Below are 70047 nucleotides of genomic sequence, written 5' to 3'. Positions count from 1 at the left end.
CTCCCCGCCCGCAGCTGCCCCTGCGTTCCCATCCTGCTCTGGGCGCGGGTTGGTTACAAGCTGGATACATTGTTACTAAGTAAACCTGCGGTTTGCACTGCGGTTGGACATTCTGTGCGTCTGGACAAATGGATGATGACATGTGTCCACCATCCCCCGTCACTCCACGCGGCTCCTCTGCCCTAAATCTCTGTGCTCCCCGTCTTCACCCCTCCCTCTCTCCTGACCTCTGGTAGCCTCCGATCTTCTCCCTGTCTCCCCCAATTTTGGGTTTCTGGAAAATCACTTATTTTTATTTTTCGTAATTGAGGTGCGATTCGCATCCCGTCAAAGCAAACACTTTACGGGGACCATTCAGTGGCACGGAGCGTCGTCGCAGTGTGAGGCAACCACTCGCTCTGCCTGGCTCTGGCACGTCCCCCGTGTACCCAAAAGGAAACCCGGTTCGGTGTGGTCTGCGGTGGGTCAGGCCCCGTTTCCATCCCCAGCGCCCCCCCGCCGGCCCCCCCAGTCTGCTTCCTGCCTCCATGCCTTTGCCTGTTCTGGGTTCCCAGGGAGATTTCATCGTGACCTTGTTCACTGATGACACCTAAGCCTGACCGAGCGAGGGGCCTTCCTGTACCATCTTCCTGTGCAAAAGCCTGTGGGGCGTCTGCTCTCACAGTGATCGGAGGAGAGGATGGCGGTGGGGCCCCCAAAGTGAGGGCTTTCCATACTGTGCCCTTTGCACACGGCTCTGACGAGAGAGGCTGACCACGGGCCGCAGCAACAGCCAGTCCGGGCCAAGCAGCCACGGCGGGCGTGACCCTGGCCGGGCCCTGGGACCAGTGGGCCACGTGCTGGCTGCTCAGGTCACACGCCCAGGACCCGGGGACTGTCTGCGGACAACACAGCCCGGGGGCTGCCTGGGTGTTCAGGCTGAGGCTCTCCTGTGGTGTGCGTATGCTCAGTGGCCCTTTCCCCACCGAGTCCTGCAGAAGCCTTGTCAGCTGTTTCATGCTCCACCTGCCTGGGGAGGCGAAACAGCATCATGTGCAAATATGCTGGAAATCACAGCAGCTCCGTGGGCCGGCGTGGGGCTGAGTTTCACAGGAGCCCATTGGTTTTGTGCAAATCACCCAAAGAAGTTCAGCAGAAACGTAAACCCTGTATTTGCTGCTGCTTTCTTTTCTTCCTTCCTTCCTTCCTTCCGTCCTTCCTTTCTTCCTTCCTTCTTTCTTTCTTTCTTTCTTCTTTCCTCCCTCCCCTCCTTCCCTCCCTTCCTTTCCTCTCCTCTCCTCGCCTTTCCTCTCTTTTTCTTTCACTGTAGAGGCACTTGTTTCCAGACGTGGGTTTCGTGGTGAATCGGTCATCGGGGAGGTGAGAAGAGAAGAAAAAGAAAAAAGCACGTGTCCTCTGGATACTCTCAGCTCCTGGTATTTCCGCCTCGACAGACTCTTGCTTTTCAGTTGTGGTTTTCCAACACGATGACAACAAAACCCGATGCTTAAACTCCCCCCACCCTCCCCCACCTCCACCAAAAGAAACAAAAACTCTTCCGCAAAAGTCAGAGTGACAAGTGTCTGCCAGCCCCCGGCCTCTCCTCAAGCATCACGACAAAGTGTCATCGGGTGACCCAGGCCGCGTCCAGTGGGGGCCGATGCCCTTCCCCCTGACGGCATGTCCGCAGCCTGAGGACAGAAAGAACCCACCTCCAGACGCTGGCCTTTGCTTAGCTTATAGGGGACTTTGTGGCTGCCGGCCGCTGATCCCAATGTGAAATTTCAGAAACAAGGACTTTGAGGGTAAAGCCTAAAATCGTTTAGTAAAAGCAGACTTATGAAGGCGTCTGTCACGTCAACTGATGGGTTAGCCGTGCCTTTGACTTTTCTGTCACCTGACTCCGGATTCCACTTAGAAAAACCACCGACAGCAGAGAAGCGTCCACGGGACGGTAGGTTGTCAGCGGGAAACTCCCGACGGCTTGACGAGCGTGGAAATCCACACAGGTCACAGAACGGGCGGCCACGTTGTGCTTCCCACGAGCTCCTCTGATGAGGAAGCCCCGTGATGTCCTGTGGGGGTGGCTGCTCTGGCCCACTTGTGTCCCCTCCACAAGGGGCAAGATGTGTCCTCGTCCCGGCCCCAGGCACTGGTGATGCAGCCGGTTTGCAAAGGGGGTCTGTGCAGATGGGACCGAGTGAGGGATCTGAGATGAGGTCATCCTGGATCAGGGGGGCCCTGAACCCAATGACAGTGTCCTCATCAGAGACAGAAGAGGAGGGACACAGACACAGAGGAGACACCACGTGGAGACGGAGGCAGAGATGGGAGGGACGCGGCCACCGGCCCAGGGACGCCTGGAGCCCCCAGGAGCTGGAAGGGGCAGGAGGGACCGTCCCCTGGGGCCCCCAGAGGGAGCCTGGCCCTGGGACACACTGAGGGCAGACTCCTGGTGTCCAGGCCGGGGGAGGATGGGTGTCTGTGGTTTTAAGTTCCCTGGATTGTGGTTGTTTATCACAGCCACCCGAGAAAATTCTTGCAAAATGAGAGGCATGTCAGTGCCCGTCCCCAACCCAGACAGAAGCAGGACAGTGGAGCGGGACAGCTGCCTGTGTCGGAACTGGTTTTGCTGCGACGGCCCCTGTGCTTGCGGGATTGTTCCTCGTCTGTCTTGTCGTGTCTCGTCGGTCACGGTGGCCTGTTGCTGAGCCATGGGGCTTCATGGGGCCTTCAGTGCCCCCGAAAAACCACAGGTGACCAGGGTGGGAAGACAGCTCCATGCACAGAAGCACAGGGGTGTCCCTCGGGGCTGTGGAGGGGTGAGCCCACACCCCACTCGAGTGGGGGCCGACCGAGGGTTCCCCTGAGAAGAGGAGGAGGCGGTGGGGCTGTTCTGTGCCGACAAGCCTGCGCATGTGTCGCCTGCTCTTACCCTGGAAGGGGTTCGTACTCAACGCACAGTCAAGCCAATTAGTTTTCTTAGGGATCAGCTCTCCTTGGACATCTTCCCACCCCATTGCTCACGGGTCTTCTGCGTCCTTTTTGAGGGCAGTGTCGTATTCCGTGTTGTAAACCAACCACAACGAGTAGCCCTCTCCTTAGACGGACACAGCGACTGGCGGGGACGGGCTTCTGTAGAAGGGAGAGCAAGGAGATCGCGGGATCAAGCGGCACAGACTCTCGACAGAGCTGCCTCCAGGGACCCTGGGCCAATTCACAGTCTTATCAACCACCGGCAGCGGTCACGGCCCAGACCCCGCCCGCCACTCAGCCCAAACCGTCCTTTACCGTCGGAGAAGCAAAACGCAGTCTTTCCTCGTCGCCGTTATTTTCCAAATTGCCTTTCCCAGACTTTGACGGTGATGGAGCATCTTTACCATGATTTTAACAAACACTTGTTTCATTTTCTTAAAACAATCGCTTTTCATCGTTTGTCATTTTATTTTCTTTGAGCTGATTTTTTTTCCCCTTCCCTTAAAATGCAGGAACTCTTTGTACATTAGGAAAATTATCACTTTGTTTGCATGTCTTGTAAATGGTTTTCCCACATGACCGATCACCGTTTCGTTCTGTTATGGAGGGTTTTTTATACAGAAGTATTAGGTTTTTACGTAGCTAAATGAAACAATAATTCCCTTTATGGCTTCTGGCTTTTGTGTCGTCTTTAGAAAGCCTTTCCAGATCGAAGGTTATAAAAATGTTCCTTTGTTTTTTGTGGTCCTTCCATGGTTTCCTCTTTTAATTCTTTCATGTTTAATTCTTTTTTTCATCTGGAATTATTTTAGGGCAAGAACTAAGAGAGGGGTCCAGCCTTTTTTCTCTTACATTTCTAGTCACAACGAGTTATTAAGTAATCCATCTTCCCATGGAGGCTAGAAATATTCACTTCATCATGTAAAAATTACAGAATTCTTGTATACGATTGGGTCAATGCATCTGTTTTTGCACCCCTATTGTAGTGATTTCATTAACACTGTACTGGACCGTTAAATTATCATATAGTATATATAGTATGTTACATTATATCATGTATTATATTGTGTCATATTATATCTCTATTTATATTATAGCTTACTACATATATCTTACTATATTTATATTATAGTTTACTGTTTATATTGTATCTTACTATGTTTATATTGCTTCTTACCATATTTATATTATAGCTTACCATCTTTATATTGTATCTTATTATATATGATATGTTGCTATATTGATATTGTATCTTACTATATTGATATTGTATCTTATCATAAGTTGTATCTTATATTTATATTGCATCTTATATATTTATATGGTAGCTTACTATATTTATATGATCTCTTACTGTATTTACATGTTATTTTACTATATTTATATGGTATCTTAGTATATTATATTCTATCTTACTATATTTATGTTGTATCTTACCTTATATATATTGTATCTTACCATATCTATAATCATATCTTACCATGTTTATATTGGACCTTACCATATTTATATTGTATCATGCTGCATTTATATTTATCTTCCTATATTTATTTTATCTCACTATTCAGTGGGCTGACCATTTTATTACTCTTCTTTTGTCCGGAGTACCATGGCTATGCGTGCTTGCTTCATGGTCCCAGTGAGGTCAAAAATGAATGTCACCGGAGCCCTCACTGTGTTTATAACTTATTAGAGTGAAACAAGGTAGTGTGAGTTTATCTGGGAGGAGGCATGTCTTTCCCTTTCATTGCACCTTCTTTATGCGGGGACCGTCTGCACACTGCGGAAGCTTGGGCCAGCCTGGAGCCTGCCGGGGAAGGTGGTTGGGGCGTGGGCACAGGTGTGTCTGTTTGGAAAAGCCCCCAGGGGGCCAGTGCGACAGGCCGGTTCCTGCCTCCCCTCGTCTGCCCAGGCTGAGAGCGGCAGGTCAGCCCACGGAAATCCCAACGCGAAACAGCTGCCTTGGCCGGTGCGCTCCAGACTTGAGTTCTCAGTATGGGTCACAATGTGCTTTGAACACATCTGTCACTTGAAATCCCATTCTCGTTAGGTTCACAGACGACATGTACGTGCCTCAGTCACCACAGGGGCAGGTCCTCAAAGTGTAAAAAACCATGTAAAACCACGTACGACGCACATGCGACGGGATGAAAATAAAGGGAAAAGTGGGCTGGCCTCCCTTCAGGGATCTTGCTGGAATAAAATCATAAAGTCCCCCCAATCCACCCTGGTTGTTCAGGCCTCACGGCCGCCTCCCACAAAGGCCCGAGTTACACAGGTGTTGAAACACGGGAGGAACTGGCTTCTCTCGCGATTATTCGCATGGGCGTGTCCTTCTGGTGACGGCCACTGTGTGTGTGTGTGAAGCTTCATCACACACCCGGGACGTCTGTTTGAAATGCTCCTCGGACATTGCAGTCAGTGCTTTGCTGTGTGGTGCAAGCCCGGTCCAGCCGGGAAGTCTTTGTTCTACGAAGAACATTTTCATTACACCTGTGGCTTCTTTGTTCTAACGATACCACAGACAAGCTCCGTGGGAACGAGGGAAAGCCAGCACCGAGGGAAGAGCTTCATCTGAAGCTCGAATCCATGTGCTAATGCCCGTTGTTTTGTCACATTATTTCCGGGAGGGAAGAGCCTAAAAGGAATTCCTTTTGGTTTTGTTTCCTGACTGTGTAGCCGCAGCCCTTGACAGAATAACCCACCGTCTCCTGCAGATGGGACACGCTAATTATATCTCATAAGCTTCCTGGATTCTCCCACAGGCTGGGCCCCGGCTTGCAGGCAGGGAGAGAGTTAAACAGATTACAAGAAATGTTGCCATATTTTCCGACGCTGTAACAAAATGTGCAACAATGTAGGTAACCGATACAATGTAACGGAGGGGGGCTGCTAAATAGGGGTGACTCCGTTCTAACGTCGCATGTACGGGGGTCAAAGCCGAGATGCTCGGACACCCCAGGTGGCCCCGGGACTGTCAGCATCGCTGTCTCCCCCTCCGGGGGGCGCTGACCTCTCATCACGCGCCCCCCGCCCGCCCCTCCCACACTTTGGCAGTCACTAAGGGCCTGATTATCTATAAATTTATGGGGATCCACAGCGGCTGGCGTTCCCCTCCTGATAATGTTTCCTGACACATTTCAGGAGACGGGCTGATAGGCGAGGCGTTATGTACGCGGGGCTGGCTGTACACACGCAGTGACGGTCCATCGGAGACCTCTGGCTGGAGAGAAGCACGCCAGGAAACGCGGTTTCCATGGCAACGTGCCCCACAGCTGTAGTTAGACTAGGAAAAATAGTTTTATGATTATCTCAATGAAGTTTTTTTTTTTTTTCCTTTTTGGGGTGGGGGGAACCTTTTTATTTTTGAGCTCCCTCGTGTTGGGCTTTCCGTGGGCTCGCCCCTCAATGAAATCTGCTGAGTGTGAAACCAGGACTGGGGTTGTGTCTCTTTAATCGACGAATCCAAAGAAGGTGAGGGATGGGGACGGATGGAAGGGGAGGATGGGTTTGCACCCTCCATCTTCCTGGGCATGTCCCGCTTCCTTCTCCTTCCCGGTGGGATGTGCCGGTGTGTGCAGGTGCCTGCTGCTAAGGGGTCCTCAGCCCTCCGTCCCCCTCCCTGCCCTTCCTCGATGCTACAAAATAGGACAAAAGCTTGTCTGGGTCTGGGTTAGGGAACCAGCAATAGCCCGTTCGATCAGTCGTTGCCTCTCTCTTTCCTGAAGAGTTTGCTTGCTGGGGGGAAAAAAAATCCTAGCTGACACGAGTGTGGAATTCATTAGCAATCCTGCTCACCTGTAACAGAGACAGTGGTGACAGGTAACTCTGAGCCTCTATTTTTTTTTTTCCCCTCCCAACCCCTCCTACTCGGGTCCTGGCTGCATCTCAACATTTGTGCCAGACTGCAGATTTTTGGAAAAGGATCACTGCTCCGTAAACAGCCACGTGTCGTTGGAAGGGGGTCCAAAGGGACACGGCTCCCCAAACCCAATGGACTCCCACGATTTGGGGGCTGGGAGGGCCGGTACAAGCAGGTCCCCAGACACGGCATCCACAGTCCGGGTTCTCGCTTTGGGGTGCATGGATCCAGGACACAGGGACTGATTTTCTTCAGCCTGAAGGACTAACATGACCGACCCACCCCACCCCCACCCATTGCCATGGCTGTGCTTACAGAACCGGCTAGTGCACATTTGCAGAAAATCTAAATAGCTCTGCTGAGAGGTGATAGAAAGGAGACACTGGCTGTTCCACCTTTGAAGGAGTCATAGCGAATTTGTACGAAGTTGGGGGAAGTGTTTCAGCAGTGTCCATGGGCAATCTAAAAACCCGTCGATGTGGTACCCTGATTTCCTGTGTACGACTGGCCTCAGCAAAAGTCTCGTGCATGGAACAGATCATTTGGGGAAAGGCCCGTTTGGAAATCTAGTCTCTGCTTTGCAAGCGTGGCTTTGCTGAGATGGGGATGGACAGGCCAAGAAATGGTGCTGGCTCCATGGTTCCGTTATTTCTGGGGGGTGGGAGGGTGGGGGGGCATAGGCTCAAGTGACGTGAGATCACTGGTTCAAATCCCACACAAAAACCCCAAATGGAATACAAACCCAAATGACGACAGACTCCCGTAACTGCTGGAATAGCATGCCGGAGGCTGTCCTTCTGAGTTTAGAGTGGAAAATTCCTTTTCTTATCGGCCAAGAAGTATGGCCGTTTTGACCATGTAAATGGTTAAAGATATCGCAACAAACTGTAGGATACAGAAAGTGAAAAGGGAAGCACCCCACCGAGAACAAGCAGGACCTTTGTGTAAAAGCCCATGGCTGAAGAACCACCCTGCAGAAAGAGCTTCTGTGAAGCACAAAAGAAAAGGCCAAACAACTCAGTGAAAACCGGGAAAGCGTAGCCTTCGTTTCCTTCTCAGATATCTCTTTGGCCATCTAGTCTGCTGGGCAGCCAGGGTGAGGAAACGCAGATGTCCGTCCTTCAGGAGACCCTGAACTCTCTCAAGACTTTTCCTGGGTGCCCATCTCAGCTGCAGGCAGCTCCCCTGGGTCACAATAACCTCTTGTTTCCTTCTTTTTCTATGTGCTTTTGTGGCAAGAACACGTACGGCAGCTCCTGTCATATCTGTCTCACGAGAGGCCGGCGTTACAGCTGTGGCCCTGAAGATGAAATGCACTTTGCATTTCACCAAAACCAACAGTTTTTGGTTTTCGGCAGAGAAGCCTCCATGCACGTGTTCCGGGGGAGGAAAGCCTGTCACCATCACGCATGTGGTCGTGTGCACAAGTCTGCACCTGGGGTCCCTGTAATGTGGTCTCCGTCCCTGGACAGGACAACTTTGCACTGTACTACCAGCCCCCCGCCCGACGTTAGCACCCGGGACCCGGGGATGTGTCCACACGGAGAGATCCAAGGCACCCTCACCACCCGTGAGAATGCACTTGCAAGCAAGGCTCAAAGCCTCCGAGACGTCTGGGATGCCCTCTGCACAGCGTAGTGCCAAGGACGCTGTGTGTTTCTCTGTGGTTCCATTCGGCTCTCAAACTGCTCCTGCATCTCACGGTGGAAAGAGGCCTTTTGCAAAAACCAGACTGGGAAACGCAGACCACGGTGGGACGAATCCTACAAAACAGAAGTACTACAAAATGTGTTTTTGCCAGTTTGCGTGGGTATCAGGCGTGTGTCCTGAAGACGGATATTTTAGTTAGAGATGTGAATAATGGCTAAACCTGCATGCAAGGCCATTTTGTTTCTTAAATAAATAATACAATAACATAATGTAATGTAAAAAATAATATAATATAAAGCAATAATATAATATAAGCAAAACAATAATATAATATAATATAATATAATATAATATAATATAATATAATATAATACAATATAATATAATACAATAATATAAAACAATAATATAACATAACAATATAATATAACATAAAACAATAATATAATATAATATAAAACAATAATATACAAAACTATAATATAACATAATACAAAACTATAATATAATATAATAATATAAAATATAATATAATAAAATATATAAAAATAAAACAAAATAAAATAGAACAAAAATACTGGGATTACATAGAAAGGTAAGAGTTCTTGGGACGTAAACAGATTCTTGGAGCTGATTTTGGGACTCGCCGTGTTTCCTCCGGATGTACCTTGATTGAAGGCTTTTCTGGGAAGACTTTGGCCCTTTCATTATTGGCTCTGGGTCCCTTCATTCTTTAAATTTCTGTTTGTATTTTGGATCTTCCTAGTTCCAGTTCGTTTTCAGGGCAGATAAACCGCGAACGTGGGAGGACGTCTCTCCTGTTTCCCTCAGAAAAGCCGCCCCACCATCGTGATTTTCTGTGGACGCAGAAGCCAGTGCGGTGTTTCTGGGAGATGCGTTTTGCAGCGGTTGGGGTGAGAAGGATGGTTTTCCTGCGAGATGCCGTCAGTGTCCGGTGTCCTCTCTGGTCCCATGAGGCAAAGATTAAGACGCTTCATGTTCTCCCAGAAAACGAACGCTCCTAAGTGAGGCTGAAATGCACAAACTTTGGGGGGTCGGTGGGGGCAGGGGAGGAGACGGCTCCCAATCAAGTACTTTCCTCTGCCTGACTGCCCCCACCCTCGAAACCCATTTTAAGGTTCTCCAGGGACCCACACTCATTCGTCACCCTCGGTGGCCTCGAAAGTCCCCGGGAATTATGGCTGGTTGAGATTTTGTCGGAATTGTAAACTTATGTAGCCAGCCGGATGGGCGAGTCCCAAGAGAACGCAGGTCAAGGGAAACATGAATTAGAGAAAAACTCTGTTGTCATTCTCCCTCGGACAAGCATTGCACAGTTGGTTTCCGGGGTTTCCAGGCGTTAAGTGGGCCCTGGGAGGGAGCAGGGTGTGTGATTCTGTAAAGCGCGCCCTGCAAAACACTCAGAAAGAGTTAAGTAATGAAATAAAAAGGAGACCAGGCATACAGAGGACAGCCATTAAAAACTGAAACGCTGGAGGCAGTGGGTGCCCCCATCCTGGACTTTTGGAAATCTTCTCCGGATCTGACAGAGAACCGGTTCAGTTCCCTCCAGGGCACACAGTTCGTCACATTTCTGCAATTCTCCATTTTTAATTGATAGGTAGAGCTTTGTTGGATATGATAGAATAAGGGCAAGCGTTATTCACCAAGGAGCTTAATGGCTGGGATTTCTCTGTGTTCTCAATTAAAAGGGGGAGTGAGGCCGTGTCCTAGGATGCCATTCGAATGGAGCATCCGGAATGTGCAAATCTGTGCAGACAGCCAGTGGATTCGTGGCTGATTAGAACTGGGGGTGGGCGGGCGGGAAGTGGGGGGGTGTGACGTGACGGCTGAGGGCACACAGTTTCTTTGTGGGGTGCTCATACAGAAATGCTCGGAGGCCGGCTGCGATGACGGCTCGCACAACTCTGGGAATGCAGTAAGACCCCCAGACCTGCACCCTCGAAATGGCTAAGTGGTACGCCCCGGGGACGGTACCCCTGTGGAGCTGTTACGAGGAGACAGGCGGAGGCCGTGGAACGTACATAGTCAACGTGCGTAGCTTACAGACTCTTTCAAGGGGGGTTAACATGGCGAGGACGGAGATGGGAACCAATGAGCCGGACGTCTCAACCTGCTGTCACTTGTAACGTGTCGTCAGCGTGGCCTGTTTCCTGAGGGACGTCCCACGGGCCCCATGGCAACGTCGTGGGGTCCCGCTCCTTTCCGAAACCCTTTGATTGTTGTGGTGGAGGCGTGCTGCCAAGGTTACCAATGTCCCCGACTTGTGGCTGTCCCACCCCCACACCGTCCAATGGCATCTCCTTATGAACACGGCGTGAGTGTTACTGTGCGGATGGACAGTAATGTCCGCATTTTGTCATTGTCGGCTTCTTTTTAATCCTCAGTATAAACGTTTAGCCACCGTCCAACCCCCATGGACACCAAGCGTGATCCGGTGGAGTTGTACGTGTGTGGTCGACACGTTCTCCGAGGTCTGGTTTTAATGCTCCAGTCCAGTGCACACCTGTCGTCATGGACTGAACTGTGTCCCCTTCCCCAAAATTCACGTGTTGGAGCCCTGACCCCCAGGACCTCAGAATGGGGCTGTATTAGGAGACGGGTCTGTAAAGAGGGGACTAAGGTGACCTGAGGTCACTAGGGTGGGCCCTGATCCAATAGGACTGGGGTCGTATAAGGAGAGGAGATGAGGACACACAGACACACACAGAGGGACGGCCGTGTGAGGACACGGGGAGCAGACGGCCGTCCACACGCCCAGGAGAGAGGCCTCGGGGGGAAGGTGGTGACGTGATCCATGCAGAAGGCTGAACAAGTCTGGGAGAGGCTACAACACTGTCCCGTGAGCTGCCATTTCACCATGGTGACCACCCTGGGTAGCTTTGGCTCTTTGAGAAGCTTCTTGATTCGATCGGAGAGCATCTGGGTTTCTTCAGTGCCGTGGAGGTGACAGCAGCCTCCTGGAGACGAAACTCTTCTTTGCGTCTCCAGCAGCAGGTTTACATGTCCTGCTCCCAAGGACGTCCAAGCGACAAGCACAAGGCCGGGCAGGTGGACAAAGCAGAGAGCCACAATAGCGTTTCCCGACACGTCCATCCACGTGGTCTTATGACGTTCAGCCAGTGGCTGCTGCCATGAGCTCCAGGTGGAGGTGCCGTCAGACCTGGCTCGCGGTGGGTACCGTCTGAGCTGGTGGGGGTCTGCGCTGGGTCCTCATGGCAGCAGCCATTTGGGAATGGTGTCTCCTGGTAGTGCCACCCTTGTGTTATCCCCTTTCCTTGAGGATGGGCTGGGCCCAGCATCTTACTTCTAACCAATCGCATGTGGCAAAGTGATGGGTTGTCACTTCTGAGATGAGGTTATAAGGAGAGTCCTCTGCTTCTCATTCATTCCTTCATTCATTCTCTGTATGTCTCTGTCTCCATCTCTATGTCTGTCTGTGTCTCTATTTCTGTCTCTGTCTCCGTCTCCATCTCCATCATCTCCGTCTCCACCATCTCTGTCTCCGTCATCTCCGTCTCCATCATCTCTATCTCCATCTCTGCTGTTGACACGAGGAAAGCAAGTTGCCATGTTGTAACTTGTCCCATGGAGAAGCCCACATGGCCAGGAGCTGGAATCTCTGGCTGACGCCACGTGAGGGACCTTGGGAGGGCACCGTCCCCACTCGAGCCTACGCGTGAGACCGTGGCCCCTGCTGATACCGTGATGGCAGCCTGTGAGAGAGCCAGCCACGCCGTGCCCCAGTCCCTGCCCCACAGACACGGTAAGGTCTTAAGTGTGTGTTGTTTCCTTGTGGTCCGTTGTGGGGCTTCTGCTCCCACAGGCGTGGGTGGACTCTGGTGTCCATGTCCATCAGCCCCGTTACTGCAGAAATCATCCTTGGAGTGCTGCGGACAGGTGCAGGGTGTGAGGGAACCGAGGCTCATGTCCATTCGTAGACGCCGCACGGCCAGCAGCCCTGAGTGTTGGGGACGGCTCCCCTGGGGCCCCCCTTCTTTCCTGAACACGCCTGTCTGATACACTTGTCCATAAGCTGCCCTTTTGAGTCCAGTCCTTTGTCCTGGCTCAGTCGTTTGGAAGGAAGCCCAGCCTTTTGCCTCGCTGGCAAACACTTTCCAGTGTCCTAATAGGAACCCCAAGAACGCCCGAGAAGGAGAGGGGAACCCACGTGGGGGCCTGTCCCTCACACAGCAAGCCGCTGCCCCCAGGTTCCATGTCTCCAGAAGACATCACAGGTGAGTTTCCAGACTCTGAGCCCCTTCTGTCACCTGCAGACTCTGATTTCTTATTTCCTTTAATTTGGGTAAATGGGTATTGGCTGAGGGTCAGCATAGATTTTTCCGGTTATTTAAATAATGCTTCACATTATTTCCCCGGGATCATTAGTTAAATTCTTCAACTGTCAGGGAGAATGGTTCAAAAAACCCGAGACAACACGGGAAGTCGGCACTCGGCTTGATGCTCTGTCTCTTTCCTTTCCATCCATCACCCCTGAAATGTTTGGGGTGTCACCCGAGGGAGCCTAGGAACTCGGCTTCGCACAAATGGGTTTTCAATGTTACAGATCTTTCCGGCGCCGAAAGGAGCCAGGACGTGTAACCGAGAAAGAAAAAAAAAAAAAAAAAAAAAGACAAATTAAGGATCCACTCTATTTTTGTCTCATTTACAATATTTTCCCCAAGAGGTTGTAGGCTGGTGAAATTTAAATAGTGGAAAGGCAGCGTGTCTGCAGGCAGCGAGCTCTCGTGCGTGCCTGCTTCCAAGGGTTTCCAGAACCGCCAGCTGGGTGGACGCGGTGTCTTTTGTGGGTGCTTTGTATCTTTTTGGGGGACCTTTGCCCGACACGCTGGGGCCTGATCTGCAAACAGCTGGTTGTCTGGTCCTGCCCCAAAGGGCAGCTGCAGCGCCGTCAGGCCGGCCTGGACATGGTCCCGGGTCCACGGCCTTGGTCCTGCTTAATGGGTAAAATCGCCTTGTCTATAATGCCCCCAAATTTCCTCCAGGGCCCACCCACCAAGGGAGCTGGTAATCACCCAATTAACAGCATGCGTTTACGCGAGCCCGTCAGGCAACACCGTATCCCAGGGGCTCCGTGTCCAAGGTCCAAGAAAGGATTCACACCGGGCAGGGGACGTGTGCACAGCTGTGCCAGCAGACGCCACCGGCACCCACGTGTAGACAAACCCATGCATTGCACGTTGTGGGTGCTTATGGGTGGGCACATTTTTCAAATTCATAACGGAAGGCAGGTCTGTATATCCGCACCCATTTGCACCCACCCATGTTGAGAAGTCAGGTGTGCGAGCGTTTTGAAAACTGGGCGCACGTCCATGAAAATGTGTTTTGCTTGAGTCCAAAGGGACTTTTCCTAAGAGCCCCCGCCCGATACCAGCTCGCCGTCCTTTTTCTGATGCCATCCTTGGTGTTCCCCGGCAGGCATGGCAAATGCTCTGGGGCTGTCCCCGCTCCCCGGGGACACCAGACTGTCCCTGGACAAAGGATTGTCAAATTCGCCCTTGAAGCGTCAGGATCCTTCTTCAGTCCCCGGAGTAGGAGTTTCCATATTTTCTTTCAAAAGGCCATGTGTACAGGGTCGTGGGGGAGTGTTGCTGTCTACACTCGCAGACTCGCAGACATGGGACGTGAAGGGCAGGTGTATGATGACAGGCGTGCGTCTTCCTGCACGGACGCACGCTAGCATGTCGTGTGTTTCATGGACGAAGGTGGGACGTTCTCCTTTGACATGTGGGGGACGTGCTTGGAGTCAGACGGGCTCCTAAAATATCCCTCAGACTAAGCGCTGGAAAAGGCAAACGATTTGGGAGGCTGTGAGCAGCTTGGAGCTCGGCCGGGGTCCTGCCATGCCGGGTGAAATATCTCCAGAGAGCCCTCTGCCGTCGGACGCCCCAAGACAGTTCTCGTGTGGGCTGGCCTAGGAGGACGCTGTGTGCCACCTGCCTGGGTCCTGGGGAGGCCGCTACGTGGGACAGCAAAGCCGTGAGCCCACCTGCACTTAGTGGGTGCGACCTTCCTTCTGGCGGCTTCCTTCTCAAGGGCCGACCCCATTTCAGGCATCTGCAGAAGAGGACACGCGGGATCTGTGGACAATACACTGATGGCCAGGGGCAGCCTGGGCACCCTGCCCATGGGGGAGCCCCTTCCTGCCAGCGTGCAGCAGTGCCGACAAAGCGGGGGACACGTGTGTCACGAAGGAACTGTCACGTCGGGTGTCACCGAGGGGCAGGGGAGTGACGTCGGAGCCCCAGCCCGGCTGCCAAAGCGTCCCTCCCGGAATGAAGCAAAGAAAGTTGGAGCAATTATCCGTCCTAACGAGAGAGGCTGCCTGGTGTTGTCACGCAGGGCGGAGTGTGCAGCCTGACTGTCTGCCTGTGGCACTTTTCCCGCAGCATCTCATGTGCAAACAAAAATAGATTCCTCTTCAAGGGGTTGTTTTGGAAGCTTTCAGGGCGGCAGGCAGGAGAAGGCAGGTTTTCGGGCGGGGAGGAGGCAGGCAGGTGCCGACTCTGGTCCGGAGTCTCCTCCCCTCCCAGGGCCACGGTGTCTGCAGGAGGCTGTGTGTCTGTCCGCACACGGCCCAGTGTGGTTCCCGGGCGGGTCCCGGGCGGGTCCGAGAGTGTTTGGGGACGTTGGGGCTGTTTACCAGGGGTACAAGGTGGTCCTCAGATGGGCAGACGGGTGTCTGGCCGCTCTTCCCCCAAACCCGTCGCATGTGGGCGTCCTAATGCGTTTCTCTTCCTTGCACACCCCTGTCCCAGCCCCGCTGTCCCATGTAAGGTGGCAGGACAGCCTCCTGGAAGCAGGGCAGAGACCAGGGGGACATGCTTTCTAGGTCCTGCCACCTCTCCCGGGGGCGTCTCTCTCGCTCAAGCTCCATCGTTGGCTTCGGCAAAGCGGGAAAGAATCTCTGGGTCCCCTGGGGTGGTTCTCAGGTGCTGAGGGGACACCTGGACAGCTCCCAGGAGCACTCGCCCGAGACACGGGTGCCTGGCACCGCAGACGGACGCCGTCACTTCTGAGGACAGTAGTGGGCCCAGGTAGTGGGCAGGCACGAGTCTCCATCTGCGTGGCATGTGTCAGCCCTCCCCAGGGACGTGGGCTGACGTCTGCAGACCTTGTTTGTGGTCACCTGGGGCCCGGGCTGCTCCTGGCATCGGGGGGGAAGGTGGTGGGGGTGGAGACCGGGGACACTGCTCAGTGCCCTGCAGGGCCCGGGACGCCCCACAGCACAGGGTCACCCGGCCCCAGACGGCAGCGGTGCTTTTTCATACGACAGTATCCATCGACTCTACCAGCTATCGTATGTATCTGTCATCTATTAGATCTACTGCTCAGTGGTATCTGTCACCTATGATATGTCATCTACCTGTTACCTATTTATGTCTATGGATCAATTATATTATATTTATCAGCTGTAGTATCTACCATCTATAATCTCTTATGATCTATATCCATCCATCCATCCATCCATCATCTATCCATCAGTCTGTCTATCATGTATCTGTCCATCATCCGTCTGTCTGTCCTTCACCTGTCTGTCTGTCCGTCATCTGTCCGTCTGTCACCTGTCATCTCTGGCAGGGGTTCAAACCCAGGCGTGACACTGAGGCCCCCCCGGGGACAGTTGGCGATGGGGAGAGTCTGGGGATGTTTGTGGTCGTCAGAACTGGAGGGGAGGGGACGGGAGCTCCAGGCATTGAGTGGCTGGGGACCGGGGATGCCGCACAGGACATCCCCCCACGGAGGATGCTGTGGCCCTGAGTGTCACTGGTGCCTCGCCTGGTGGCGACTTCCCCGAAGCCTGACGCCGGGGCGGTAGCACGAGTGGGTCTTCGTTGTCTTCGGGGAAAGGTGCGTAGACGGGAGGCAGGCCCGCAGGCGCCACGGCCGGTCCTGCAGGAGGGACTCGAGGTGGCCTTCCGCTCGGTGCACACAGCGTGTTCGCTGGCGTTGCCCGGGGGGGCCTCGCGTCCCTGTGACCAGCCTAACCCTGACCTGGTTCAACTGGAAACACAACCAGTTTCTGCAAACGGTTACGGAAAAACACACAAGGCTCCGTCTTCACACGGGGCAGGGTGTGCTTTGTGGGGAGGCTTCGGTGAACACCCTCGATGCAAAGGTTCAAAAGTCCGACGTCCTCACAGCTGCGGGCTCCGCGCCCAACCTGAAACGGCTCCCGGTCGTCCCTCAGCCGCTCCAGCCGCTCTGTGGACCACACGCTGCGGGGACGCCCCGGCGCTTTGAAATCCTCCGGGACTGGCACACAGGAAAACGCCCAGGGCCACAGCCATGTGCCAGGACACCTGCGCCTGAGGCCGAGTCTCTTGGGGCTCGATGACGTCATCCGTCAAGGGGCAAACACGTGAGAAGGCTGGGTGGGGGCAACGTGCAGAAGCCACGCGGGTCATGACTGTGGACGTGCGGGGGAGAGATCGCTTTTCCGGTGGGGAGTGGATGGCTGCCTCCCGCGCCTTCTCTTTCTCCCCAAACCCCAAGGCTGCCTCCATTTCCGCGTACTGTAACCCAAAATGCCGAGTCCCAGAGTGGGTCCCACCGGCGTCCCTGACACGGCCCTCCCGGGTCTGCACATGGGGGGTGTCTGCTCACCTCCAGCTTCCGTCAGGACACGGCCCCGTCAAGGTCACCGTGGGTGACACTATCAAGTCTTCCCTTCTCCTCCAAATGAGAAAGAAACCGCGCCCAGCTGTCCGCTCTGAAATGAGGCCATCGGCAGCTTTTGCTCCTGCGATCTCTGGGGTCTGACTTGCATGCAGTGAGACTGCGTGGAAGCCAGGGGACTCCCACACGCCTCGCGGGGCAAGCGTCTGCAGCAGCTGTGAGGACAGGGTTTGCAAAATAGTCTGCGGGTGTTGGGGACACAGGAAGAAGATGGTCTGCGATGGGCGCAAGGCCTTCGAAACGTTGGCTATGGGAGGGGACGAGAGGTATGGGAAAGCATGGAGCTGAGACCGGTGTCACCCATCGTCTGACACACTCTTCTCTGCAGGCCACAGAAGGAGCCCCGGGCGGGCGTGTCGCGAGCCTTCGATTCCGGGGACACCCCCGGCCCCCCATTTTCCTGTACCTGTTCAGGTGCTCATGCAGTTTCCCTCTTTCGTTCCGGGAATGCATGGGTGGCCTGACGGACTTTCCCACTCCAGCCAACCTTGCACTTCTGGAAGAAGCCCATCTTGGTCACGGCGGGGTGCTTTCCTGCTGTTTGTACGATGGAATCCAGTTTGTTACTGTTTCGTTTGTTAAGGATTTCCAGGTCTGTGCTCACAGCGGATCCTGGCCTGTGATTTTCTTGTCGTGCCTTTGGCGGGTGTTGGAGTCAGAGTAAAAGGGGGTTTCGTAGAACCCGTTATTGCTGAAAGGGTTTGTGAAAGCCGGGTCTCTCGTCCTCAGACGTAGAATTTCCCGAGAGGGCCGAATTCACAAGGCCGGCTGGGCCGGGAGATTTCTCTGTGGTCAGGCTATTCCTCACCACCCCCTGTTTCTTCATCACGTCTAGGGGGATGTTGGTGTTTTCTAGTTCTTTTCTCGGGCTAACTTTGGTCACTTATGTGTCATCATTTGTGTTGGGTTCATTGGCGTAAAGTTACTGATTTTCCTCTCCCCGCTTTTCCTTTCAATGTTGGTGTGGAACGTTCCTTCCTCCTTCCTAAGCTCTGTCTTCCGGAACCTTCTGCGCTTGGTTTCTTTTCCGTTGCTTCTTATACCCTGACCCTCCCGTGGCTTGAGTGGCTCGCGAGGGTCACCTGATGCACCTGTCCTCGTCTCTAGCCACCTCTGTGCCTCTGTGAACGTTACGCGGTCAGTCCGATGCCTCACTCCCGCCAATTCCGGAAGGAATCGAATCTCCCCGGCCGTACCCTCGTCCTGAGTGCCGACTCAGCCACCCAGCAGCACGGTCAGCACTCAGAGGTCCCCTGGGCACCCTCCCCTAAACAAACCCCCAACGGGCAGCAGCCGGCTCACCCCCAAAACCATCCCCTGCACGTTCTTTGTCATTTGGGTGAATGGCGCACCGAGCATTGGGGTGTCCGTGCCACTCTGACGCCTGGCCGTGCAGTGTGTGCGTCTTTCCTCGTGAAATTCTGGCCGATGTTTTATTTTATGTGTCTGGCTGTCGTCTGTATCTCCTCATGAACTGTGAGCAAGATGGGATACAAATGGTCCCAATGTCACGGTTTCAACTACCAGCCATGTCTTGTCTCCCAGTGGTCTTCGGTCAGAGGTCTGGGCGCCCTGGGGTGGCTCAGCTGTGCCCTCTGCTCAGGGTCCCCACGGCCAAGATCCAGGAGTCCGCCACGGTGACCCCTTCTCAGGGGCTGAGGAATATTTTCTTGCAAGCTCGCTCAGGTCGGTGGTCCCGTCCGGTTCCTTGGGGTGCAGGACTGAAGTGTCTTCCTTGGTGGTCATTGGCGAGGGCCGGTCTTGCTCCTGGGGGGCCACCTACATTCCGTGCCAGGCTTTTCCTGAGGCCCCTCCAGCAAGGGTGGGTCGAGTCTGTGCCATATGTGCGATCTCTGCCTTTTCTTCTTCTGCCTCACCTCTCTGACATCAGCCAAAGACAGTTCTGTGCCTCGCGAGGGCCTGTGTGACGAGATTGGACCCACGTGGCAACTCCAGGATGGGCTCCCCATCTCAGGGTCCCCCAGGTAATCACACCTGCAAAGTTCCTTTTGCCACGGAAAGAAACATAGCCACGGAGGCCAAGGATGAGGCTGTGGACATCTCCGGCGGGTAGGGGCACAGCTCTGCCTGCCGCAGCCGTCAAGAAGTGCTTGGGGACGACTCTGTGAATCCTTCTCACTGCAGGCTGGGTCCCTCCCGTGGGCAGCCCAGAAGTCACACCGGCTCTGACCCCATGAACCCCGGTGGAGAAGGTCTTAGTGGTGCCATAGGAAGTGTGGAGTGAAGGCCCAAGCATTGTCCACATATCGGTTTCTCCCTCCAGACCCCACGTTGCCTGCCGCAAAGGGAGCTAAGGTGCCAGTGGCCCAATATGGGCAACCTTGGACTTCTCCACGGGAGGGAGGGGGGACGCCGCCCTGGCCTCTGAACCCTCCTCTGTCTCTCACTGGCTGTTCCTGTGGCCTTGGGGTGCCCTAATCACCCGTCACCTGTACTCTCGGACAACCTCTCCCATGCCAGGAAGACAGACTCTAGAACCACACCAGCGGGAGGGACCTTAGGTGACCCAATCCAGCCAGACTGTTCCCTGCAACCGCTGAGACCCTCACAAACACGCCCACCCACCTCAGAGGCCCAGCTCACTTCCAAAAGCTGCCCTTTTAATCCGTGCACAGACCCCAGACCTCCAGGGAAGTCCAGAGCATTTCAGAATTGAAGTGTGTCTGTTGGGGGGGAAGGGGGTTTCCTGCCCAGATTCCTCCAGCCCCTCGGAAATTTCCTCCCTCCCCCTGTCAGAGCAGAGGCTAAAGTGGAAACAGGCCCTCAGGAGATATGGACGGGTGTTGGCTGGGCAGGGGTCTGCCTTTGGGGGATCAGGTGGGTGGGTGAATGAATGAATGAATGAATGGAGTCCAGGGTATGCCCCTGGCTGCCAGGAAGGAACGGCCAGCTGCCCACATACCTTCCTGGCTGGGAGGAGCCAGGGGCACGTTATGGGTGCAAGTGCCCCTTCCCTGGCCTCCAGGACCCCACCCCCACCCCCGTGGGATGCAGCAGGACTGGGCCGAGGCCTGCACGCCGGGAAGTGGCCTGGTGGCTTCTTCTGTCCAAGAGGCCTCCAACAGGACAGGACAGCCAGCAAACATTGCTCCTGGTGGAGAGGGCAGGAGGAGGGGTCTCTCCCTTCCCCCACCCTGGTGCTCGCTCACCCCTGCGCAGTCAGCGTTGGGGGGGCTGCGGAGCGCCGAGGTGGGCTCCTGGCGGGTGTCCAGCGGCTCGAGCTCAGCCTCTCGCCCCAAGCTTCGCCTCAGGCCAGGAGGCTGAGCTGCGGGTGGAAAGGCCAGCGCCGGGAGCGTCCCTCCCCCTTTGCCCCGGGGCCCCTCCCCCGCAGTCTGTCCTGGGACTGCGCCTTCGTTCCCCAATTAGCCAAGCCGCGCCCCGACGCTCAAGCCCCCCAAATCTGTGCCCTTCCCGCTCCTGACTTTGCCCCCTCTGGCCTCCAGACACCCCGTTTTATGCCATCCCCCGGCTTCCAGACCACAGCCATGCAAGCGACCCAGTGTGAGCAGGGCGGGGGGCACACCCAGGCCCCCCACAAGCAACCGTGGGCGATCATCGCTCCTCCTCTTTAGTGGGGTGGGGTGGATGGGCCCCTGGAGGAGTCCGCCGGAGCCCCTTCCCACCAAGGCCCCAGTGAGTGATAAGCCCACCGGCAGGTCCAGGGGTGTTCCAGTGAACTGGGGGGGTCAAGCTGTGACCCCCCCATAGGTTCCAATCCCGCTGTGTCCAGGGAAGCTTCTCAGGGACCCCTGGGGCCCTGGGGCTTCCGGGATGGGTGTGTTGGGCCCCAAGCATTCTTGTAGGGGGGGGCGTCCCAGCACCCCGAGAAGCTCTTTCTTCAATGCGCCCTTGGCGCATAAACTTGGGGCCGCTTCCCACGGGGAAGTTGGGTTCCAGGGCAGCTCCCAGAGTAGGAGGATTGGGGGTGGGGTGACCGTTTCTTGTGCAGAAATTGGCCAGTTAATTAATGCCTGCCTCCTGGAGGGTGGACAGACGTTCCTTCTGTAGACAGCACGCATCTGGAAGTCCATGGCTTAAGGGGAAACATCAGCGGATTGCAGCGTTTGCCCGGTGCCCCGCTTTCTCCCGCGGAACCATGGACTGGGGTGGGGGGTGGGGCGATCGCAGTTTGTAGAGCCCCCTGCACACTTCGGGCAGGTGGACGAGGTGCGGGGCTGACCACTCGGATGCGTGCGTTCCGTTCCCAGGAGCCCGGGAGGAAGGCAGCGCACCGCGCGGGTCCAGCACGGCCCGCGGGGACAGCGCCCCGGAAGCCCGGGACGCACGCACGGTCCGCTGCGAGCCACCGGGGTGTGAGCTGCTCTCTGGGCCGAAGCTCCGGGCCCCGGGGCCGCCGTCTTCCCGGGGAAACTGGCTGACTCGCTGGCTGTGGGCTGGGTGTATTCGTCCCTTTCATTTGCATTTTGAAATTGGAGAGATTTTGAGCCGGTTTGGGGATGGAGCTATTTCCACAGCTCTCGGCGGTGACCTGTGCGTTAAAAGGGGGGGGGGGGGGCCAATCGGGGTGGGGGGCACGGGCAGGAAGAAGGTAGGACTCGCTGTTTCCGCTCTTTCTGCGTCCTCTCTGAGGCCCGGTGCCAGAAATGAGAGTAAAATCAAAGTACACCCCTTAGATTTATTCCCTGGAACGTTAATTACCCAGAAACTGCGCGCTGCCAGTGCCGGGAGAGCCGCCCCACTGTTTGTTTAGCGGTGGTCTCCAGAAGACGACCCTCCTTGGCAAACTGCTTTGCTCCCTGAAAAAATAATGTTTTTCTTTAATAAAACATAAAGTAAGGGGCCTGTGATTCAACCTGAAAGGAGAGAGTTTTAATGTCCACCATATGTTGCAAAGTACTGGGTGAAGGGAAAAAAGAGAGAGAGAGAGAGCGAGAGAGGGAGAGAATTCCACATAAAGCAAACAACGTTCCTTCCTACAAAATATAGTTTAAAATGCATTTTATTTATTTATTTTTTTGCACCGATGGCTGTTTTAGAAACACCCCCGCCCCCAACACACACACGTCAATCCTGGGATTTGTCGCAAAAGTGAGAAGAAATGAAACAAACATCAGCGTACATTTTCTGGGCGTGCTCTTGGCAGCCCACCCTGGGACCACCTGCCCCACCAGGCCCTGAATTCATGTCTTTCGGGTCACAATTGTCTGCAGAATCAATCTCATCCATTCACGAGTGGATTAACAGAGCCCACTGTAATGAAAATCCATTAGCCTCCCATTTGAAACCCGTATGTTTGCGTAAATCAATAAACAGCCCGGGTGGGGGTGGTGGGGAGAGACTGCAGGTTTCTAAATTTACAAGGAGGAGGAGGAGGACGGGAAGGGAGCCCGTCTAGGAAATGTGTTAAGACGTCTGTAAAATCCTGACCCTCTGATCGATACTGATAAATATTTCATGGGCAGGGCAGGGTTGTCGTTAAAAAGGCTGGCTCGTCAGCGAAAACCGTTAACAACACGCCCTCTTTTCTTCTTATTAATAGAAATTGTCTTTAGGATTACAGGCTGAGGGAGTGGGCCAGACGGAAAGGACATTCCTTGAAATTTCCTTCCTCCGTTTGTTTCCGGAGAACCAAAGGTGACCCAAGCGGGGTGGGGCGTGGGGGGGGGTCTGAGTGGATGGCTTGTGGGGACAGGGCCTGGGGGGGTGACCCCTGCCCTCCCCGAGGGGTGGAGGCCCAGCGCTCAGGCCATGAAATTTGATTCAAAGTGAATAGTTCAGCTCAGGAACAGCGTGATTTTACAGGGCTCAGGGTGAAATATCCCAACCCCAGCCATACCTTTTAGGAATTAAAGAAACCAAACATTAAATATGTGAGTATTCACTGCGTCCTTTCCCTTGGCAGAGAGAGAGAGAGAGAGAGAGACAGAGACAGAGAGACATTAGCAGTAGGTCCTATTCACTAAAATGCAGCTAATTCACATACAGAAAGTCAGGTTATGTTATAAAATCGAAAACGCCAGTGTCCACTTCCTTGCTGCGAGCTAATCCCTGGGGTCGGTCTCCCGCGTGGCTGGGACATGGGACCATGGTTGCCAGGGTCAGCAGTGTCTGCAGCTTCTCCTACTAGGTTTCCGGGGAGTCTGGGCTGCACTGGACGAGAGCCTGGATGGCCGGGTTAGCCAGCCGGCCTTTCCGGCACAGGTCCTGGGCAGATACAGAGGCCGACATGCCCTGGCCCCTTCCTTCTGTGCAGACGGGAAAGGACAGGGGAGCAGAGCAAAGCTGGCACCAGCAGCATGACTGGCCCTGTCTGCTGGAACCGCCGGCCGGCAGGACCGGGCGGTGCAGACCGGTTTAGCCATTGCCAGCCGCTGCAAACCGGCGAGCGTGCCCGAGCTGCCTGGCTCTGCCTGGGTCCTGAGGGGCCGGCTGGGAGCCTGCTGGCCTAGCCCTCAGGACTGTAGCTGTGTGAACTGGGGCTGAGGGTTGGGGGGGGCACATTTCCAGCTGGGGACCCTGCCAGCCTGACCTCCACGCTTCATGGCCTTGCCCCTGGGGGTCCCAGGGACACAGGGAAGGTGTGCCTGAGCCAAGAGGGGACGTCCCTGGTTTGTGTGAGTCTGGGACCCTTTCTTAGTCCCCAGGACGAGGTCGCCTGTATTTGTATTTCTTTTTATTACATTTGGTCTCTGTAATTTCCCCGTTGGACTATAAACGAGACTGCAAGGGTGGGAACGGCCAGGGTTCCGGGACTTGGGAAACCGGTGGCCTCAGGACACCCAGATGGATGTGAGCCCAGGACCCGCGGGAGCTCGAGGGAATGTGACACCAACATGGTAACGTCCCCTTTCTTCCAGAAACCAGACCCCCTGCTTTGGCTCCCGCCCCAGCCCCCTCCGCACCCACGGCTGCTTTCTTTTTTGGTGCCGGTGTCCTGAGCAAGCAGATTTGCTTTCGTTTCTGTCCACAAACTAACTTCCCCGAAACCCGTGCCCTCTTGCAGGCTTGGCAAAATGCAGTGGAGACATCGTAACACCTTCCTGTTCCCCAGATCTGATGAGACTTTAATACACTGTCCTGCTCTGTCCTCCTCTCTCAGGGGGAGACATCCCTATGTGACCGCTGGGTCAGCCTAGAGGGGGGTGTCTGCGCCCTACCTCCCCAACTGGGGTCCCCCAGCAGCAATGTAAATGTAGCGTTTCCTACTGTACCCACCCTGCGGCCTCAGGCAGCGTGACTTAGCAAAAATATGTGATCCATAGTCTTTGCTTAGGCAAAAATATAAACACAAATACTAGGCATTCAAAGCGAGTGAGGGAGCCCTGTGCACTCCTGGCCAGGGAAGGGCGGGGTTCAGGGGGCTGCACGCTCCTGGGTCCCCAAAAGTTGGAGAGGGAGGTCGCGGCTTTCCTCAGTGTCCAGAGAAAGTTTAATTTGGGGAAAGGGTGATCTCACAAGGCCTGCGGGACTGAGGACGGGTGCTAGCCCTGGACCCCATGTTTTTCAGGATGGGTTCTTTCAATGCCGTTGGTCAACTCTGGGGATTAACATGGGGGCTGCTGTGGAAGTGGGCTTAAGGGCTTTGAATGTCCAGGGTCCCAGCTGGTGCCCGTTGGGGAGATTCCGGGAGGCAGGCGGCCAGCCCCGCTTCTGAGCCAGGTTCCCTCTCGAGGGGGGTGGGGTCTGAGGTCTGAGGTTGGGGGGGCAGCCCAGCCTGGGGGTCTGGGCTGGATGCCTGGGGTTCCCCAGCGGGGTGTCCTGTGAAAGCACCTCAGTCCTCACTGCCTAGTCCCTGGGGGGGACTTGTCCCTGGGCCTTGTCCCTGGGGTTATATGGGAGGGCCAGGGGGCTCTGCAGGAGGGGGTGGTTGGACAGCAGTTGGGGGTTCAACAGCGGGTCCCTAGAGACGTGGCCTCCCCACCGAGGCTGGAGGAGTAGGGAGATGGGGGTGGTGAGCTCAGAAAGTCACTGTGGCCCAGAGCCTGCTCTCTGTCTCCCTCCCCCTCTCCCCTGCCCCGTTCTCCCCTTTCCCTCCCTCACTCTGATGCTGTCTCTTGCAAGGAGAGAGTTCACGTGCCAGCCCGGGTCCCCAGACCCCGTTGGGGAGGAATTTGCTCCGTGTGGTGGCAAGGGCAGGGGGGGTACTCAGCGAGGCTGGGACTGTCAGCTCCGGGGCTGCCGGGCGCCTGCACCCCGCGCCCCTGTGCACCCCCACTCGGGGCGTGAGCCCTGGGCTCCCCGCCTCCCCCGGTAGCGGCGCATACATAATACATGAGGGGCTATTTGTAATTCTGTGTGATATCCACGCGTCTCCCGCTTTGATTAGAGGGCCGCGGTGACAAAGCCCTGTTTGTTAAGTAGTCGGGGCTTCTTCGCCTTTCGCTTTTCAAGTCCAAGCGAGTCGCCGGCTCCCAAATCCCCCAGCTCCGTCCGGAGCACGCGGGGCAGACAGCCCCGAACCGCGCGGGGAGGCGCCGGCGCTGCGCTCCGGGAGGAAGGATAGAGGATGGAGAGGAGAGAAGAAACCCGGAGAGAGCCGGAGGGAGAAAAGGAGAGAGAAACGGAGAGAGAGATGAGGGAGAGCGGGAGGGAGAGAGGGAGGGAGAGGGAAAGCGCTGGTCTGTTTCTGGAACTCGGATCTCCGCCTCTTCCCCCGCCTCTCGGGCATGACACCCCCTCCCCCAGATCGAAGAACCCCCTCGTGATGCCGACCCCCAGGACCCCGGATTCCGGAGGAAGCGTTCGCTTTCCTTTGCGCTGAAGGACACGACTGACCGGCCCCCGCGTTGGACAGAACGCTGGGTACCGGCCAGGGCGGCCGGGTCCTGGGGTCTGAGCAACAAACGCTTCAACGAGAGAAAAGGAACACCGAGCTCTCCAAACACCACACCACCAGCCACCCACCTTCCCAAAAGCCTCGTCCCAACTCCAGCGTGGGGTGGGGGTGGGGGTGGGGTGGGGGCGCGGGGAGAGGAGGGATAGTGCAGAAGACAGAGGGAAAAGGAGAAAAGTCAACTTTATTTGCAGAGGGAGTTTTGCGGAGAGGACGGCCAGTTTGCTTCCGAGATTGTCACATGAATTTCGTATTGCAATTCAGAAAAGTAGCTTCTCCGAAGCACACCGGAGAGGGGAGAGTGGGAAACGGCCAGTCAGGAAAACCGTGACACAGCCGAAAAGTACCTAGATAGCTGTATTTCCCCCAATAAATATCCTCGACACCACGCTGACAGCGGGCTCTAAAGAAGGTGGCATCGGTCGGCATCTGACGCGTGCCCAACACACCGCCGTTTACAAACCAGTTCTTCCAGGTACCCGCGGGCATCTCCGCGACCGGACCTCCGCGCTCCGGCCACCCGTGGCCCAGCCGCGCCCCTGTCCCCGGCCTCCGCGGCCTCGGCCCCTGCGAGGTCTGCGAGCCGCTTCTCACCGCCGCCGCTGCCAAGGCTCCCGCGTCCGAGTTCGGGTAGACCCGCGCCCCTTCGTCTCACTTTCGGGGTCCTGGAGCTGTTCCCCAATCGCACCGCGCGCACAGCCGCTTCAGCCGTTAGCTCCGCCGCAATCCACCCGCACCTCCAACTTGGAGTCAATCCTTGTCGGTGATGGCGCGTCCCCGCCTCGCGGGCGCCCTCGGTCTGTCCGCACTGCCGCGCACGGACTCATCCCGCCCGCCCGGAAACATTCTGGGCGCGGGGCTGTGGTCCTACCCGCGCGGGCCGGCGAGGACCTCCTCGCCATCCCTGAAACTCCTCCTCGACTTTCGTTTCCGCCAGCCATTGATGGAATGCGGATACCTGTTTGGGTCGCTGGCGTCTGCGCCCGCCCGCGCGCGCCCCCGCGCGCGCGCACTCTCTCTCCCTCTCCCTTCAAAAATTCGATCGTTACCTCTCCACACCAAGGTGCACAGACGCCAAAAGTGATGAAATGAAAAGAAAGCCAATTGCCGGACTGGAGGTGGGGGAGAGAGAGCGTCTCTGCGTGCGCCCGCCGCCGCCGCCGCCGCCGCCGCCGCCGAGCAGGGAGCCGTAATTGCTGCAGACAGCGAGCGCGGGGGGTTGGGCGGAGGTAGCCGTGTATAAATAGTGAGATCTCAAATTGAAAGGCATAAATAACGGCGGCAGGGACCTACCCTCACACGGACCGTCCTCTCCGCGCGGGGAGGCGTGCGGACCACAGCCCGGCTCCCAGCCAGCCCCGCCAAGCCCCGCGGACCCCCGCGGACCCCCGCAGCCCCGGGCAGCCATGGAGGAGCTCACTGCTTTTGTATCCAAATCTTTTGACCAGAAAAGCAAGGAGAGCAGCGGCAGCGGCGGCGGCGGCGGCGGCGGCGGCAAGAAGGATTCGATCACGTACAGGGAAGTTTTGGAGAGCGGACTGGCGCGCTCCCGAGAGCTGGGGAGCTCGGAATCCAGCCTCCAGGACATTACGGAGGGCAGCGGTCACTGTCCCGTGCATTTATTTAAGGAACACCTGGAAAACGAGAAGGACAAACTGAAGGAATTCGGCACCGGGAGGGCTGCGGAAGGTAAGCCCGCGCGGCCCCGGCTCGGTCCCCTCCCGGACCCGGTGACTGCTCGCCACCGAGCCTTGCCGGCCTGACCCTCGCTCTGTGCGCGCCGAGGCCCGCGGCGCCGCGGTTCGCTCTCGGTTCGACCCGAAACTCTGAATGTACAGCCGTGGCTCGGAAGGGAAGGCCGCGGCACTCCATAGCCAGCCTTTTCGTCAGAAAGAAAGGAAATGGGGAGAGAATCCCGAGGCCAGGCGGGAAGGAGGCAGGCGGGGGAGCCGGGACGGGCAGGGGCCGCAGCCGCGCGCTGCCCCGCGGACTCGCTTCTCCGCGCGTCGGCACTGGACGCCGCAGCACGAACTTTCCCGGGGTGGCGTGGATCGGGGGACGTGCCTGCGGTGGGCTGCAGGGCTTCTGGCTGCGCGGCTGCCTGCCTACCTGCCTTTCTTATCTGCCTCCCACGCGCACAGAGCAGAGATGCACACACATCTCTCCCAGCGCCCACTGCCTCCTGCCTCCTCCCGGGTTAGAAGCGGGCAGCGCGGAGGACGCGCTGGCCCTCGGTCCGGGATGGACCGCGCCGTCGCCTCTTCCCCCTTCCGCACCTCTCCGCAGTTTTTTCTTAGGGGAAAACTTTCCCCTTGAACCTTGAGATTTTATCTCTGCTGACGCCGGCCTGTAAATTAAAATCACTCCTGTGCCCGCACTTGGGCAGGACCCGGACGTGGCTTGAAGGGCCCGGGGACACTCGTGGCCACGCGCATGCCGTGGCCCTCCTCCGGGCTGCCACACTGCAGCCCACCGTGGCAGGCAGGCAGGCAGGCAGGCGCGTCCGGGGCCTCCTTCCCATGGCTCCTCCACAAATCGCCCCAGCAGTTCGTCTTGTCGTTGAGTGTGTGTGTGTGTGTGTGTGTGTGTGTGTGTGCGTGGGGGAGGTTTAGGAGGGCTCTCTCAGCTGGGCAGGGGTGGTCCCAACGTTAGGGGGACTTCTATCCAAACGGGGCAACAGGCAGAGATAAATCAGACAAATAAAACTGGCTAGGTTGTTTTCCAGGGCGCACCGTTTGAAACTGCCAAGAGTGTCTAGTTTTCGTTACAAAGGAAATACCAAGGCTTGCCCGTTGGTCTGGGGTCCTGTTTCTCTCCTTGCAGTGTTGAAAGAGGTCGGGATGATTTCCCCAAGAGGTGCCCACCCCCCAGGAAGCCCATGCTTCCTGCTGTTCTGGACCCTCCACTTTGGTGGCTGAGGTCTGACGCTCGGGCCTTGAAGCTGTGTGTGGAGACGACCCAGGCATCCCGGGGCCTTGACCTTCTGAGAGTAGAAAGCTGGCAGAGGCGGCCATCAGCCGCTGACCGCTGGATGGCCTGTCGGCCCGCCGGCCGGCCTTGCCTCGGGGTGGGTCTCACACCCCTGGCTCTGTAATTCATACAGAGTGTTTGCTTTGATGCTACGGGCCCAGGACTCTCCGCTGACATTTCATTTCGGAGGTTTACAGAGCCTGGTGGGTGACACCCCGGGCTTCTGACGGTCCGCGGTCCTTCCTACAGACCCAGCCCTCTCTTCCTGCTTGCGTCCTCTTCAGCAGGGGCAGCCAAGCCAGTGGAACCCTGGACAAGGGCCTTTGGGAAGAGAGAGGAAAATGAGACAGCATTAGAGGAGGCAGAAGGAAGGGACAGACACATACCCCCACTGCGCCTTCCCCCTTGGCTGGGCGACCGGACCCCTGGGAGGGTTGAGCCCCCGCGGGCATTTGCAGAGTGGGAGCAACACAGAAGACGGGACACCCGTGGGCCAGGGCTCCCAGCAGCGCGGCCACTGAGCCCGGCTAGGGGCTGTGGGTTTTGCAAAAAGCCTGCCACGGGTTCCCAAGGACTTTGAAAGCCAGCTTCTCAGCTGGGATCAATCTGAGTTGAGACTTGAGGGCCAGGACTCCGGGAGCTTCCAGCCGCCTGTACAACAGGACTTAGAGTTGGGAAGAATTATGGTGCTTTCGGAAAGGCATTCCTTGGGGGCGGGGGCGGGGAGGTGATTTAAAACACAAGTTGGGGTTAAGTGTCCAGCACCCCAGAGTCTTGAGGGGAGACTGTCAGGCAGAGTCAGGATTTGGCTTCTGCTGCCCCCCTCAAGGACCCCAGCCGGCCCTGGGGTTCTCCCTCTCCCCACTGAGGCTTTGGGTGTTCCCCTTTCAAAGTTTCTGGGCTAACTACTAAGGCCTTCTGTGCTGCTTCCAGACTGTTTTCAGCTGGTGGAACCCCAGGCCTGCGTCCTTCACATCTAGGGGACAGCTAATTAGGGAGCAGAGGTGCACTCTCCTGGTGCCCAGCTGCCCTGTGGTGGGGAGGAGAAAGAGCAGCGGGAAACGGGGCACATGGAGGGGCACTTCCCACCAGCCTCGGGGTTACGGGACGCCTTTTATTTTAAATCCCTGAGCTTGGCAAGGGACTCTATTTCCAAGAATTGAGGAGAGGTTTCTGGGTCGGAATCCCCTACGTGCTGGCCTGATTGCCTGATACGGGGCCCCCTCTCACGTCCCCAGCAAATACAGCCGCTCTCCTAATGTTTGGATGTAAGAAAGTGCCACTCTTGCCGCCCTGCTGGGGCGTGTGCCCGACCGCGTGTGGACTTGTGTGGAAGAGAGCACAGCAAACCAGGAAGCCGAGGGGCTGGTGCGCGTTGAGACCGAGGCCAGGGTGGGGGCCGCGCGCCCAGCTCCCGGCGTCGGGGCCGCGGATCTTCGGGGCCTGGACCCCAGCGCAGTCTGGGCCCACCCCGCACCTCTCGCGGGCGCCCCGCCGGGACTGACGCTTGGGGGATTCTGCCTAAGGTTCGGTGAGGCTGTGTCATACGAAGGGAACTCTTCGGAGAGTAGGCCAAGAAACAAGGCGCCTCCAATGCCCGAGTGTCACAGAAAGCGTGCCTTCTCCTGGAGTTTGTTGTATCGACTTGCCGCCTCCCTCGCGTCAGGGCGCCCTGGGTGCCGAGACCCCTGACACCGCATGCCCACGCTTAGGTTTTCAGCAGGTCGCGCAAAGGCGTCCACCGCGGGCCAGCTCTCCCGGGCGCAGGGCGCGGGCCGGGGCGGGCGGGAGCGGGAGCGGGAGCGGGCGGCGGGCGTCTGGGCCTCAGCGCTGCGCCCTCGGCCGCCCCGCAGGTATCTACGAGTGCAAGGAGAAGCGCGAGGACGTGAAATCGGAGGACGAGGACGGGCAGACGAAGCTGAAACAGCGGCGCAGCCGCACCAACTTCACGCTGGAGCAGCTGAACGAGCTGGAGCGGCTGTTCGACGAGACACACTACCCTGACGCCTTCATGCGAGAAGAGCTAAGCCAGCGCCTGGGGCTCTCGGAGGCGCGCGTGCAGGTAGGACCGCAGGCCGGGGCCGCCGTGCCCTTCCGGGAGCGCGGGGACGCTGGGAGCGGGCCAGAACCAGGCCTTTCCGAGCCGCCCCAGGGCCTGGTGCGTAGGGCCGCACGGTTCGCACGAAGGGCGTGTGTGTGGTGCGCCCTGCCTCACCGGCTCGCCCTTCACCCCCAGGCTGTCAGGATTTGGCCCCTCTGTCCCCCTCGTGTCCACGGCTCCGGTACCTCTGCTCCTCTCTCCCTTCCTCTCCAGCCTCCTCCCTCCACTGCAGGGAGCGGGGAGGTGGGGCGGGCAGGCGAGGGGCGAGGGTGGGGGGAATCTCGCGCACCTCGCATCTCGCTGAGGGCGGCTGCAGCCTACACGGGGCCGGCCGGATTAGCCGGGGCGCGCGGGGCTCGGGGCGGGGGGGGGGGCACGGGCGCATGAATTCCTGATGCCCCATCTGGCAAGCCACTGTCTGCGGGCGCCCTGGGTGTGCGCAGCACGTGCGCGGAGGGGCGCTCAGGCAGGCCTTTCTCGGGCGCGGTCAACGCGAAGTGCACTGTATTAACGGATTGCTGGGGGAGGGTACCACAGATCCGCTTGCAAGTCGCTTCCTCCAGGTACCGCAGCCCCGCCTGGGAGGTCGGGCCTGGAACCTGGGCCTTCCCGTGCGTTCTCACGGTTCTGAGCAAGACAGCAGGGCCATGGAAAGCAGGACGAAAGGTCAGGATGCCGCGCTGTGGGGACTGGTTTTAAAATAAGTGAAATGAAAGATGGCCAGCCGGGGAGGGGGCCGTGAAAAGCGTAAGGGTTCCGAAGCCACGACTGTCTTCTCGGTTGTCGGGTGCACCACACCTCCTCCCAACGGGCCTTTCCCGGGATTTCATTTTCGAAATGAAAACACACATGTGTTTGATAGATCGTGTGTTTATGAACCCGTCCATTGGAAGAAAATGTCTGTGTATTTTTTGCTTCCTAAGCCTCTTGCATTTTCCCGCGTCGCTGACTTTAAGATGCAATGCAGAGCCTCCCGGGTGGGTTCAGACCTTCTCGTAGAGGCGGCGGTTCCCAGGACCTTCCCGCGTGGTGGTGGTGGTGGTGGTGGCGGCGGGTGAAAGGCACAGTAGCTCTGCGGACCCTTATTGCCCCACGAGCCCGTTTGGGCAGCTGTGGCTGCAGCCAGGGGAGCCGGCTGGCGGAAGGAGGCTTTCTCACTGGTCACCCTTCTCCGGAAGATGGATTAGGCTGCACCATATAAATTAATGAAAAGATTAAACTTTTGCTGGAGGGGACATCAAGTTTGATGTCATCTCCCAGTGTCTTTCTGCCCGGGATCGGTAATATCTCCCAGGTCTTGATGTACTGTTTCTATAAAAATAAATTACTTGTAATTGAATTGTGCACTCTTTCGTTCAGTAGTCTATTACTGAATCACACCTTAGCAGGACCCACCGAGGGCCTGGAAAATTGGTTCTTGGGTGGCCGCAGATCGTCAGAAAGCCCTAAAACGAAGGGGGGCCCTGGGGGGGGTGGGAAACCTGAGTGGCTATCGATCCAGAGCCGAATTAAAAATGTAACGGCTGCAAATAATAATAAAAATAAACATGCCATCAAAGACATGATTTTGGCCACAGGGAAAAAACAAAGCGGAGTGAAAATGGGGACAGGGCAGAAAGTGCTCGTAAAAATCAATTAGTGAAAACATGGAGGTCGTGTGTGTGCAGAAGTGGGGGGGGCGGGTGGGGGGACAGGGAGAAATAAAAAAAAAAACAGGGGGGTGGGCATGAACTTTTCTTTTCATCCTGTCTCTGAACCATCGGGTGATCCTTTTCGGTACAGCCTGTCCCGTGTTGTTAAAGGATAGGGTTTCAATTTCGTGTGGAAATTTGCTGTAAATAAATTGAGGCGCCTAGGAAACTGGGCCTTATTAACCTTTTATTTTTAGTGTGGTGCTGCCGTCTCCCGTCACCCAGCTGTCAGGGTTATAATCGAAAGTTATGAGACCAGCGTGAGGAGCAGGCGGTAATTTAATTACAACAAATATCTTTGGGTTTATAGCGCAGAGCTAAATTAAATGTCATTATTCACTGTCTGTAATGGAAATCAAAAGGAAATGAGATTACGGGGGCATTTGTGAAAGAAATCAGTGACTGGTCCTTAATGAAGAAATAACTGTCTAAAGCAGTGTACGCGCTTTACTTAGCATATTCAGGACTAATTGGAATTGATCCCGCATCACAGCAAGACTGATTTATTATCACTTAACGCAGAGGCTAATCCATCACTTTTATGGTTCATAATCTCCCCCCCCCCTTTCCACCGCGGAAGGGGAAGTGAGCTGGGCTTTCCAGATTTAAATAGGATTCTGTGTTTGAAAAATGCGTTTCCAGGGTGGGTGGCAGGGGCTCTGGCGCGTCTGGCTGGGCTCTCCCGAGAACGGGGTACTGGACCCCAAGGAGAGGGAGGCGCCCAGGACGCTCCACTCCGAAAGGGTCCAAGCCACCCGGCTGGGCGCACGATTTGGAAAAGGCGTCAAGATGTGTGGATTTCAGCTTGTCGGTTGCCGGTGTGTGTGTGTGTGATTTTTTTTTTTTTGGAGTTACTTTTCACGGAAACACAGAAAAAGTTTTCGTGCCTCCCCGCCGCCTGGCGGGATGAGCTTTCGAATGTTCTGGAAAGCTCATTCTGACCGGCAGGCGGGCGGATGGCTCTGCCCTGGACGGAAAACTGTTTCTTAAGAGTCTGGGACGCGAAAGTTCAGGTGTCTCAGGCTCCCGGGTGCTTCCAACCTCCCGAGTTCAGAGGTTTCCCCACGCGGGGTGGGGGTGGGGTTAGAGTGGGCGCAGGGAAAGGTGTCTCGGTGCCAAGTATGCGGCATGGTTAGTGACCGCCATTGAGACAACAGGGTGAGCAAGGAAGCCAGTGAGTCAAAAATTAGGTGACCGGGAATATTGGGGAGTCCGGGGGTTCCTCTAGATTTCCTCAGCGACGCCTAAGGCCCACAGTGTTCAAAGACCAGACTTGTCTGCACAGCATGGCAACTGTGAGAGTGAACGGTGGGGACAGAGCCTCGGGGACGAGGCGCCTTTGCATCCTAATCCAGGGCAGGCTTGTGAATTCCGCAGGGCTGGGCCAGGGTCCCACCGCGCTTTCCCGCCCAAACCCTTGATTCTGCGCCCCGAGATTTAGATATCCTCAGGCAGAGCACCCGCAGTGCAAAGCCTGCGCGGTGGGGGCGCGCGCGGGGTCTCCATGGGTCAAGGACGTTCATTTAATTCTGCCATATTAACTGGGACCCGCCAAGCTTCCAAGGAGGACCGGCAACTTTCTGGACCCAGGGCGTTCCCAGCTCGGTTGGGGAAGAGGCTGGCTTCTGAGCTGGTTATCCAGCTGTGCGCCTCTGTCCCACGGTGGGGGGTCCGGTTCTGGGGGGGGGCTGGAAGGGTGGATGGCCGATGCACACCAGAACCGTGAAAAGTTCTCGAGTCCACCTGCCATCCCAGGAAATAGCACCAGCTATTTCCTCTTTGTTTGGCGGTCGAGTTCCTGCCTTCATTAGGGGATGGGGAGAGCCCAGAAGTGAGCTTGTCGATTCCCAGCCTTTGGTCGCCAGTTACGGGGGGGGGGTTGGGATGGGTAGCAGGCGATGAAGGTCGGGGCGTGGGTCCTCGTGGGGCAGCGCCCTAGGCGCCCTGACGCCCGAGCGCGCCGTCTGACTTTGGGGGAAGAAATCCTGCCTCTCGAGGCCCCGCCAGGCTCAGCGGGCTGCGCGTGTCTCTGCTTCCATCCCAGGTTTGGTTCCAGAACCGGAGAGCCAAGTGCCGCAAACAAGAGAACCAGATGCATAAAGGTGGGTGCGGGGCGGCGAGGGCGGACGGGGGCGCCGGGGTGGTGGCGGGAGCAGGCCGGCGCTCACGCCTCTTGTCTTTGCTTGCAGGCGTCATCCTGGGCACGGCCAGCCACCTGGACGCCTGCAGGGTGGCTCCGTACGTGAACATGGGCGCCCTGAGAATGCCTTTCCAACAGGTAGCCCGTTTTTCTTCCTGCTGAACCGCGCGTGGGGCCCCGCCTCCCCGGCTCCGGGGCTCCCCGGCTCCCAGCTCCTCCCGCCTCCGAGGAAGAAAGGAGGCCGCTTTTACAAGAGAACATTTATAGACCCGTTGGCACGCGTTAAAGTCACGCCGTAAAACTCCAAGAGTCACCTTCAGGAGGCCCAGGTCATAAACCCAAACACAGTTTTACAAAAATCGGAGGGAAAAAAAATCCCACCTACCCAGGAACCACCCACCCGCTTGCCACCTGGGGCTTGGGGGGCGGGGATGCCCGCCCTGGAGTATGAGAGGGCGGTGTCCACACCCAAACCCCCTGCCCCTGGCGTGCTGAGGGCCTCTGCGTGGGGTTCTGAGCCCCTCCTAGATCTGGCCTCGCCCCACACCTCGGAGCTGGGGGCGTCTGGCCCAGCTCTGAACACAGTTCCGAGTGCCCTGCGTGGACATGGGGTGGCCACGAGGTCGAAAGAAGGCCGCGGAGTCTCAGTGTCCCAAAGGCCCAGCCCTGCTCCGGACCGGCGGAGGCTGGATGGTGGGAGGTGCCGGGTCCCCAGTGCGAAGGCGCAGCGCCCACCTGAGCCCTACCTCGTTTCAGTTCAGGACCAGGCGGCGCCCCGTTGGGGCCTCCACATCGGGGGTGGGAGTGGGCGCCCTGGCGGAGCAGGGGTGCCCTGAGCAGGGAAGAGGAGCGGCCACCACACGCAGCTGTTTTGCTCCCAAGGGCAGGCGCGGGTTTATATTTGGACTGGTGTTTGCGGAGGGGCGAGAGATGGAGGGGGCGGTCAGGTCTGGGCCTCCGCCTAGGCTGGTCAGCTGGGGGGTGTGTCCTGGTTTCCAGGTCCGCTGGTGCGCGGGAAGGGGTGGGGGCAGTGGTCCTTCAGGGCTCAACCCTCCACCCCCTTAGCTGGGTCCCTCGAAGCTCCCCTTCTCCGGGGTGGGGGCCCCTCAGGAGCAGCTGTCCCGACACGGGGTCAGCCATCAGGCCCTGAGGAAATTAGCCCCAAGAGTCCTAAGACTTGTCTGTACCCCTTGTCCCTGGGAGGGGATCCCAAGGGAAGCCTCCACCAAAGTCCGGACCCTCAGTCTGGGTCGTGTCAAAGGTCAGAGAACCCGAGGCTCTGGTGAGACGGGGTGCCTGCTGTAGACACCGCGACGCTGGATCTGTTGGGATGCCCCAGCTCTGGCTCTGTCCAAGGCGGCCAGTGACCCGGTCCGGACACGGGGTCCAGAGCACAGCTCCGACTCTCCGAGCAGGAGGAGGAGAGTGGGCGGTGGTCCCGGGTGGGGGATGGCTCCACCGGACAGAAGACGCCCTTGGGGTGTGTCGGGGTGGGAGAGCGCCCTGAATGCCGCGTCCTGACGGTGCCCGGTCTCCCTCGCAGGTCCAGGCGCAGCTGCAGCTGGAAGGCGTGGCGCACGCGCACCCTCATCTCCACCCGCACCTGGCGGCGCACGCGCCCTACCTGATGTTCCCGCCGCCGCCCTTTGGGCTGCCCATCGCGTCGCTGGCCGAGTCGGCCTCGGCCGCTGCCGTCGTGGCCGCCGCCGCCAAGAGCAACAGTAAGAACTCCAGCATCGCCGACCTGCGGCTGAAGGCGCGCAAGCACGCCGAGGCCTTGGGGCTCTGACCCGCCGCCCGGCCCCGCGCCCGGCCCCGCCCCGCGCCGCTGCCCGCGCTGCATCCTGCACTCGGCCCCTCCGCGCCCCCCAAGCGACGGCGCTGGCCTCCTCACCCCAGCAGCCCCGGGGTCCACGGCTGGCCTAAGCAGGGCGCCTCCGGGAACGCACGAGCCCGCCAGCCCCTCGCAGAGACCGTGCGCAAAAGGGAGCAGGGGACGGTGACGCCACCCAGGCCAGCCCTCGACCACGCTGTCTGTGCGTCCTGGGGCCCCGGGCGCCGCTTCGTCCTCTGCTGCCGGCGTCCCTACCCTATGCATGTGGCCTCCCACACACCCTCCACAAAAGACCTGGGGCTGGTCTCCGCCGAAGACGCCAATTCTTGGTCTCCAACGATTTTATTCACTGCCATGAACTTGCTTTCATCCGAGGAACTGCACGCACGACCCGTGTGGATTTCAGTGTGGACGGTCGGTCGCATCCGGGGCAGGGACCAGGCGCTTCGCCCGTCCCCGCCCCCAACCCCCAAAGGCAGCAATAAACGCACCTGACCACCTCGCCAAGGTGGGGGGATGGGACCTGCATTTCCCAAGTCGTGACCCTTCTGGGAAGCTGAATTGTGAGCACGGGCTCAGGTTTGGCCCCACAGCGCTGACGCTAGGGTTTCTTGTGCCATAGAACACGCGACTTTATAACTTTTCCAGTCTTGGATTCCCGAATGGACGTTTTTTTTTGTTTGTTTGTTTTTGTTTTTGTTTTTGTTTTTTGTTTTCTGTTTTTTTGCTGTTTTACCGAATTCAGACGTCAGTGACTTGCAGAGACACACAGGGGCGCGTGGTTGTAAGGCAAACAGCGGAGGCAGCATTAACTGTAGTGAAAGGCAGTCACATGCAGTCAAGTGCAATACTGTAAATATTATAGATTTTAAAAGAAAAAAAAAGCCGTGCACTCTTGACCTGTCAGCTTTGGACTTTGGGGGCGTTGTCTTCTCCTGCATGCTGAGGGTCTGATCGGCCGGGGCCCCGCTGCCCAAACGGCACAGTGCTGAGTGTGATGAAGCAAGTGAGGTGTGTGGCGTGGGCCGCGGTGCCAGGATGTGACGCCGATGGCTGAGCTGTTTCTGGGAAGGGAAGAGCGTGGTGAGGTCCTCCAGGCAGTGAGTCTCAAGATACTGTTTTGTAGACGTGTGTAGGCAGGTCCAGCTTTTCCTTCTTCCCTCCTGTTTTTCTTTTGCTCCTTTGCTTCCTGTCAGCAGCTGGCATGGAAAGGGAAACACACTTGAAGAGATGTAACCAAAGGGCCACAGGGCCCAGCTATGCCCCTGAGTTTGGGGTGACCTGCGCTTTGCATGAGCCCTGGGGGGGTCTGTGGGGAGCAGTGCAGGGCTGAGCGTGTCCACCTGGGAGGTACGCCTGTGTGTGTTCACCTTAGTCACCCAGGCCTGCCCAGAGGGAGGCAGGCGTGACCTTTGTCCTTGTGTTGTCCCCAAGTAGCCATCCAGCGTGCACGCGTTTACTGAAGCTCAGTGGTTCACTCTATTTCCAAAAGAGATTACGGTCTTTCTGCATTTCCCATTGGCCGTTTTCTCCCCTTACCCCCGATATTGGTACGTTTCTCCAAGAAAAAAAGAAATCCCTTCTGTGAAAGGGAACACTTTCTACCTTTCTGTGAGCTGAAACATTTGGACGTTAGATGCATTTGGACGTTTCTCATTTGTATCATCTGAAACTCTTTATACAAATCAAAAGGCCCCTTCAAGGTTTTTTTTTTTGGGGGGGGGAGGTTGAAATTCTAGTAAAGCTCTAAAGTGACAGAGAGATGAAGAAAGTAGGGTCCGTGTGCTTCAGTCACATGCAACTTTTTTGTCAGACATTAATGGCTTTAGAGAGTTGCCTCGTATGTACAGTTTTGCTTTTCAACAGCTGTGAATAAAAAAAAAGGTCCTCTATATAAGCTGGAACTCTCCTTTAATGCAAAAAAACCCCTGCATTTTGAATCCTTTCGACTAGCTGCAGTCATCCTAAAATTGAACACTCAGCTGAAATGGCAGGTAAAATGTGGATATCCCGATTTTTTCTTTCACCAAAGGTTTATGATAGTCTCTGTGTAAACATAGCCCCCTGTTACCACCCCTCCCAAGAAGAAAACCCACCTTTGACAAGTGACCACAGATGCCCCAGGCCTGATCCTGGCAGAAGCAGTTCTTCCTAGAAAGCTGCCTGCTGTCAGCTGGAGACTGGTGGTCCCCACGACCCTCGGCCTGCTGGATGCGGGGGTCGCCTGGTCCTTGCTGTTTTCTTTTATTTCACATGGAAAGTGAGCCACGTGTAGCTAGAACCCCCCAAAACAGAGCAAACGCACTGAACGGGTGTGAGTGGCAGGGCTGGCTTTGGTTCTGTTCCCGGAAGACCGTGAGTGAGCACCTGGGCCGTCCTAACCACCCAGCTCTGTTCATTTTCAGGCTGTGTGTATGTGTTTGTATGTGTGTGGGGGGCTTTGGATATTCTGTGTGTGGGTCTCGGTTCTCCAGGAGGACCTCTGCAGTCAGGGCTGCACGCTCCCCTTGGTGGCCCATTGCCCTGGGAAGGGCACGTCCCTCACCCCGAGGCCGGGAGGAATGAACTCCATGGGGAGGACAGATGTGTTTCGGCTGTTGGAACTGGTCGGTCGTCTCCAGAGAGCCTTTTGGCCAGCGTGCTGGCTACGTGAGGGGAGACACCTGGCATACCCATGGGGGACGGCCTCACGGGACGCCGTTGCGGGCAGGGCATTTGGTGGTGGACGCCGCGTGACCACTGTCCTGTGTGGCCGGTCACACACGCAGGCTGGGCTGCCGGCTGCGTGTCTCGCAGGTTTTCATGCCCACGGAGCTTGGGGCTCTAGTCACCAGATGGTTGTGCCATGGCCACTGTTTCTTTGCTGAAACCTTGGCCGAAGGGAACCTTTAGGACGGGAATCAAGCAGTTTAGCCAAACTCGGTTCTTTCTCTGTTTCGTTGTTGCCGTTCGATCTTTTCCTCACACACTCAGTTCCTCCTGGCTTCTGTCACGTGGCTCCCGAACACCCACAGACCATGTCACTGGGGAGGCCTTGGGAACACACCGGCTCTTACAGTTGGATGTGTTTTACAAAGTGTCTGTCCCACGCGTCCTTGCGGAAGCTCTGCCACTCAGAATTGCTAAGGTCGAGAAGGCCAGGCCTTGTGCAGGGGACAGAGGTGTCCTTTTATTGTCACTGTCGGTAGGGCCTCGCCCTGTGGTTTTCTTCATTAGAACTCAGTTTCGGGCGTGGGCTGGCTTGTGTCCTCGGCCACGAACGTGTGTGGCCTGTGCAGGGTGGGGACGAATGCCCGTTTAAACAGGAAGTGGCCGGTGTCTCTTCAAGGTCGGTGTCTGAGCACACGGCCACCCCCAACCCCCCAGTGAAGATGCGAGGAAGACCCCAGCTTTCTCTGCTCCCACCCTGAGCTGCCATCCTGACCTTCCCCAAGGACAAGGGCCCCCCCCCCCGACCCCTCCTGCTCACTGGGACACAGGGCACATGCTAGGCTGACGATGACAAACTGGTTTGAGACACTTTTTTCTGGGAGTGTGAGAGGCTGGGGCTGGAGACCGATGATTCTCAGTTTTGACGAGTTTCAACATTTAACAAGAAAGAAAAACAAAAAAAACAAAAAACAACAACAACAACAAAAAAAAACTGGTGCCTAATTTATTAAAAATTAGCTTAGGATTCTGCTGGTTTCTTTTTTCAATACACGTGTGAAGTTGATGCAATTCATAAATGTTTTATGGGAATTTGATATTTAATGAGAAACCGGTTCAGGAATGTCACGAGTGTCCCGTGTCAAAGCTTACTAAACGCGCTATTTATTGAAAGGTGATGGTTTCGTAAAACTGGCCCCGCTGCGTGTCACGGTCCCATCGGACGGGGGGCGAGGGTCCCTGATTCTTGCTATTGGATGCACGTGGGTGTGTTATTTATTTTTGTTGTTTTTTTTTTTTTTGGGTTGAAAGTTCATAATATGTGCTATTTTAATTATGTTGAGTGTAAATTTGACACTGCCTTGCATTTATTTTTATATTTTTTAAGACTGTTTCTTTTCCCCCCCCTTCCTTTCCTGCCCCGATTTATGACCAGCCGGGATGATTTACGGCACACGATGGCGTTTGGGTTTCGCACACAAGGTGTGTCTGGACCTTCAGACGTTTTCAGGGATTGCCCAAATGAAAAGAAATCACACCACCTTTCCCCAAACCCAGGGTCTTACAATCCGTGTCCCTCTGCTGTTGTGGGGGCGAAGCCAGCCCAAGGTGTTTCTGGCCACGCTGGCTGGTACCTAACACGACAGGCCTTCCCGTTTCGTTCTAGTTACAAAGTGTATTTTGTCAAACCATATAGTATGAATGTACACCTTGTAAAACGGAGATATAAATAAACTTATAAATATTTGTATTCAAGTGTTAAAAAAAATTCTCACCTCTCCCCCGGGGAGGCCGATTGGAAAAATCGCGAGTCTGCCTTGGCTGGAAATAGAGTTTTGTGCGGGCGGCCACAGCACAGTGTGTGGGCGCGTTTCCCGTGGGCGTCAGGCGCCCCCCCACCCCCACCCCGGGTGTCCAGGGCCTCCCCCTCCCCCCGCTGCTCCTGTAACTGTCCTCTTACTGAAGTGTCCCCTCCTGCATTTCACCCGTGGGCCCATGTTCTCCCAGAAGGGGGTGTGACAGGGGCACAAACATCCCCCTTTTGAATCAAGTCAGAGTTTTGGGGGGGTGTGTGTGACAAGCCCAAATGCTTTGGTTTCCAGTTTTTAATTTTCATTTTGTTTCATTTCCTTTTCTGGTTTTTCTTTTTTTTTCTTTTTCTTTTTTTTTTTTTTTTGACAGTGTATGGAGTCTCCACAATGGCATTACAATGATGGTTGAGTCATTTTTGGAAAAAAAAAAAAAAAGAATAAACGGAAAAAAAGTCAACTTTTAAAAACGAGAACGTTTCTGGCATGTGCTTTGTCTCTCCTCGTGTCAGGCGGACTTAATGACCTGGTGTAGCTGCTCTGAGGGCCGCTCGGCTTCGATCAAAACCACATGTGGGCCAACAGGGCCTGGGGGTGGCCCTGGGACAGATGACGGCACCAGAGGGACGCTGTCACTGCAGCGGGGGGCTGGGGGTGAGCCCATAGCAGATGGCACAGTGCCTGTGTGCCAGGTACAAGCTGCCGCGCACCTGTGGGTCTGCGTCCCTGTTGGTGGTCACTCCTGAGACCTTCTCAGCCAGGACTCAGGACATTCTCTGCAGCGAGGGTCCAGCGTGACATGTGCTTTCCCTGCCACAACCTGGGTGCACGCCGGGCGCCCCACTCCCCAAGCCCGTTTGTTTCCTGCAGGTTGGAAGGAAGTGGTGTGCGTCCGCACGTGCAGGACAGGGGAGCGGGCTCCCTGAATGGACACAGCCCTGCCAGGCCTGAGTGACCGGCTCGTGGGCGGCCCCAGAGGGCAGCCTCGCAGGGGTTTCTGGCGGCCGGCCGTCAGCGGCATGTCACTCCCTGCCCTCCTGAGAGCACTTGTTACTTGTGGGTTCCCTGTGTGGTCGCCATGAAAATGTAACCCGTTACACTTACGTTACGGTAACTCAGTGGGTAGCTTTCTTCAGCAAGTCCATTCAAATCGTTCAAGCGTGTGTCAGCCCCCTCACCCAGAAGCAGTTACGTTGTTGCCAGTTGTGGGCAATCCCTTGCACACCAGCCCCGGCCACCTTGCAGGACGTTCTGGGCTGACTGGGACCCGAAAAGTAGGTCTCCCCGTCCCAAATTTCTTTCTGATTATCCCTCGGCCGAGAACACCCTTTTTCTGTTCTTTTCCAGTGACATTTAATTTGCACACAGGGACGCACCTCTGGGAAGGACGGAGGTGGGGGTTTTCCGAGAAGCGCCTCTCAGGACCGGCCCTCCAATCCCTGGGTCAACCGGATGCGTGTCCATCTCCTGCCTGCACGCGTGTCCCGAGACTGCAGGTCTCTGAGGCTCTGGGGTGTCTGCCTCTCAGGTCCAGTAGTCAGAAGCACAAGGACCCGAGGGCGAGCGCAGGAAAGCGAAACCCCAGGAAGGCGGGGGCCGGCGTCACGTGCACCCATCTTTTTAGTTTGCATGTTTGCACGCAGGGATTTTTAGTGTTTCCTTCAGCTGATGGAAGTTGGGAGGCTCCCTGCCTCTGTGCCTCTCTGCATTTACCTCGCTCCACAGACAATTAGCTTCAATGTACAAAGCAGTCCAACGTCACCCACAATGTGCCTTTGGAGGGACCTGGTGCCGTGGGGGGCAGTCCAACCCTCCGAGACCAGGAAGGCCACACATCGTCCGCCATAGGCGCTGATCTTTCCGGAAGGCCTGTGCGTCTTCCAAAGTGACCCCCCTGCGTAGCTGTGGCGCGTTTTGTGCTCACGGCTGAGGGCGTATGAGCAGCACACAGATCCCGCAGCGAGATACTCATGATCCAAAGACCTGCCAAGGTGCGCTTTCCCGGACGAGCTGGAATCCGGCTGCAAAAACGCGAGCGGGTGTAACGATGGTTGGAGAAAGTACAGTGTTCGTACAGACCCCCACCCACCCCCACACACACGCGGAGTAGGAGCTTTTAACCCGTTCTAATTACGTTGTGTATTCAGGAAGTGCAATGGAGTATGACCACATGCTCTGGCTGATTTATTTGACTAGTAAAGTTGGTAGATGGAAATTCTTCTGGACGGCCGTCCCCGGGTACCGACCACAGCAATTACCCGGGAAGTTTCCGCTTGCCCAGGTGGTCTGCTTAGCAGGTATCAGCGTGGAACCCCAAAGTCTGAAGGCGGAGACCACACGGGGAGATCAAAACGCACTCACCGCACGAAAACGAGGGGAAGCCAGCCTCGTGTGGTAAGCCTGTTCCACGCTGTCAGGAAGTGTGTTTTGTCACAGAGCTCGGGGTCACGAGCGCCGTGGCCCGAGAGCCAGGTCCCGTAGCTCTGTTCGCGTGTACTTTTCCTCTTCTTTGTTTAATATCACGCAGTCTGAGTGTGAGTGAGTGTGAGTGGGTGTGAGTGGGTGTGTGTGGGCGTGTGGCCGACATACGAGCCGTGTTCCTGGATGCCATGTACACGTTTTTTATCACCTCCACCGGCTCGGCCCATTGCCACCCTCCCACGGCGGGAGCGAGAACCGGGAGAAGCATTTTACCTCCCCCGGTCGGCCACGCCCGACCTCCCACCCCTGCGGCCCCCCAAGTGCGAGGTGAGAGGCCTGAGAGGAAAACTCACGATGGTAATTTCTCACCTGCCCCCGGCGGGCGGGCGTCTGCAATGACTGGAATTTTCCTCGCACAGCGAGAAATTCAGAAGTCCCAAAGCATGCTGCCGCTTGGGCACATTTCGTGCATTCTTCTGCGAGTGTTTCAGCGAATATTTGACCGTTTCAGTCATTTCCTAGGGAACCGGAACGTGTGTCGTCCCTGCTCCCCGAGGACATAGAATAAGTATTTTAGGGAGGCGTCCAGTGCACAGATTTCAGGGCTTGGCAGGGGAGCCCCCTCCTTCCTTCCTTACCTCCCTCCCTCTCTGCTGTGAGTGAGGGACAAAGGAGGGGTGTCTCATGAACCTGCCCCCCCAGCCCCCGGCATTTCCATGAGGGATCCCAGGGTGCGTGCTGACTTTTCTGCAGCTCATGGCAGCTCCCAAGGGCAGGTTTGTGGGGCGGCACCAAACGGTCCCAGTAATTGTTGGTGCACATAGAATGTAGGTCGCCAAGCGTTTCCAGACACTATTGATAAGTCCCGTCCGAGCCTGAACGGTAAACCAGCCACCATGTAGATATCTACCGCTTAAATCCCAGAAAGCCACGAGGAGCAAGGCCACTGCACTCACTGTTGGCAGGTCACCGTGGCCGAGCTTGTACAAACGGCACCAGCTGCAGCCTCATGCAGGCCCAGCCGCAGCCTTCCAAGGCCCTTCTCTTCCGACACAGAGACGGGGAAAGGCCTCTGGAAGGCTGTGGGGCTGATGCCTCTAGCTGATGTGCAGCAAAAGTAGGTCTGCATTCCCCCACGATGCTATGTGGCTTTCCTGGGGCGGTCGTGGGGGGCACAATTAATTACCAAAGGCCCAGGGGCTTAGAACAACAGACACCCATCCTCCCCAGGCCTGGACACCAGGAGTCTGAGGTCAGCTGTCCCAGGGCCACACTCCCTCCGGAGGCCCCAGGGGACGGTCCCTCCTGCCCCTTCAGCTCCTGGGGGCTCCAGGCGTCCCTGGGCTGGTGGCCGCCTCCCTCCCATCTCTGCCTCCATCTCCACGTGGCGTCTCCTCTGTGTCTGTGTCCCTCCTCTTCTGTCTCTGATGAGGACACTGTCATTGGGTCCAGGGCCCCCTGATCCAGGACGACCTCACCTCAGACCCCTCACTCGGTCCCGTCTGCAAAGACCCTGTTTGCAAACAAGGTCCCACATAAAAGGTGCCCGTCATTAGGACCCAGGCATGTTTGAGGATTGTCATTCAGGTTTTGTCCGTGACCTCGTTTCTTGGGGTTGCCTCCCCGGGCAGACGTGTATAGATGACCCTTGGTCACAAAGCCTGTGGCCGTCCCTCTGGGTCTCGTCGTTCTGACCTGGCCTGAGTGTCACAGAGGGCAAAGGCGAGAGGTAACAACTCACATATTCCGGAGATTTTATCTAATGACTCTAAGAAGCGAGGGGAATCAGGCTGGCGTGACAGGGTTTGGGTGTCGGGAAAATCGGCCCAACTTTGACGAGGAAACTTGCTGCGACTACGACCCGCTGGCTACGGAGAAGGGCCCGGCAGGCTTACCAGGCGGGGATGTGACAGTTACCACATCTCGGCTTTCAATGCACGGGGGGGTCCCTTTAGCTTCGTCGACATTTCAGAGAAAGCCACAGAGACCCGACCTGTGCCCACATACGTTATTATTTCCTTGGAGAACAATTTCCAAAAAAAACAAACAAAACGAAACGAAGTTCGGTTTCTCGGGGTGCAGGGCACTTTTCGTGTGTGCGGCTGCGACGTACAGAGTTCCACAGGCGTGAGACGGCACAGATTGCGTATCCCTTTTCAACGCCCCGTCCCCTGCTGGCAGGCCCGTGTTCTCAACCCCTCCTGACACTTTGTGCTGACACAAGGGTTGGGTCTGTCTGGGCGACCACGTACAGCCCATCTGTCCTGAGACGTCAACGCACGGCTTTTGCCGCCGGCTGTATCCCATTTCTGGATATGGATGGAGAAACGTGAGAGGCGTTTCCTGCGATACTTGAGTTGTGAGGGCGCCAATGTGTGTTAATGAATCCCGATTAATTCCACTGTCGGGCAGAAAGACCTCCCCCATCGTCTTTGAAAACCTTCTGCGACTGAGTTTTGTTTGTTTGTTTCCTGATGGCACCCAAATTCCCATCCCCTAAAATTCGTCCTTTCACAGTGTCCGACGCTGCGGTTTTTAAGAGAGTCACACTGTGCGCAACCGTCAGCGTTGTTAGATTCCGGAATGTTTTCAACGCTGTGAAAAGAAACCCGTACCCGTGAAGGGCTCACTCGCAAACCCCCCACCCCCACCCCCGTTAGTACTTTCTGTCTCTGTACATGTCCTCGTCCTGCATAGTTAACAGGAATGGAATCGTATGTCACGAGGCCTTCTTTCCTCGTTCTTTTCTGGCTGGTTTCACTGAGCACGATGGTTTCGACCTCCCGCGGCGTTGCCCCGCACGCATGTCAGGGCGTCCCTCCTTTCCACGGCTGAGTCATGTTCCACGGGGTGCGGGGACCCCGTTCTCTTTATCCCTTCGTCAGCTCAGGGACCGGTGGGCGCTTTTCACTCTTTGACCGTCATGGATTCTGCTTCTGTGTGCACGTTTTAGCGTGGACGCCTGTTTTCAGTTCTCTTGAGTATATGAGGTGCGACAATTAAGTTTGCACACTCACCCTAGAAAAAGTGCTGCACACCTCACTGCTGAATATCACTATGGTCACCTCTGAAGGACTCCCCTTGGGAAGCTGTGCACCCACCCCAGTGCCTAGTCCACCCTTCAAAGCAATTTTGGAACTCTTTTTCTGGAATGGCCATCAGAGCTGTCATTGTCGTATTACCCTTGATGTCCTGAATGTCATCCAAATGTCTTCCTTTCAATATTTCCTTTATCTTTGGGTAAAGAAAGAAGTCACTGGGGGCCAGATCAGGTGAGTAGGGAGGGTGTTCCAATACAGTTATTTGTTTACTGGCTAAAAACTCCCTCACAGACAGTGTCGTGTGAGCTGGTGCATTGTCGTGATGCAAGAGCCATGAATTGTTGGTGAAAAGTTCAGGTCGTTTTTGTGTAACTTTTTCACGCAGCCTTTTCAGCACTTCCAAATACTCAACTTGGTTAACTCTCTGTCCAGTTGGTACAAATTCATCATGAGCAATCCCACTGGTATTAAAAAAAAAGGTGAGCAACATCGCTGCAGCGAGTTCACGAGCTTCATTGTCAGACCTTGTACAGCCGTGAGCAGAATTGCTGGATCGCATGTGAGCTGTACGCTGACCGTTTCGAGGGACGGCTGGGCAGCTTCCCACAGAGACTGCAGCCTTTCACCTTTTCTGGAAGCCACTGTCTCTACAACACTTTCAGCCTTGAGCGATGTTTGCTGTTGTCTATCTGTTTGATTACGTCTGTCCTGGTGGTGTGAAGTCGCACAGGGCGTTTTGATGCGCCATTTCTCTGTTGGCTTAGGGGACCGTGTTTTCACGTGCTTATCGGCAATATGTGTGCCTTCTGTGGAGAAATGTCTGTTCCAGTCCTTTTCCCGATGTTCAATTGGGTTATTTGCCTTTTTATTGTTGAGCTGTAATTGTCCTTTACCTGTGAAGGATACGAACCCCACCACAGATACATGACGTGCAAATATTTCCCACTCTGGGGCTGATCTCTTCACTCTCTTGAGTGTGACCTCTGGAAACACACAGGTTTTGGATTTCATCCAAACTGAGCGATATATATTTCTCCCGTGACTGTGTATGTGTTTGGTGTCATCGCTATAAAACATTGTCAAATCCAACGTCATGCAGACGTATCCCTGTGTTTCCTTCTACGAGTTTTATCGTTTAGCTCTTACTTGTTCGTCGGTTGGTCTTTCACATTTAGTGGTGGGATTTTTGTTGAGGCCCTCATCCGTTTTCTCCCCTTCCTAGTTTATTGAGTACGTTTATTACGAAAGAGTATTGGATTTTTGTCAGATGGTGTTTCTGCGGCTATTGAGACGATCACGTGACTTTCACCGTGTTCTCTGACTACGCTTTTTGTGTGTGACACCAACCTTGCATTCCGGGAATGCATCCCCCTTGGTCGTGGTGGGTGATGGTTTCTATGTCTGGCTTGATTTATGTGTTTGCATCTTTATTCCTCAGAGACATTGGTCTGCGGTTTGCTTTTCTCGCGGGATGTTTGGTTCCGGTACGAAAGTAATTCTAACTTCATAGCATGAGGAGAGACGTGTTCTTTCTTCTACTTTTCTTGATTTATATGAAGAAGCAGGCTGCCCGATGGACACAACCACCCGTGCAAACCAACACCAACATTCGTCCTTTAACAAGCAAAATTCACCAGGCAAAAAACAAAGTGCGTTTCAAAAGACACCTTAATGTGAGTGGGAAACCAAGTTTGGGGGAGTCTCCAAGCCCCCAGCATGGGGTGATGGCTGCCCTGGGGTGGACTCTGGAAGCACGGGCACAACCAGTTATTATTTCCTTTTTCAACTGGTGAACAACTGTGGACAAGTGCCCGGTTACGATAAGGCTGGACAGAAACAGTTGTCACCGGATGAAAGGGCGTTTGCTGGTGCCATGTGCCTGGAGTGGCACGGATGGCACTTTTGCAGCTTGTGACCATGAAGGGTGAGGTTTATTGTCCCAAGTGGCTTCCAGTCTCTTGGTTGTAGCCAACGGCAGAGGAGTCCTGATCTAGAAACGGGGTCTGTGCAGATGGGACCGAGTGAGGGGTCTGAGGTGAGGTCGTCCTGGATCAGGGGGGCCCTGAACCCAATGACAGTGTCCTCGTCAGAGACAGAAGAGGAGGGACACAGACACAGAGGAGACGCCACGTGGAGACGGAGGCAGAGATGGGAGGGACGCGGCCACCAGCCCAGGGAACGCGTGGAGCCCCCAGGAGCTGGAAGGGGCAGGAGGGACCGTCCCCTGGGGCCTCCGGAGGGAGCGTGGCCCTGGGACACCGTGACGACACACTTCTGGTCTCCAGGACGGGGGGAGGATGGGTGTCTGTGGGTTTAAGCCCCCAGTGTGTGGCAGTTTTTAGGGCAGTCCCACCCCAGACACCCCTGCACCGACCTCCAGGGCTCAGAAAGTGAGAACGACTGTGGCTTTTCAAGTGGGGGGTCTTGTTGGTGTCGGGCCTTCTCTGTGGCTGACGCTCTTGGGAGGGAAATAGAACAGAACTTGCCCGAGACCTGGCAGAAGTGCAGCTCAAACGGGCGCAGCCCTGACGCTCATGCGATTTCATTCCAAAGACAATCGGAGTTGAGAGCAGAGCAGTTGAAAAGCTTCATGTGTGGAGCGGGTGGCGTGACGGGCTGCCCCCATTCTGGGCACGTCTCGGGCCTCTGACAGTTTGCAGACGCTTTGGTCGGCAGGAGCTCCAAGCTCCTTTGTTTAGCACCCGAGCACTCTTTCTTCTCGACTTTTGAAATCGCATGACTTGAAGACAGAGTCGTAATCCTCCCTGGGCTGACGGTGCCCTGCTGCCACCGTGCAAACAGCAGGGGCACGAGACGTGAGCTGGTCCGGGAATCAGGAGACCCCTTGACCACAGCCCTTGGCCAGGACGCCAACGGAGCCTGGGCCTCCGGAAGGCGTTTCAGGTTCAAGGTCAGAGCCCGCCTTCCTCGGTGGGTGTGTCCGCTGGGCCAGACGTGGTCTGAGCCTTGCTTGCTTTCCTGAGAAACAGGGAATCTGACTGTGCAAAGAGTGAATGGAGCTGAAAACCAAAAAGTTTGATTGAACTTCATAACTCAAAAACACTGATGTGTGTGTGTGAGTGCATGTGTGTATGCATGTGTGCACATGTGCATGCGTGTTTGTGTGTGCATGTGTGCATGTGTGCATGCGTGTTTATGTGTGCATATGAGCATGCGTGTCTGTGCGTGTTTGTGCGTGTGCACACGTGTGAGTGACTTCTGCAGGTTGCCGTGTACCCTTTCCCCTCTTCAGGCAGCAAGGAGTTTGCATCCCAGAGAACACATTTGACTCCCGGGGCTGCCTCATTTCCAGGTCAAATCCCGCATTTCAAAGAGGACATTCTCCCTGTTTCTTTCCTTTTTCTCTCTTTTTTAACTTTTTAAAAATCTACTTTAAGTATGTTTTTCCAGGACCCATCAGCTCCACGTCAGGTAGCTGTTTCAGCCTAGTTGTGGAGGGCGCAGCTCACAGTGGCCCGTGTGGGGATCGAACCGGCGACCTTGCTGTTAAGAGCTCACGCTCTAACCAACTGAGCTAACCGGCCGCCCCCTGACTGTTTCTTTAATTCAACTGCAAACAGAGTGTAGCTGACACTGCAGGTGGGACTTGTGCTGCCTAAGGTGAGGGGAGGAGCAGAAATTGTGTGAGGCCGGCCGTGCGGACCTCAGGTGGGTGGGCGTTTTGTGTGGGACTGGGACAGTCGCCTTTGTCCGGCTTGGAACCTGCTTTCCTGAGAGCTGCCTAGTTGCCGATGTCACCGTCCCCTTCCCCACAATCCCTTGAAAGCAGCCCCTGGGTAAGTGTTTGGTGGCAGACCTGGGCATTTGTCTAGTTCCATGGACCCTACCCGACCATGAGTGAGGTGAACACTCAGACCATGGTGTGTCTGAGACGAAAGGTCCGTGTGGGGGCGGGAGGGACGCCCACAGGCAGGCGGGTGCTGTGAGCCCTGCTGCTGTGGGACTTGGGCCAGTCCTGGGTGACAGTGGCATCGTGTGCTCTGCAGTCTTATCTTTGCTGCCTCAGTAAGGACGTGCTTGGCCGGTGTCAGGGTCCTGGGGTTCTAGAAGTTCAGGAAATGGAGTCTGAAAGAGACGAAAGGCGTGTCAACACGGTGAAGGGGAGCAGACTGTCCCTGGAGCTTGGCGGCCAAATTTGGGCCAGGCCCACGAGTGTGCGTGTGTCAACACCTGCAGCTGCCAGGTAAACGGTGGGCATCGGTTCTGCTGAGATGCTCGTAACGCGTCTGCCATCTGGGTTGCTCCAGGACGTGAAGACGCCTGGATGCCAGGACCATACATCTTAGGGACAGAATGGCTCCCACGGGTCACCTATCCCTCATGCTGCACCTTTGGGCAGGGCGTGAAGGGTGTCACAATTCTGCAGGTAGACAGAGCCAGCCTCAGGCTTCTGTGCACGTGCCTCCTGAAGGCTCACCTGTGTCCCAGGGGGGCCTCTCTGTGGATGGTCTGGCCGCAGACGAGCCAGGTGGGGATCTGAGCTCACCTGCTCCAGGTGTGGCCTCAGCCAGGGCTCAGTGCTTCCCTTCAGGGACCCGGGGGACGTAGCTGAGTGTGCCCAGGGGACTGGAGGCAGGATTTAGTCGGGGGCAGCTGGGGAGGTGCTGAGTAGCCCATCCAGCCGCTGGTAGAACTGGCCGTGGGTGTTTTGTCTGCACCTGTGGATCCGTGGCCCGTGCAAGGCGCTCAGGTGTACACAGAGCAGGTGGCACTTGGTGGCAGGGGCATGTCTTTCCTGGTGTCCGGGTCCAAAGTCTCCTGGAATCCGTGGGCTGTGGAGAGGGGGTCTGGTTCACCCCTTGGACAGGGGAGGACATCCGTCGCTGGCTGCGTGCCGGGCACAGCAGCCCCAGGGGTCGGGGTTATCTGACTGGCGTCCTCCTAATCGTCCCTCAATGCTGTCCCTGCCTCCCATGGGGACAGCTAAGCCACACGGGCGTCGGAAGCCTGGCTTTGTCTTAGAGCCTGGGGTGGAGGCGTGTGGATCCCAGACAGGCAGCTCGCGTGACAGTCATTCAACAAACGTCCACGGCACTGGCCTGCGCTGGGATTGGGTACAAGTGGGTCTCCCACTCAGGAAGGATTTCACTCCACGGGCCACGGCGCCCACACACAAGGAAGCTTCTTGGGGTCCGGCACTCAGAGCCTCAGCCCGGGCAGCACGTCCTCCTTCTGGGAAGAGCAGCAGGACGGGCCCAACGTGGGCAGATTCCAAAGTTAGGCTCCTCATTCAGCTGGGAAACGCAGAGCCCCTGTGCCCCACCTGGGGGCTGCCCTCTGCCCCACCTGGGGGCTGCCCTCTGCCCCACCTGGGGGCTCCCCTCTGCCCCACCTGGGGGTCTCCCCTGTGTCCCACCTGGGGGGCTCCCCTCTGCCCCACCTGGGGGCTCCCCTCTGCCCCACCTGGGGGTCTCCCCTGTGTCCCACCTGGGGGGATCCCCTCTGTCCCACCTGGGGGCTGCCCTCTGCCCCACCTGGGGGCTCCCCTCTGCCCCACCTGGGGGTCTCCCCTGTGTCCCACCTGGGGGGCTGCCCTCTGCCCCACCTGGGGGCTCCCCTCTGCCCCACCTGGGGGTCTCCCCTGTGTCCCACCTGGGGGGCTCCCCTCTGCCCCACCTGGGGGCTCCCCTCTGCCCCACCTGGGGGTCTCCCCTGTGTCCCACCTGGGGGGATCCCCTCTGTCCCACCTGGGGGCTGCCCTCTGCCCCACCTGGGGGCTCCCCTCTGCCCCACCTGGGGGGCTCCCCTGTGTCCCACCTGGGGGGCTCCCCTCTGCCCCACCTGGGGGCTCCCCTCTGCCCCACCTGGGGGTCTCCCCTGTGTCCCACCTGGGGGGCTCCCCTCTGTCCCACATGGGAGGCTGCCGTCTGCCCCACCTGGAGGGGTCCCACTCTGTCACACCTGGGGGCTCCACTCTGCCCCACCTGGGGGACTCCCCTCTGCCCTACCTGGGGGGCTCCCCTCTGTCACACCTGGGGGCTCCACTCTGCCCCACCTGGGGGACTCCCCTCTGCCCTACCTGGGGGGCTCCCCTCTGCCCTACCTGGGGGGCTCCCCTCTGCCCCACCTGCAGGGGCTCAGCGAGGGTGCCCAGGTCACTCGCTCCCTGAATTTGCCTGGTTGCTTTGTCTCCCAGGAGCTTTGCAGCCTGTGGTTCCGGCTCTTTGCGTCCTGACCCCCTGCAGGAAAGCGTCAGGCAGACTGTGAGCACTTTGGTTCTGGGACAAGGGCAGATGTGCTTATGCAAAGCCCGAGCTGGGCTCTCACTCCCGCTGCTCACCTTCCCCGGACACAGGAGGTCCTGGTGTGGGAGGTGGGACAGTGTGGGGGTTTGTGAGGGTGTGGGGGGGGGTTCGGGGATGGTGTGTGGGGGGTGGGGGGTGTGCCGGCTTCCGCCCTCACTTCAAAGGGGGCTCCTTCCTCCAGCATGACTTTCTTTCCTGTTCCGTCCTTTGGTTGGCGTTGGATTCCAGACCGAGCCTGAGTGCAGTCTTGATATTAAAAAAGCACAGACCCTAATGCCAGGAAAACACGCTCCCCTCCTGGTTTCAGAGGCAAAAAGAAAAGAAAAAACCGAAAAACAAAAAACCCCCAGCCTCATAAGCATTGCCATGCTTTTCTAATAAAAACTCATTAAGTATTGGTTATAAGGGATGAAGCACGGGAGGAAACAAAAGCACGCAATTAAAGGGGGTTTCTTTGAACTTTTCCCTCTAAATACAAAGCAAACATCGGCTGTGCCTGGAGCTGTCCCCCAGCCTGATGACAGAGCCGTGGGGTCCCCCCTTTCTGCAAGCAGGTAATGAGGAATCAAATGCGCGCCTGGGGGCTGTCCCCCAATTGTTTCGGCCTTACTTCCCCAACCCCCGCTCCAGGCGTGCAGGTCGGAAGTAAAGATGGCAGAGGCCGCGGCTTCCAGTCTCGCTGAACAGAGCTGGCTCTGTACACCCAGGGCACGGGCTTAATCCTTTTATGGAAAGTGGAAACAAATGGCGCCCTTTGCCCACCTTGCACCGCCTGTGCAGTGCCGCGCTGCAGAGGGGAAGGGGTACGCATTTCAAATTTAAAGGGACCTCTTTATGCTTTATAATAAATAACCCGGGGTTTGACTAACTGGAGAGCTGCATGATGCAAGATCAAAGCCCTGTGTGGGTTTTACGGGACATCTGCACAAACCTCTCCGGGGACGGGTAAATCTTCAGAGCCAGCGTCTAGCAGGGAAGTCCTCCAACGGCTCAATGCTTCAGGAGGGGCTGCTTCAGAGGCAACCCCGGCTGCCTTCTAGGAGGAGGCATCGGTTGCAGGAGAGGGATACCCAGCTGGGTACAGCGCTCTCCAGGAATCGCGGTCGGCATGTTTTGGGGCACGTGTGATGTGTCCTTACACACACACATTTTGAAACATTTTTCTTGAGGTAGAGCCCTCCCAACGGAACGTTCACCATTTTAAAGGGAAACCTTGAGAGACCAAAATGCCCTGATTTCACTCCGGTGTGGACTCTACCATGGAAATGGATACGCAGAACACAATGGAAACAGACCCACAGCTGCAGGGGCCGCACTGACGACTGCCTAAGGGGAGGGCGGGGGTGGGAATACAAAGAAGAAAGGACTCAGACAGGTGGGATAATTACCTTCTGCAAACTCGCCCTAGAAAAAGGGCTGCACCCCTCACTGCTGAATATCACTACGGTCACCTTAGAAGTGCTCCCCTTGGGAAGCTGTGCACCGACGCCAGCACCTAGTCCACCCTTCAAAGCCAGTTTGGAACTCTTTTTCTGGAATGACCATCAGAGCTGTCGTCGTATTATCCTTGATGTCCTGAATGTCATCCAAATGTCTTCCTTTCAATATTTCCTTTATCTTCGGGTAAAGAAAGAAGTCATTGGGGGCCAGATCAGGTGAGTAGGGAGGGTGTTCCAATACAGTTATGTGTTTACTGGCTAAAACCTCCCTCACAGACAGTGCCATGTGAGCTGGTGCATTGTCGTGATGCAAGAGCCATGAACTGTTGGGGAAACGTTCAGGTCGTCTCACTTTTTCACGCAGCCTTCTCAGCACTTCCAAAGAGTAAACATGGTTAATTGTCCAGTTGTACAAATTCATAATGCATAATCCCTCTGATATCAGAAAAGTGTTAGCAACAGTGTTGCAACAAGGTCGCAGACTTAATTGTCAGACCTCGTAAATGAATTCAGTACAAGTTACGGGATCCAGGATCGACATACAGACACGAGCTGCGTGTCTAGACACCGATAACGAACGGTCACAAGGGGAGAGTAACAAAACGACCCCATTTACAACCGCCTGAAAACGAGCCAGGGGTAAATCTAAGCGCGGGTGAAAGACCTGTGCTCCGAAAACCATGGACGCTGCAGAAAGCCATTGAAGATGATACAAATATACAGAAAGGTCTGTGTGCTCGTGGGTAGGACGGGTCAAGCCTGTTACAATGTTCTCACGAAAAACAAACAGTGAAAACACAGAGGGCACACCGTGGGGCGGCCGCCACCTCCGTCCAGCTGGTCCCCACGACGCTTTCGTCGCCCGGAAAGGAAGCCCTGCACACATTGGAGGCTCCCCGTCACCCACCGTTTGTTTGTGTAGAATAGAGAAAGGAAAGGCAGCACTTAGGGGCTCCCTGTATATACGGGAATGAAAACAAAAAACACCAACAACAGAAAAAGGACAACCAGGGCACAGAAAGCAGGTAACCACGGAGATGAAGGCTGGAGCAAGGCTGGATGAGATGGGACACACAGGTGTGGACAGGTGACCTGTGGGCGTCTGCGCAGGGGGGAAGGTGTGACCCGCGGGTGGCAGGTTGGGGCGGGGCTTTGCGTGGGACCCCGTTCACACGTGTGACCCCGATCCGCTCGTCCGGCCCGCAGCGGGCTGAGCTCAGGACGTGTTGCTAAAACGGAGCAGCCATGTCTTATCTGCCCAGGTAGGGAGGCCCCACCCAGGCAGAGCCCTGCACGCTCCCTGCACAGGAGCCAGGTGGACCCGCCGTGGCCCTCATGGCCCCGCGTGTCCTCGGGGAAGCTTGCTGCCAGCTGCCGGCCTGTGCCTCTTGCTCACGGGTCAGTGGTCGCGTGGAGCCCAGGGACCCCCCGTGGGGACCAAGAGGCCGCGGCTCCTCCTGGGGAGGGGTCTTCATTGGGGTGTGTTTGCTGTAGGTCAGGGCAGCCAAGGACCGTGGGGGTCCCAGAGGGAGGGAGACCATGTGGGAATCCCCAGGGACGTCCCGGTGCTTGGGGACATGGCTGTCCCGCCGCGTTCTCTCTCCTCCAAGACTTGAACGCAGTGGACACGTGGTGGAAGCATGTGGGCTTCACGTGGTCCAAGCCCCCTGGTCAGGGGTTCCCTGGACTTCTGACATCTGTGGGCACGGCCACAACCTCTGTGGGGTGTGACGCCACAGACCCGCTGTCTGTGAGGACGCACGGGCCGGGCACGGGTGATCCCGGGTACGAGCGTCCCCCCGCCGCCCCCACGGGCACGGCACATGCTGAGCCATGTCTGCTCTTCTGCTCACGCCCGCGACGTGTGTGCAGGGACACGAGGACCCGTGACCGCTGGAAAGCCCAGCAACGGCACCAGCTGCTGCCCTCTTTTTCTTCCTTCCCTCGATGGCCAATTCCGCATCGTTTACGGGCGCTGACACCTCGTGGCGAAATGAATCGTGTTCATAATAGCACCGCTGTCACGAGCGCCCGCCTGTCTTGTGGGGTCTCCCCCAGAGCCGAGGTCCGGGTTCAAGGCGGCTGGCTGAGGCACCGTCACTCCTCCGGGCGCAGGCGAATGGTAGGTGGGCCACTGTCACGTTCACAGCTGATCAGAAGGGACGCCTCCCAGGGAGGGACGAGCACAGGGGGCTTCGTGACAAGGCGCCCGGAGTCCCCACGGCCGAGCCAGCCTCGCAAGGGCCAGCGGCTGAGAGACGTGACCAGGGGCCGTGGGCACTGCCTGCTCCATGAAACGCTGTGCACACATGTGCGTATCTGTACCTTCTCCACTCGTGTACGTGGGTGTGTAGAGAGGGGCACCGGGAGGCAGAGGAGCTGGGGACACACCTGGTGACGTGGCTTATTTGGGGGACAATGCGATGGGCCGAGAAACGGAAGCCCCACGCCCCTCGGGACGATGTGGACGAGTGGGGCCCCTGGAGGGGAGCCTTGTGCCGCTGTGAAGGGGGCAAACCAGAGCCCAGTGGAGGGACTCGGAGCTCCCCCCCCCGAGAGAGGAAAGGAGAAGCGAGACGGATTTGGGGGCAGCCGTGGGAAAGCCACGAGAAGCTAGAGCTACGCCGTTGGGGACGTCCGACCATGTGTCCATGGAGCGATGATGGAGCGGCTCCTGCCGTCGCGGAGGCCGAGAGGTCAGGTCCAGCGTCCGCCGTACCCACGGCGGACACCCAGGGAAGTGGCTGCTGGGTCCCCTCTGAGTTAGAGGCCCGGGGAGCCAGGGGCGCGGCTGGCGTATGTTTCAGTCCAAGGACAGCAGAGGACGCATGTCCCAGCTCGACAGTGAGACAGGGAACGAAGGCGGCACCGTCCTTCTTCCTCCAGCTTTTCTTGCATTCGGGCCTTCGACTGATTAGATACGGCCCACCCGCACTGGGGCGGGCCGTCTGCTTTCCTGAAAAGTACAACCCCGGAGCTGACGACCCTGTTGGGGCCAGGGACGTCCCAAAGGGTGACACCTGAGCGGGCCAGGTGCCAAAGAAGAGCAGGGCTGGTGCTTTCTCCAGAAATGAGCCATGTTTCCTGGGCATAACCTTTCATTTCCCCTCCATGGAGGAAACTCCCTCCTCCGGGAAGGGGTCTGTGTGCCTGGAATGGCCCCAATGTGTCCAGCTGTTTGTCATTGTCACGTGACCCCAGAGGGGAGGGTCCGCCCTTCTGGGGCGTCCTTGCTGTACACGGAATAGATGTGTCCCCTGTAGTCACACGTGGAGGCCCTGACCCCTGTGGATGGTGGGAGAGGTGGGGGGGGCGTAGGGAGGGGTCAGGGTTCATGGGGTCAGGAGGCTGGGGCCTCCCCGCTGGGGTCCGAGTCCTCATAAGGGGGACCCCGAGAGCTCGCCGTCCCTCCCGGACGTGAGGACACAGGGTTCGGTGAAGCCCGCCGTGCGCTTCAGATGTGGTTGCCTGTGTCCTTCGTGCTTCCCCAGCCACCCACGTGTCCCACGCGTGGGGTCCTATCCGGGGCTCTGGATGTGTTGTGTCCTGGGGCGGCCGTATCAGAGGGCTCGGGGCAGCTTAAAGCCACAAGAGCTCGCTGCGTCCCGGCCCTGGAGGCCACACGTCCGCCATCAAGGTGTCCTCAGGCTTGGTTCCCTGTGACGGCGGCAGCAAAGGGCCCGGGTGCCGTGGGGACGGAAGTGTGTCCCCTCCGATTCACGCGCCGGCTGACGTCCCCAGGTGATTTTTGCAGAGATGGAATCGTCACGGAAGGTTCTGCTCTGATAGGACTCGTGTCCCTACAAGACGGGGCGACAGACCACAGCTGTGTGTCTCCCCAGAGGAGAGGGCAGGCGGGCACCCAGAGAGAAGTCACCTGCCAGCCAGGAGAAGACGCCTCGGAGTGACACCTACCCTGCAAGGGTGCAGCCTGCAGAACTGTGACCAGCGGACGTCCGCGGTGTGAGCGGCCCGATTGTTGTTCCCTTACGAAGCCGTCCTCTGGCCTCAGGGGCCTGCACGTGCTCCTGGGCTGGTCACGCATGACCCTTCTCTGCTTTGTCTTCATAAGGCGTGTCTTCCCTGTGTGTCACTGGGTGCAAACGGCCCTCTTCTTACGCGGACTCCCCTCACTGGATCCTGGGCCACCGTGACTCCCTGTGACCTCCTCGTAACTAGTCACGTCTGCAAACACCCGCCTTCCAAGTGAGGTCCCAGTCACAGACTCGGGGCGTGGGGGTTTCCCCAATCGTATGGTTTTGGGGAGACACGCTTCAACCCTCTGTAAGTCTTGCAATGTCCCCCAAAACGCACAGGCTGCCTCTGTCGGCTCACGGGCCGGACCCCGTCTTTCCCTTTTCTCCGTGGCTGCCAGGAAACCAAGACACACACTCACCCGCCGAGGCAGGTCGTTCCCTGAATGTGTGGACCTCGCTCAGCCTGGAGCTGCGTTCGTATTTAATAGGGTTATTTTAGCTGTTTTTGTGCGGAGCCGGCTCACGTCTTTGGCAAGACACCTTAGCAACGTATGAAAACAGGTAGAAGGGAAAAGGAAGTGCTGAGACCCCAGGCAGGGAAAGGGACGAGAAAGGGTGGCAGGTGCTGGGGGAAGTGGCCCAGGCAGGGGACCCGGTGAGGTGGCCTCTGGAGGGTGTGTCGTCTGCATAAATTCTGTCACGAACAAGGCGACCCCCTGCTGCTCCGGGTTCAGCCGCCTCTGTGACAAGCTTACGGTTTCCCTCCTGCCACTGGGTGTGGATGACCCAGGACGCGGCCACCCCCATGGTTGTGGTCCCTCTTTGCCGAGGGACCGCTGTGTCCCACGGACGCACGGGGCACGCGGAGAGCTGGTCTGCCCCATGAAAGGGAAGCTGTGTTCCACGGAGCTGCCGTTGGCTGCGTAACGGCGAGAGGCCATTTGTCTGTCAACGCGGCTCAAACAGTCAGATGATACCTTTCGAGGGCGGGTTTGCAAGGCACAGGGGGCCACGGCGCGTGTTCTCACAGGGGTGCTTTGTTCACGGTCGGGGGGACGTGGGCAGCCCCTCCCCGGCATGGGGCTCCTGTTTGGGTCTTTCAGAAGGTTTGGCCGCCCCTGGGGCTGGTCCGCCTGTCGTGCATGAGGCCTCCCCACGCAGAAGCGGGGGGCTGGGCAGTGGGATCCGGTGACGCCTGGGGTCCCGGCTACGGGACGGCAGCCCATTCGGGGCCAGGGTCCCGTTCTCGGCCGGGGGTCAGGAAGAGAAGCTGGACAACGTGCAGTGTCTCACGGCAGGACGTGAAGGCCGAACGCACGGCCGCTGAACAGGTGCCACCACCTCCAGGACACGCTGACTTGGGCCGGACTTGTCACCCTCGGGGAGTCTGGGGGGGGCCCACCCTGGAGGCACGAGACACGGCCTCCGGGTCAGGGCAGCGAGTGGCACGTTCCAGGCAGAGAAAGCTGGACGGCGGCTCTGGTGGACGGGAGAATAAGCCAAGGATTTCCTGGGACTGAGGGTCCCCAGGGGACCTGGACGGAGCGCTGTGGGACAGCTGAGGACCCTTGGGCCTCAGAGCGTGGCTGGAAGGGCCGAGAAGCTCTTGGCTTCCCAGAACCCCACGCCCTCCTGGGGGGACCCTGCCTGCCAGCAGCCTTGCCACGGGCCCAGCCACGTCCTCTGGCCATCTGTCCCCGGCGGGAACCTCCTCACGTCTGGACCACAATGTCCTGGAAAGATGGATTGCGTCGGGAAGCCCTGCTCCATCTCTGGGACGTCTGGGCGGCCGCGGCGTGTCTGGGGAGAAGAGGCAAGTCAGCCGGACAGGCGTCCGATGGCCACGTCATTTGCCAGCTCAGGACACGTCCCCAGGGCCCCTCCCTGTCCCTGCTACGCTCCTGTTGCTCTCGAACGTTCTTTGTGCCCTGACTCAAGAAACTCCACTACAGCTCGGCTGTGAAGAAGACGTTTCCAGGCTTCAGCCAGCGAGGAAAGGGGCACCTCTGTCCTGTGACCAAAGGGACTGAGTTCTGCCAGCAACCGGAGTGCGCGTGGCAGCGTCCCGGGGACGGACCTCAGAGGTCCCAGGCGAGACCCGCTCTGCTCGACTTCTGACCCAGAGCCACAGCTCAGTGGCCGTGATTCGCTTTGTGCTGGTTTGTCACAGCAGCACGCAGCCAATACAGATGTGTCCCGTCACCCCAGGCAGGCCGCCCCTGGGACGCGGAGGGTCCATGGCAGGACGGTCCTGATGCCATCAGCGTGGCCGGCAGGGACCATCCCTGTTGCTGACTGCAGCCTGAGAGCCCCAGTCCTGCAAAGGTGGGCTCAGCCTGCACGTGGGAAGGGGACGGCAGCAGGACAGAATGGGACGAGGAGACATGTGCACGTGGACCTCAGCTCCGGGGGCCGTTCTGGGGAGTCCCAGCGGGACGTCTCTGCAGGCCGGGGGTGCGGGGCTTCCTGGGAGTCGCCTGGGCTTCAGGGCTGCGCCAGGTGGGCCTGCAAAGGGGCCAGGACGCGTGACATCTGGGAAGCATGATGCTGAGAGCAGCTGGCACCACAGGGGCACCCCTCCCGCCCCCGGTCGTGCGTGGTTCCGACCCACACGTTGTCCACGGGTCACAGCCCCCTGGTTCTTGGACCCGCACTGTTCCCCGCCGCCGCCTCTGGGACTCTTCCAAGGGAAACAAGGGCGGTTTCGGCGGCAGCTTGGGTGATGTGTGCCAGCATTTATGCGGCGACTCCGAGAGACTATCAGATTCACACTCGCCGGCCGGGGGGCTGCCCGAAAGTAGGGGAAAAGCGCACACTCCCATTTGCAAAGGTGAAAGGCCAGTGCATTAGCCCGGGCCACGCGGTACAATCGTAAACCGAGCGTCTGGCTGCACCACCAGCCGTCAAACATGATAAACAGTGCTCGCGACGGTTTTAAACAGCTGTAGGCCTTCTCCTTGGGTGGACAATGGAAGGGGCAAAATACACAGCTGTCAGTCTGCATTAGACGGTGGACGGCTTTGCCGCCCCGGTTTCTAGCGCCAATTACCGCTTAACAGGGGTGTCATTGTTTGCAGTTAATATTTCCTGCTTCCTCTGAAAGCGTGTCTGTGTGTGTGTGTGTGTGTGTGTGTGTGTGTGGAGGACCCCGGGTTCTGCATTGCTGCTGGCCCTGCACCGTGCATGCTTTGCAAGGTAAGAGATGCCGGCCACCCCCAAAGGCACCAGGGAAACCGAGGCAGCCACGTGCGTGTGCTGTTGGTGGCCTGGGGACGGATGCAGGCAGACACGTGTGTGACGTGCCAGCCGCTTCCCGCGAGGTCTGACTGGGCACGCGTACGTGCGGGAAGATTCATGCATGAGTTTTCAGTGTCCACACGGTTAGACTGACACACCGGGCCGCTGTGACAAAGCACCCTAAACGGGGGTGCAGAGGGGGCTCGCACAGCACATGTCTGTTTGTCACAGGCTGGAAGCTGGAAGTCTCCAATCAGGGTGACAATTCAGGCAAGGACCCTGCTCCTGCTCCAGAGACGGTGGCTTTTTGCAGGAGGACCTGGACACAGGGTGGACACCTCTGAGCCCTCTCGGTGGCGCCAGGGCCACCTACGGGCCTCTTTCCCTCCCCATCTCCGAGGACGTGGTCGTGGGGGCTGCCCTCGAGGTTTGTAGAATAGACTGGGCTTCTGAGCCCCCGGCCCCCGTCAGTTTGAGGAGAAAAGCAAAAATGCAAGTTGTCGTGGAAACCTCTCCTTCTTAAAAGAGTGGGGACAGACGGCCAGGTGCGGCTGGCTGGCGTGAGACTCTTGTTTTCCAGCCCCTCAGTTCCGGGTCCCCTCGGCCCCCCTGGGAAGCACGGCCCCTGCAGGCTTATGTTGTTGGGAGCAACGCGGACCCGTAGCTGGAACAGGACGGGCGGACCACAGTGGGGCCGCCAATCCCAGAGGGCCTCCTGGGGGAAGTGTGTGCACGGACAGACGTGGAGCCACAGGAAAACTCTGAGAAAGGGCGGCGGGGGGGCGGGCGGGAGGCACGTGATGCGGGGGTGGCCACACTGGGGGGGACTTTGTCCTGGGCCACAGGATGGGTGGGGGCATGCTGCAAGGCCGGGCTCCGGGCAGCGGCTGGACAGTCAGAGTTTTGTTTTGGACATTCGCTCAGGATCAGTGCAGAGATTGGCTTGGAGGGGAGGCTTGTTTACGGGGAGGGAGAGGCCATCCATGCAGGAGGGGGTGGCAATGGAACAGGGAGGGGCAAGGGAGGGTGGCAGCTGGATGGGGGTGGGGGTGACAGGGGAGGGTGGCAGTGGGACTCGGGCTGCCTGTGCCACGTGGGCAGTGGCTGAGCTGCTGCACCCACGGGACTGAGTGGGCCCTGCTGGTGCTTGGCACCTGTGGGTTCACGGCTGTGGGTTACGGGACACAACCCCGGGGCTGGTCAGAGCCCAACTTCCTGCAGGCCCCTGGCGGGGTGGGGGCAAAGGGCGGGCTTCATGCTCCCGTTTGTGGGCTGCCAGGCCTCCACTGATGGCTATGGCCAAACACACACACTCACTCACACTCACACACACTCACACACAGACACACTCACACACTCACTCACACTCACACACACTCACACACAGACACACTCACACACACACACACTCACACTCACACATACTCACACAGACACAAACATTCACACTCACACTCACACACACACACAGACACAGTCACACACACTCACACACACACACTCACGCTCACACACACAAACACACACACTCACACACACACTCACACACACTCACGCTCACACACACTCACAGACAGACACACACTCACACACACACTCACGCTCACACACAGACACACTCACACACACTCACACACACTCACACACATGCACACTCAGACACACACATTCACTCACACACACTGTCACACTCACACACACTCACGCTCACACACACACACTCACACACACTCACACACACACACTCACGCTCACACACAAACAGTCACACACTCACTCACACTCACACACACTCACAGTCACACTCACACACAAACACACACACTCACACCCACATACAGACATACACTCTCACACACATACTCACACTCACACACACACAGACACAGTCACACTCACACACACTCACGCTCACACACAAACACACACACACTCACACCCACACACAGACATACACTCTCACACACATACTCACACTCACACACACACACTCACAGACAGACACACTCACACATACACTCACACACAGACACAATCACACACACTCACACACACTCACACACACACACTCACACCCACACACAGACATACACTCACACACACACAGACACAGTCACACACAGTCACACTCACACACACACACACACTCACACACGCGCCCCAAGCTGCTGTGTGCTGCCCTTCCCATGACAGTCCCACAGAAGGGACATGTGGTCTGGGGACCAGAGCACAGGCCACCCCCGTTATCTCTGGCGACCCCGCCCCCGGTGCAACATGGCCCGTGGGGGCACGACTCTTGCTGGTCCCATTGCAACGTGGTGCCCTCTCCCCAGCACCCGCAGACTTTGGGGTCGACAGACCCTGGGGACATTTTTCCCTTTTTCTAGCATAGGTTGTAAATTTTTTTCTTCCTCCGGTTCTGTTCCACTCTGGATTTCCTTCATTACCAAGGTGTTTGGGAAAGCGTTCCACGGCGGGCAGCAGGCAATTGATTTACAAAGTGTGTACACGCCATTTCCTTCAACAATTGTAAATTCACACCACGGGGACTCGTTTGGACAAGAGCGCTGGGTCCTTCCGGCCTGAGGACAGGCTGGGAGCAGACGCCCCCGTGCTCGGGGCACAGCGGGTTGTCGTCAACCAAAGCTGCCCCAATCAACCTCCCACGTCCTCGGTGGATGTCCCACCCCCTCGGTGCAAGACAGGGCGCTTTGGTGTCCTCTGGACACGGCGGCCTGTAGGTGCGGACAGGGGTGGGGGAGAAGGTTGCGCTGAGCTTTGGAGGAATGCAAACCACACCGTGCAGGTCACATTACAGGTGACAGCCCTTGGCTCTGTGCAGCCCCGGGGGCCCGGACGGCCGTTGCCACTGCCGTACGCTGGCAGGTGTGTCTCTCAGACTTTCGCCAGCCGTGTCCCCTGGCGGCCCTTGGATGCGCCCTGGCCCCCGGGAAGCTGTCACAGCTCCGAGTGAGTGGGGGTGTCAGCCAAGGATGGATCGTCCCTGCATAACAAGCTGCCCTAATGAAATGAGTTTTATTCAGTCTCAGCCTCCTCACGCACCAGGCAAGCAAGATGAATGGGACAATTCTTTCCGCGAACGCGTCGCACAGGACCGCGGTGTATTGCTTATGAAGTTTAATTCCGTAACGGTTCCCGAGGGCGCAGACACCGGCTGCCTCTGGGGGGGCGACGGACGGAGAGGCCCCTGACACGGTGTGGGGGCCAATGGTAGCTGCAGTCCCACGCCGCCTGCGTGGGGCCTCGGCCCTGTGGACTCAGAGCCATTCCCTTCTAACTTAAAAAATAGACATACCGGGGGTGCCAAAAAAACGGATACACGGGGACACGTTGGTCAACGTGGCTCAAGCAGGCGTTCGCCGTCATCAGGAGTGTCTGGACACTGATGGGAACCACTTTGAGCGCCTCTTGTCATCGCAGAAGTCAAATGTCACTTGTGTTCATTATTGTTATCAGTGTATATTGAGTATTACAATTTTAATACCGTTTTTTTTTCCTTTCTTAAAATGTGTGTCCCTTTTTTGGGCACCCTCTGGATATAGGATGGCACTGCCACCAACGAGCGCCCAAGCACGGCCTTGCATAACTGGCCTTTTAGCCAACCAGGATTTTGTGCCCATGCGGCCCAAGCACACGTGGGGCTGTCTGGGCCCGTGAACTTAGGCAACATGACACTTTGCAGCCACCCAAAGTGTTCGGCCATGGATACTAGTCTTTTCAAACCGTCAGTAACGTGAAACTGCCGCGTCGGGCCTTCTCGTTCATAGGGAAGGCTGGTCAGTTACGAGAAAACAAATTCAAGGTTCTTTCTCTGAACCTTCCCTTTGAAAACGAACACGTGTTTGTACTTCCCCTATCCCGTCACGGACTACAGAGAAGGCGCCATGGCTATCGGGGGCAGAACGGTGGAGGGGGAACTGTAAACGTTTTAAAAATGTTGAAATGTTTTAAACATGCTCTGGAGAGACCCGGGATTTCTGGAGGCCTTTGAAGAGCGGGCCTGGTAACATTACCTGTTTCTCACCTCGTCCCAGCGAACCATTAGCCGAAGCATCAGGGAGGGCGCCTGCCGTGGGGCGGAACGGAATCTGCTTTTGGCCTGTAACACGGTGCACGCGGCCACCTGGCCCGATCGCTTGGCGGAGAAACAGAGCCCTGGGTCTTGTAAAATTTCTAATAAGTGGGGTGCTGGGGAGCGGTAAATCCTGCTCCTTCAGTTAACAAACATTTATTGGGGATTTATTCTACTTAGCGCACCTTTTATAAATAAGTGCAACACTTTCACAGTTGGAATTTCCCCCCCTTTTAAAAAAATTAAGAGGCTTTGCTTTTTTGAGCGGTTTGAGGTTCACGGGGGGGAAAATGCGGGGAAAGTACCAAGTTTCCAGGCAGGGTCTCTCCTCCCAGCCCCAGGTTTTCCTGTTGTTGAGCTCGGTGTGAGTGTGATTCATTTGTTACAGACACTGAGCTGATATGGATACATTACAAAAGCCTTGCCACATTGTCACAAAAGCCTCGCTACATTGTTGCAAAAGCCTTGCTACATTGTTACTAGAAAAACCCTGTTCCCTAGGGTTCTCTCTTGGGGTCCTCCGTTCCATGTGCGCGGGCAAATCAGTAATGACATGTGCCCACTGTGACGATATCATATTGTCTGTTCTCCACCTGTCCATCACAGCTGAAATTTTGAGACTCTGAAGCACAACTTCCCGGGCTTTTCAGGGGACTCTCCTCCACCGCGCATTTGAATTATTCCATGGATTGGAAAAAATACCAACAATCAACCTGCCTTATTTACACACGGAAACAAGTGTTGTAGGTGGGTTTGTCTCCATCTGTCGTTATTCATATGTGCATTGCCCCTTCTGGGTGTACTTAGAACACAGAACCTGACAAACCGCCGTGACCCGGGGCCAGGAAACCGAACCCTCCACGGACAGAGGGCCTCATTGCCTGGTGTGAATCCATCATTTTGCAGACACGCCCCCGATTTTTCTTCTTCAGCACCAATTAGCACTTAATGAACTAAGAGAAAGTCTGATTAACAGGGAATCTGGGGGGGGGGGGTCTCCCACGTTTGCCTCTGGATAGAATGGAAGAGGGTATCTAATTTTCTCACACGACGCGTCTTCTCTCTTTCTTCCCAGACGCCATGTATTTTGCCGAGCGATGGGTTTGTGGGATAACTGGCTTCCGGCACTCTGATTGCCTTCAGGGCCGGTCCTGGTGGGGGGCATTTGGGGACAGCAGTTTAGTTTATGGACACGTCGTGTCACCATCTTTGACCATGACCTTTCTTTCATTCCCCTAAAATAGGTGATTTAATTCTTGAATTGTGGGGCCTGGGGGTGCAGAGAAAGGAGTTTCGGGGCCTGTCCTGGGCTGTAAGATAAAGACGTACGTTCGGTGTGTTTGTACCGGCTTCCAGGAACACAGTGGTCACCACTTCCCATGGCGGTGTCTTTCACCTCTGCCCGTTTTTCTTGGTAAGTTTGCGCTCAGCCCTGCCCACGGGAACGGAGCTTTCTCTGGAGTCGTGCTGTGTGTGGAGACGTGGGCAGACCCCATTCACTAGTGAAGGCCTGGGACCCGTTTTCTGGAGGGGAACTTCTCCCTGTCCTCTTCCTTCCTAGGACGGACCCTTGCAAACCACACCTGTCTAGATGCCCCTGTGGTCACCGGTGTGTGTTGAGCTCCCTGTTTGTAACCAGGGGGGTGGTGGGGGACATTGTTGGACGTGCAACTGGCTGTCTTTGGGTGAAGGGCAGAGACAAGGCTGGACTCCGGTTTTGGGGTGCACAGGATTTGGGGTGCAGGCTGGCTCCAGGTCTCCTAAGGGTGGGGTAAGAAGAGATCTGAGGGTCTGTTTGTATCCGTCCCCATTTCTGTGGAAGGGGCTGGACGGTACTGGAGGTGACGATATCAGAGCCGTCTGGCCAGGTGGAGGCTGGCTTATCAGTCTGTGACTCATTTGACACGGGGCTGCCATTTCCTCATTGGTAAGAACCTGAATATTCTCCACGCTTGGCAAGATGTGGGTACATATTCCACAGCACGATGTGTGTGACAGAGCTTTGCTCGGAGTGGGCTCAGTGGTTCTTTCTCTTCCTTTCACTGAGAAACTGCAAAGCGTTGCGGAAGACGGTGGCGACATGCAGTGTCCCCAGGTGGCTTGGGGGCAGCAGGGGAGAAGCAGGCGAGGGCCCCAGGTGTGTGCGTGCTCAGCAGAGGGTCTCAGAGTCTGGCCGGGGCTCACGGTGTGTCAGGTTTGGATGTGAGCCCCTGGCCCCAAGCCCAGGTCAGGACACTGCATCCGTGTCCCCTCTGGTTGTCCCACCGCTTCCCCCAGTCTGTGGTCATCATGCTGACTCACACGGTCACATCGTTTTCATGCACTTTTGGACGTGGCCCCTCCCCTTCCCACAGACTGTGTTTTTCCCTGGTGTTTTTAGGTGTGAGGTGCAGCTGCTAAGCCCCACTCTCTGAGCTCATCCTCCGTGTGCAGAAATCACGCGGCCTCTGCTGTAACCGGCCAGAAAGGTCCTCAGTGATGGCCTGAGCGATCGTCCCCCGTAGCCTGCTGCTCCTCCAGCACGTGGGGATCTCAGGTAGACACACAGGGGCAAGGATCTTGCTTCCACTGATTAAAAACGACTGCTAATAACAGTGAGAGAAGACTCACAGCCCCAAACCATGCGTCCCTCGTTTACAGAGGGTCGAGATCTCATTAATCTTCCCCTGTATGTACAGCTCGCCGCGTTTACCTCTAAAAGGACAGGGTTTGATGAAGGCAAAGGTGAATGTGGTCTGCTGTACGGCAGCCGCTCTCGCCCTCAGACACAGCAGCGGAGGGAGGGAGGGCGCCTGCAGCGTCCCTGTGATGAAGATAAAGTCGAATGTGGTGTTTATTGCAACTTTGCAACTAGCATCAGCGTGATATAAATAAAATGCTTCTTCTTGGGGGGAAGACGGCCCTTTAGCAGTGCAATTCTTCAACCCTGTGGCAGAGCTAAAGGGGGGGGTCCACCCAAATGCACCCTCTCCTTTTTCCGGAGCATGAGATGAGACTCTTGTTTTGCAGACCCGCTTGCGCTCGGGGTGGCTGAATCCTGGGCTAAAGGACGGGCGTGGAAGGGACAGCGGTTCCTTCTACATCCAGGTCTCCAGACAGGGTCTTCTCCGCACGCTTTGCTCTGCTCACCAGCTGACAACCCTGGAGACTCAGCCCCAGCGGCAAACACAATGGGAAGACAGCAGATCCTGGGTCCCTGGGTGGCTGTGTGGAGCAGAGTCTGCTGTCACCACGGACAGCTCCCAGGGGCAGCTGAGACACACAGAGAACACACTTCTTCTGGTCAATTGGAAGTCTCTTTGGTACAAAAGCTCGGGAAGGACAGTGAGAGAAAACTCTATGCATCCTCGGGCAAACCTGAAGCTTGAATGACATCATGTGTGAAAACCACTCTGGATGGATGGTTATCAGATGGGAAGAGACACAGCTCTCCATCAGGGAGGGTGACGGCTGTCTGTCTGGGACTGTTCTGTGTAAGGAAACAATGTGTGTGAGCTCAGTGGAAGGACTGGCCAAGGTGGTTTTGACCTGTTCACAGCCCCAGTTGTCTTCCAGGTCAGGCCCTGTCACTCGGGAGACAGAAAGGCATGGGGCCCCTCGGATTGGAGACACTTACAGGTTATGGTGAAGTAAATGCCCTCAGTTCCTCAAAGTGTCTGAGTCCATTGGCCCCCCCAGTAACTGCCGGTCTAATGAAGAGGTGACTGATGGAATGAATGAATGAATGAATGAATGAATGCAGAATGAATTACTGAATGGCTTGGGCAGCCACGTCTCTTGGTTTGCATCTGTCAACGAGTTTGTCTTGTATGATAAGACCATGGTGGTTTTACCTGTAATGAAGCAACGGCACCACCGAGCAACGTGGTCTCTCTGTCGAACCTTCTTTGTGGAGGAGATGGTCACGGGTGTGACTGCAGGAAGGAAAGCCGTCCACAGAGTGTGGACACACTGCAAAGGTGGGGGCTTGAGTTCTGGGGCTCATGGCTGTCCCTGGTTGTCCGATACCTGCCCTGGGGTTATGTGAGCAGGTGGACGGTACGTAGTCCGGCGTGTGAAAGGTGGTGGTTAGAATGTGGAATCTGGAGGGGGTGGTTTGCATAGGAGACGTACGCTTTACGGACCATGTCTGGGAACTGGCTAGCCTTCCAGGGCCAGCAACTTCCTGAGATGTCAGAGCATTGGACACACAGAAAATAAATGGCACGATTCACACACACCCTGTTTCCACGTGAGGTCAGTTCGGAGGCACTGGGGGGCGGGGGCAGGAATTGTTCTTCTCTTGTGGACGATACAACTCAACCCAGGATGGCCCAGGAGCTGCACAGCACATGGCTAAGTGGCCCGTTGGCTGTGGACAGTGACATGGGACGAACG

The 70047-nt window shown here is 56.7% G+C and overlaps 1 protein-coding gene across 1 annotated transcript; it reads left to right on the top strand.

Moving 5' to 3' along the window:
• Positions 1-27293: 27293 nt before the first annotated feature.
• SHOX (short stature homeobox) lies at positions 27294-36694 on the top strand. The gene is made up of 5 exons (XM_033114301.1): positions 27294-27692; positions 30827-31035; positions 34810-34867; positions 34955-35043; positions 36449-36694. The coding sequence occupies exons 1-5, from the start codon at positions 27410-27412 to the stop codon at positions 36692-36694; spliced, it is 885 nt and encodes a 294-aa protein (XP_032970192.1). The 5' UTR covers positions 27294-27409.
• Positions 36695-70047: the final 33353 nt, after the last annotated feature.

Source organism: Rhinolophus ferrumequinum, chromosome X (genome assembly GCF_004115265.2).
Source record: "Rhinolophus ferrumequinum isolate MPI-CBG mRhiFer1 chromosome X, mRhiFer1_v1.p, whole genome shotgun sequence".
Classification (NCBI taxonomy): domain Eukaryota; kingdom Metazoa; phylum Chordata; class Mammalia; order Chiroptera; family Rhinolophidae; genus Rhinolophus; species Rhinolophus ferrumequinum.
This window is presented reverse-complemented; position numbering and strand designations above follow the sequence as displayed.

Excerpts from the sequence above, each read along its gene's own strand:
- SHOX (XM_033114301.1), top strand. The coding sequence starts at position 27,410 with ATGGAGGAGCTCACTGCTTTTGTATCCAAATCTTTTGACCAGAAAAGC. Across the intron at positions 31,036-34,809 it reads TCTCGGAGGCGCGCGTGCAG|GTTTGGTTCCAGAACCGGAG; the intron begins GTAGGACCGCAG and ends CTTCCATCCCAG. Across the intron at positions 35,044-36,448 it reads TGAGAATGCCTTTCCAACAG|GTCCAGGCGCAGCTGCAGCT; the intron begins GTAGCCCGTTTT and ends TCTCCCTCGCAG.